The following is a 72,089-nucleotide window of genomic DNA, read 5'->3' on the forward strand; positions in this document are numbered from 1 at the left end:
CACAAAAGAGTTGTTTCTCGGATGTTGTTATGATAGACATCTAACAGTCGTCATCCATGTTCATGGATTTAACTCCCATTTTCAGTTTTTGTAGATCTAAGTTACTCTGAAAGGCCTCTAACAGTAGTCAGTGACAGTAACAGGGACTCTACCAGTAATATTAACACAGTTAACTGACTGTTTTTCAAGCCTCCAACAGTTATCAGTGATAGTAACAATGACTGTAACAGTAACACTGTAACACTGTTACTGGTCAGTAACAGTGACTGGTTTTCACAGATCTATTTGTCATAGGTCGCTCTGATAAGCCCCTAGAGGCCACCACACACCGAAGGTTTTTTATGGAGGTACGCATACAGACACTGACATTCCTCGTTGACCCAAACGCTGTTCAGCTTCTCAGCGCGTCACGCAGCATTTTGCCATTACCAGATAACATTAAAGCTGTACAGAGACCACAGAAAGCCACAGTAGATCATAGATAATAAATAAACTTTACTCGGGGAAAGGCAGACAGTGTTGTAGACAAACATAGAAACACTAATGGTCTATTAACACAGCTAACATTTCTAGCCTAGCCTTTACCTAACCTCTAACCTCATATCTTTCAGCTCGAAAACAGCGAGTTTGTGAAGAGGTAGTAAACTGAGGCCGAGCATGATATATTAAGTTTAATTTCAGAAAAATTGAAAAAAAAATCTAGGAAAATAGAGTCTTGCCCCTCCCATTCACACTGAATTATAAGGAGTTTTGCCCAGAGTGAGGGACAGACAGTCAGAACAGAGGTCATTTGTATGTATATTTATATTAAATGTATTATATACATTGCCCTGCAATGGACTGGTGACCTGTCCAGGGTGTATCCTGCCCAATGACCGCTAGTATAGGCTCCACCCCCCCCCCGCCACGACCTAGAAGGATAAGCAGGTTAGAAAATGTGTGTGTTTGTGTGTGTGTGTGTGTGTGTGTGTGTGTGTATTATATACATTTATATATAAATACATATAATTAGCCTGTTTATTTCTAAGGGATAAAGAGAGGCTGTGTGAACGTGGACAATGCCAAAGTCTGTTTTTTGGTACATGCCAAACAAACGATGTATGTGGTCCTCGGGGGAAACAAAGGCAAAGTCAAGGAAAATTGTTCAGCATGGCTTGTTAAAAGTGAAAGAGCAAAAACATTTCTTTTTTTGTTCCAAGCTAAGAGTTGACGCAGTTACATAAGCGTAGGTACTTATATATGCACATGCAGTCTGCTTATCACTGTCCAAAGAAAAGGCAAAAACATTCTTTACTTCCAATAGAATTTTTTTTTTTTTCCAAGCAATTTTGAAGCATTTCTGTTGGTCCATTCATCATGGAACTTTCACACAATGTGAGGGGCAGCTGCTGAGCTCGAACGATGTAAAAAATTAAAAATTTAGAAAAAAAATGTACATGCATTTTTTTCCTTGGACAGCAACAATATAGAACATGATGTATGACCTCACGTCCAGACATTGAATGAAAACATGTTTGTGTGTGTGTGTGAGTGTGTGTGTGTGTACGCAGTCTGCCTCCGTCTCACAAGTGCACCACCTGGCAGAGGCGGCTGGCAAGAAATGCACATTAAGCTGTGGGCCCATATCCACTGAGACTGCATAAATATGGGATTCCTCCCCGTCCCACTTTCCCCCTCCAGCTCTCCATCTCACTCCCCACTCTCTTTTGCTCCTTATCCTTCAGCCGCCGCTTACACTGACTCTGCAAGCCTCGGAGCACCTCACCAACACAGCACCAAAAATTTATGCATGCTTACATAAGGGAAAAACGTCAGGCCTGGAACGCATGCTTTAAAATAAACTAGGAAAAATAGAAAGAAGCTGTTTAACCCCTTAAGCTGTTTAACCCCTTAAGCTCGAGCCTTATTATTCCTCAAACTCCAGGCTTGTTATCAGAAATCGTGAAGTAATGCTCCAGTGTTTTTCAGCCTTATCTCTTACATCTGTGGCATATGACTGATCGCCGCAGACCATAATATAACTGTTTTTCCTGTGCTTAGGAAAAGGGCATAAAACCTAATGTCTCAAAAACACTTACAATAGACATCAGTGGGCAGCTGCTTCAGTGTCTCCAGAGTGGTTTGTATTATAAATGTGTTTGGTGTGTTACTGTCTGTTATTAGCTGTTATGGGTTCGATTCCCTAGATGGCCAACCAGGGGTCCTTTCTGTGTGGAGTTTGCATGCTCATGCTAAATTCCCCCTAGGTGTGAGTGTGTGTGAATGTGCGTATATGTCTGTCTGCCCTGTGATGGACTGGCAACCTGTCCAGGGTGTTTCCTGCCTTCTGCCCAATGACCGCTGGGAATGGCTCCAGCACCCCCTGCAACCCAGAATGATAAGTAGCTTAGATAATGTGTGTGTGTGTGTGTGTGTGTGTGTGTGTGTGTGTGTGTGTGTGTGTGTGTGCAGCAGATCAGAGATGGACGGATCAGAGAAAAATCCCGCTTAGGGCCCCCAGAATGCTAGAGTCGGTCCTGGAGTCAAGAGTCAGTTAACATGCGACTCGACTTTCCCTTCAAGGCCGGCTCTAGCCTTTTAAGGGTCCTAAGGAGGGTTATTTTTGGGGGGGGGGAGGTTCCATCTGATACTGATGTGCTGTAACATTACGTGCTAACTAATAACAACTACCACTCTAACCATAACTGGCTACTTTGTGTACTGCTGATGGCTGGACGCTTGTTTGGGGTTCTCAGTTTAAGTTACAGTTTAACCCCTTAAAATCTCAGGCTTATTACATATTAAGGCTTATTGTTCAATAACTACAGGGACTTCAATGCAAACTGGTTGAAGTATTCTTAGGTCATAGAAGTGTGTAATAAAACTCTGGGCCTGCTGGTGGTCCCATGGACTGTTAAGGGGTTAAATTACAAAAAATCTTGGTAACACTTTCTATGAATGTCACCTTTGTAAGCATCTATAAACACATTCATAACATGTTATAATGTATTCATAAGGCATTATAAATGTGGTTATAAATATTTATAAAAAAGAATTACGCTGAATTACACTTTATAGCCCTGTTTATTATACATTATGAATTGTTAATATAATGCATTTTAAACAGTGTTAATAACATGTTATAATGTCAGTGCCGAAGAAGACAGTCCCAGCTTGGAGAGCGTAAAGTAAAGACAAATACCAAGCTAACGGTGGTGAACATTACCTTTCCCACGTTGGGTAAAACACTGATGGCAGCTCTAGTTTAAACTCTGTCATTTGAAGCCTGTAATGTGCTTTACTGTGTATGTTTAGGTGTTTCAGTAAATCCTTCAGTAAATACTTCAACTTGAAGCCTCACTCTGAACACTGGAGGAGGCTTTAGTACAGTACACTTCACTTTACTTAGAGCAGACAAATACCACTTATGAGCTCTTATAATTTGTTATGATCGGTACTTATAATGTATTAACAATTCATAATGCATAATAAACATGGCTATAATGTATAATACATTTTTATAAATATTTATAGCTATGTTTATAATGTCTTATGAATGCATTATAACATGTTATAAATGTGTTTATAGATGCTTACAAAGGTGACATTCATAGAAAGTGTTACCAAAATCTTCTCTGCGTTCTCCATCCAGGGCTCTGCTGATCCAGCTATTTAGTCTTAGTTGAATCTTACCCTGGTGGCAGTGGTGACAGCACAGCTTTTTACTATTATAAATGCTTTAGCTTTTACAAATTTGGGTGGTGTGATTTTTCTTCTTTGAAGACTCCTCCTCATGTTTTACATGATTGGCTGTTCATCATAAATGTTACACTTTCATGTGCACATGCACACGGATTAATCACTAATTATATATTATCTCATTCTGGATTAAATGTGCAATTAAAAAAATATATAAAAATACGATTCTGGAAAATGACGGTTAATCTTTGAACTTAACAGCAAAACAATTACACCCCTCGCTTCAGTGCTCTTTCAGAAGCTCAAAAAAACACAAACAAAACTGATTCAATTAGGAAACTAATTAATGAAACATTTCTGTGCATGTGTGACTTTGCTTGTCAGTTTTGTTACAGTCATTACGGCAGTGCTGATCTCCCACAGCTGCAATAGCTTTGGATATGGCTTCAAATAACAAGCCTTTCATTATAGAAAAATCTTTAGTCTGATGGACAGAATGAAGCGCTGCATGTAGTAAATATGGTATTTAAAGCAAAGACACAAACTTGACTATATGTATAAATATAGTAGCTAGTTCAATGACTAATTTAGCTGAAGTTGTCAGCAAATCGAGTGTAAGTTTTAGTGAGGTACAGATTACATTTCTTTAAAACCTAATAAAATTTCTGCTTGAATAGCTATTATGCAAGCGTTCAAACCATTTTAAGTTGTTTTGCCTTTTTCTCAAACACTGTCTTTACTTTATGTAAGTACAAGCACTGAAAAAATGACAGTAAATTGCTGGTCACTATTTGCATTCCTTTCACAGTAATTTACTGTACCATTACACAGTAAAATATCAGCGATACACTGTGACTCCACAATCACCTGCACCACAGGATTACTGTGATGTAGCTGTATTCTGCTGTGCACTTACAGTAACAAGTGGTAATTAAAAAACAGTACTTTCCTGTATTTTTACATAACAGCTGTTAATGTAACTCAGTAGCCAGTAACTTACTGTAAATTTACATATTACATTTTAACCAGACCTATAAGTACATTAATAACATTAATGAATGAACATATTTATTCACTATGTTTTACATTGTATATGCACAAAATATCTTAAAAATGCATTTCTAAAATTCAAGTACACTTTTACAGACATTGTAAACATAATTTGCTCAAAGGAGACAAAAATATATATCTGGCAATACCAATAAATTTTTTGTGAACAGCTCAGTGTTCTTGCATTTAAACATTCAAAATAAATAAATAAATCATCCAGTATAAAACCTCAAGTCTTTGAAACACCAAAAACATGATTGGCGCACTAAAAAAATGCACTTTAAATGTTTTTATTAAAATGTTTACACCTTTTTAACGCTCAGCTGCTGTCATATCCCATAGCGCTGTGTGTTACAGCTCAACATCACAGGAATTTATCACAGAAAATATCTTAAGATGAGTTGATTTCACAATAAAACGCAGAATATAGTGTTTCACTGTAAAGAATTAGTGTTAAATATGGTGGAATCCTGGATGTAGAAATAATTTCACCTGGTAAATATTTTATGACTCACTATTAAAATACTGCGTTCAAGTGACTTTGGTGGAAACTACACTGATGGAGAGTTAATGACTCTCAATTTGAGCTGAATTAGCTTACCAAGGAAACGAGGGCACACGCTTAGTGGGGGGGACTGGAAACAGGGGCCAGGTAAGGACAAGGCACATTAATCACCAGCGTTCTCCACTGTTCCCTCGTTAAGGCACACCAGTGCTGGGGGGGGTGAAGGTAGATTTCTGCTGTGTCACCTTTACATCTACGCCATTCATAAAACGTGTAAAGGAGCCTTCAGCGAAATGAGATTCACTGCTACAAGGGGCCAGTAACATATGTGACTTTTTTATGAAAAATGATGGTAGTTGCGGATTCCATCCGTTTGATTTGCAGTCAGTTGCAAGCTGGTTGATTGACGCCTCTTTCTACCAATCACAGAGCTCCTACAATCTCCCCCCCCCCCCCGTTACGGCCACGAGGGAGCCGTTGGGCTGTGTCGTAATGAACACCAGCTAGTCAGAGCTCGACCGGTTGTAAACACACCAGCACCCATCTCTGCCGTGATGAATAGAGCTGATTAGTCAGTGTAGCTCTGCCTGAGCCATAGGAGCTGCCTTAGCGGATTACAGGCCATCGCTGGGGTGGTATGAGATCAGCCGTGCAGAAAATTACTTTCATGAGGGGATTCCATTAAAATAATACACAAAGCACAAATAAGAAAAGATAAACAGAACGAGAGCGTGTCTTGGAGGAAAAAAAAAAAAAGGTCAATATCTTTCAGCTATGAAAAAATTGTATGCATGAAAGAATGTGTTTATAATGCTGGGACAGGCATGGTACGCTCTGAAAGGCAGCGCAGAAAGCTGCAGTACTCAAACACTAATAATTATATCCAGAAAGGATTTTTTAACCCTCTACTGCACGCATTATTAAAAACTATTCAGTTCACTTCAAAAACATAAAAAATGATAATAATAATAATAATAATAATAGTACTGCTACTACTAATAATAATGTGTGCAGGGGTCCTTTTGGAATATGTTGCCTTGTGGTAACATTGTGCAACAGTGAGAGGAAATGGTATAGAGCTGTGTTCCCTGAAGTGGTGAGACCTGGCTTGTGACTGGCTAAATCCATTTCACTGTCACACATTGTTGCTTCTAGGCAACAAACATATTTCTGCAAATTCTCAAAACAAAGAAATTGTTATTGAATGTTAAAGAAGAGGTTTAAAAGTGTCCACTAAGAGGTATGATCAAGTACAGACTTTTTATTGACTTACTCAAACTCTGCCCTTTATTGGTAACCCTATCGTTGTCTATAAATATGTACAGTGTTATTGTAAAGTGAGGAAAATGAGTTTGTTGCCCTAAGGCAACATTGTGCAATAGAAGGTTAATTATACAGGGTGATTCAAAAAGATTTATCCGATTCAAAATGATTTATTTCACTTGTAAATCATTACAGATCAATGCAGTGAACTGTAAATGGTTTAAATGAGCATAAAGTTTATTATGTAATTGTACAAGGTCTCAGTATGAACCTCCTCCAGCTGTACAGACAACATCAACGCCATAGTCAAATTCATCCCATACTGGATTGAGCATGTCGGGTGTTGCTGCACTCACGGCTCTTTCAGTGCAATTTCGGAGATCATCCAGTGTTGTGGAACCAACGACGAACGCTCTGAGCTGTTGGAGCTTCACTGCCCACGAAAATCACACTGCACAGTTATGACGGATTCACTCTTATTGAAGTGGAGAACGCAGAACGCTTTCTGCTCAGGGGTCTCATCTCCTCTCAGACTGAAGGGAGCCATCTTCCACTGACAGTCAGAAACTCTATGACCCCCTCTTTCAATTAGTATGTGATTGGTTCCTAAAACATGGGGCTTTGAAATCGGATGAATCTTTTTGAATCACCCTGAATATCCATTTTAACCCTCAGATATCTGCGTGTTATTGTCATTTTACCACGCATTTGATTTGTGAATTACTTAAATGTAATTATGTATACATAATGACTAATATATACCTTCAGTTTACAGTCTGACAGTCTGCTGTCCTGTCCTTCTGTTTGTTTCAATGTCAAACAATAATAAAAACATGGCAAAAATGTAAAAATGTTTTCTCTTTCTGCAAAGCAGGACTGCATGCAACACAATGGCTTTTCACCAAATTCCCACCACAGTGAAACCTCTTAGGAGATGTACAGGAAGTTCTTTAAGGGGTTTTGGTCTAAGAGAAGATTCTGAAAGTTTTCCTTATGTTCCCGAAAGATTTAGACCCTCTATAGTCTTAGGAACCAACTTAAAGCAGGTACTATGTTTAGCACTGCAAAACATAATGAATACAACACTAGAGAATGAAGAGTACTGTAAAATTTAGTGGTTCCTGGGTTCCTCACATCATTAACCCCAGCAGCAAATCCCCTATAATGTTCCCAAGGGATGCAAACTATATATTATAATTTAGTCAGCCACTGCACCCTTGAGAAATGACCGAGTTGTAATTAAACAGAAAGGTACTCATACAGCTTCAGGGTTGAATTAGGGTTAAGGGGACTTTTGGTGCCATATTGCATGTTGAGCAATTACACAACTGGTCTAACATGACAATTTATAAGAATTGTTCCACTTCATGCCGTTTTTCCCCGCAGAGGATGAATGTTGACTCTACTGTGGCTACTGCAAATTAGGTTTTTACCCTATTAAGTCAGCTGCAGTTGTCAATTATATGTGTCTACTGGCCAAACAACATCACTCAAAGGAGGATGCCGGGCTCTGCCATCCTAACTCTGGTGCCATGGTGTAACGATGTGGGGTATACAACATCTTTCATTGTAATATTTTTCCTTGAGGCCTGTTTATGTCGTTTATGGGACTTTAGGTAAATCTCTCCCTTAGAATTGAAAAAGCTGTTTTGTAGCTTTGCCTTTAAGACTGATACATGTAAATGACCACAGTTCTGATTGCCTGCTCTGTATTGGGTCTCATTCAAAAAGAAGTCCAAGATAAAACACTTCTTTTAAGCAAAAGTGGGTGGGGCTAAACTGTTTAGACTGAATAGGTGGGTATATGCAAATGAATTTTTTTTTTTTTTACATTACTGAAACATTGAATTTAAAAAACCTGTTTCTACAGCTTAGCTTCCATATATTGACATGTGAACTGGTCAGTGAATGGTATGTTTTGAAACTTTAACAGTGTTTGCATACTATGAAGCTATTATTGCACAAAAAGTAAAGAAAATCAATTGTCCATAATATTGACCCTTTAAATTAATTTGCAGGTCTGCTTTTTGGTCTTTTTTGAATTTCTGTCAGAGTGTAGGGGGCCTTTAAAGTCAGTTTATATTGTAGTATATATTATTGTATTGTATATATATATATATATATATAGTACAACTGATTTGATTTTTAATAACGGATTTATTACCCAAATCTGGTGTTGGATGTTAACTACAAACGATATCAGGTTGCCACGAGGAGAGGTTTGAAAATAGTTAAGTAAACACATTGACAGACATAAATCCACTACTTCTTGCATAAATATTATTTGTATTTATTTATTCTAATATGTATGTATTACTGCCCAGTTAGATAGCTTTTCTTTAATAGCCTATTATGTTAAGGCATTTATATATATGGTAACATACTTTACTTTTAATGTAAGTCAGTAGAACCAGACATTTTTCCACGGCATTTTGGGCTGTTTAATTTGGTCCATTCATCATAAAATTTACACGCGATATAAACAACAACAGGCTCTTGCAAATTATGTAAAAAAAAATGAAAAATTATATATATATATATATATATATATATATATATATATATATATATATATATATGAGCTATTGACCACCTTTATCTTTTCTAGAATTTTCACTCAACCCACTGTACATGCTTTGTAGATGCTTGGCCACCCCAGAGTCCAGACCTCAGCATCACTGAATTGCTTTGTATTGTGTTCAGCAAAAAATGCAAGCAACTTCTAAGACTAAACTTTGTGGGTCTGAGTGACCATTTATTTTCAAATAAATGAATGATGGTCTCTGACTTCTAAAGGTTCAGATCTCCGAGATCTAAAGATTACCACCTCTGTTTGCCTTCATATCTTGACTTTACAGCTTGACAGTAGCTAAGAATGCCCTTGTGGGCGGAGCATCCATTAATTGCGGGATATCTCCCCACAAAGACTAGTATCCCTAGTCTTGCCTCATGTAAAACCCTGTAGTGTTATTGTTGATTCTGTTGTTTATGGCTTCCCTCTCTCACTTTGTCTGTTCAGTGAGATCTTTTTCAATATGCCATCATCAATATTTACTTGGGGATTATGAATTTATAGGCATGACTGATGTGCTGCCCCAGTTTTCATCTAACGAACTTCTGACGAAGTTGCTAAAGTATCCTCAATTTGCCATTTCTCTTTATAGCCATTTGGTCAATTATTGATTGTGTTCAGTTCTAACTTCATAAAAACACACTGGTTTACAGGTATGAAGGTTTGTTGAAGTGTTTGATACCAGGCCCTCTTTGTAACAAGCACAGTGACTTCTTCACCAATTAAAGGAATCCATAAACAGTGATATTTCTTCCTACTGAGTAGAATTGGATTCAGTTTAATTCTGTATGTGTTCGTCTAATGCGGCAGATTTTGCTGTGTGGCAAGAATCAATTATGGCAATTTAGGGAGCGCTTTCAATATGGCTTCAATTGGGAATGTAACGCCTCCCTGATTTCGGGTGCTCTAGAATAGCTCAGGAGCTCGTGATAGCGCATCGTAATTGAAGCACTGCCAAGGTGGTTAATACGCTAATTAAAAAGAAAAAAATCTGGATAAACCGTTTGAGTTTTTAGCTTATTACTCTAGAGAAAATATGTTTGGCTAAAACCTCCTTCATAAAAGTTATGTCAGGCATCATAAATCATAGTTGTACCCAGTAGCAAAGGTCTCCCTTATCCGTAAACGAGGAATTAGCACCTTTTGGCGCTGTGGTCACTGTATGGGGATAAGGTGACTATATTACATCCTACAGCTCTGTAACACTTAATGAAACTTTAATGCAGGACTCAAACAGTGCAAGCCTGGATTTAAGGGACGATGTCATCCTAAGGTTCCAGAATACGTTGAAAATGATTGTAATTACACTATAATTACATTTAATAGAATTACGTGTGCCGTGTCATCTTTACTTTGTCATAGACGACCCAGTAAGAACCAAAGAAAGGAGGTTTTCATGTTTTCATACAGGATATTAGCTTAGACAGAGAATGTCAGTCAAAACGATGCTCTATTGTTACATAATCGCCTGACTACAGTTATTATAACAGACTGCAAATATTTTCCACAGTTATTAAGCTTTCACAGTTATATGTTTACACTAGTGCAAGTTTAGGGGGGGCAGGGAGTGGGATGGGGTACATGTCTCCCCCACTTTTTGAAATTTTGCAAGACCATTTTTGGGGGTGGCAGGATGGCTGTTGAAAAAAGTACATAGCTAAGTTGGAAATGAATTAGTAGATATAATTTATAGCTGTCAATTATAGTTTAAAATACTAATTTAACCAAAATAGATTTAGTTATAGCCATTAACAACAAAAGGAAAGAAGCACTAACCTGTCCTGGAACTGCTTTCAACACTACTGTACTATGGCTGTTGACTTATGCCATAACAGTTATTAATTGTCTTTCCTTTTCCTTCATATTTATCATCACATTTAATCCTTATTGGGATATTTAGGAAAAATATTTAGAGCACACAGATCAGATTTATAACACACGGATCAGACTAAGAAAGTTAGTGACACAAAGCCATTTAACAGGAAACAAAGCTGAATCTCTATACTGAATGTGTATTATACTGTTATTACTGCTAATATTTGTTTCGTGCTTATATTTTAAACATATCATTGTTGTCGGAAGAAAACTTCATATCTCCAAACTGATAACTTTACAGGAGAAGGAAAAAAAACTACTTTACTTTTAATGTAAGTCAATGGAACCAGACTTTTTTCTGAATCATTCTGGGCCGTTTCCTTTGGTCCATTCTTCATCAAATTTACACACAATATAAAAGGCAACAGACACTTTCAAATTATGTCAAAAACTGAAAAACAAAAAAATAATGGAGATACGAGGTTTTCTTCTGGCAGCAGCGATGTAAAGCATGAGATCAGAAAGCGTCATTGTAGGCATGTTTTGTTTGTTCAGTTTTCTGTTTGAATTGCAGTTTGTGAGCTACAGCTTCCCACAGCAACAGCAACAGCAATTATCAACACAAATATGAAATATATTTCATTTACATGAATTTACATCTATAGCATGTTTCTAAAGAATCTGTATTTAAGAATGTATTCATATGGAATAATATGACGTCTCTCATTGTTTGCTTTACTTCGCTAAGCTAACCCCGCTGTGTGAAGGCTGTACTTTAGCCTGGCTAACTCTCACTGTGAGTAGGTCACATGGTGGTGAAAGACAAGAGAAGATGGCTCTATGGGGCTGGGAACCCACAGGCTTAACTGATCTATCAACTGATCAACTGAAACACAATCAGGATAGTCACTTTTATGGAATGAAAAGCAGGGCGTTTTCAGGGTGAATCTCAAGAAACTTCTGTCTTAATACTTTCAGAATTCACAGATGATGCTGCTATGGGAATACAGTCTTAAATGTGACCACCCTTAGTCAAAGTACATGTTTTGTTGATTACAAGAATAAGCTGACAGATTAACACGTCCTCTATAGAGAACAAACTTAACCCATGTGTGGTGTTGGGGTCTGTGGGATTTTCAGTGTTTACCAAAAGAAAAAATGATGTGATTTATTATTATCATCCTCAGATTCTTGGCCTTTGCTCGTTTTCTGTGAAGAACATAGAAAATAACCCATTTTCAGTGTCTTCACTCTGTTCACCCCCCACACATTTATATTACACATGTGGTGTTGGGTGAACCTGCGGGGAGTAAAAGTGTGGAGGTGCTGTGTCCTTCACTCTGTTAGTGGCCTGCTGTTAGTGTGTGTGTGTCTGTGTGTGTATGTGTTTGTATATGTGTGTGTGTGTGTGTGTGTGTGTGTGTGTGAGGGTGGACAACATGGACAGGCTGCTGACTGGCTACAGCTGCTAAAGGAGAACCCTACGCTGGACACTTGTGATATTTTAAACATCTGGTATTTTTACATAAATTGTTACGGCTGTATTGATTTAAAAAACAATAATGTGGTGGGTCCACCAGACCACTGAGTAACACACACATCAACACCACACAAGGTTTAACTAAGGAATTTTCGGCACAATTTCTATTTATTTGCTAAGTTTAACAAAAACGTAAGTATAAAAAGTACTTTATTTTTTTCCAGTATGTTAAATTCAGCTAATAAACAGTAACCATGCATTAAAATGTGCACCTGTTCCCTGTAGAGGATGTGATATTTTCACTTAGAACATCAACAAAACGTCATTTGACCAAGGGAGCCCAAACTTTTGCATGCAGCTGCATGAGAACATGACGAAAAACACATTCAACTTGAACCCGTTTTAACCCTCGTTAGTTTGTGCCACTAATGTTTGTCTATTGGAGCTCCAGCTGTGTCTTGTCAATTGTATTGACAGCTAAGACTAAAGACAGCTAATCAGTCAGTTTGGCTGTTTAGACGTCTATTTTAACAGTTGTTTACAATGAACAAAAAATGACAAATACATTATTAATTGCAATTATTTACATGGCAATTAATCATCTGCTGAATCGTCATCACCATGCCAGGCCTAGTGATGACCCTTTAAAGCTGTTTCTAAAAATGTGAGTTAATATACTTAAGATGAAGGCAGCCTAGACAATATTTGCTCATAGTAAATAACTGGCCTTTTAAAAAGTGCTGGCACACACAAAAACAGCAAAGAAATCAATTCATCAGCAAGCTCAAGGCCTTGTCACTTCCCTCTTGTTGTCACTGGGATCTTGTAGATGTTGCTCCACCCTCAGCCTGCACTGTGTAAGCCTATCGAGCTTGCCAGCCCTGAGCCCACCACAACACAAAATCCATTAGTAATTGAGTGTCATCGCAAGAACGTGTCCCTCCACCAGCCACTGAGACTCCAGCCCCTCTTCTATCCCCTCTTAAAGCAGGTTCTTTATGGAGTTCTTAATCTCGGTGAAGCTTCTGGAAAAGAGTCAATACTGTACTGCTGCAAAAATAAGTAAGCAGTTTACAATGTCTCTCTTTCAAAAACAGGTTCTTTGTAGGGTTCCTGACATACGATTCTGGATGTGACCATTCAAATATGTTACCTGAATGGTTTCATGAGATTTTGGCCCAATCCCATGTCTTATTTTCACCCCTACCCCTTGTTTTCGAGTGTCTCCTTGTCTCCTTACAAGGGGTAGTGGTTGAAATCTTCCCTCTGAAACGGGACCCTCAAATAAAAAGAGCATCACTTCATTAACAGCTACTGGCGCTGCTCTGCAGGCGACCCTGCCAGTCTGCAGTGACAGCAGAGGAGGGTAAAGTTCAGCTCCTCACTGCTGGGCTTTAGTTACATTTAGGGAATCATACGCCTTCAGAGAGGGGGGTGTGATAATTGTTTATTATCACCCACCCCTAATTCTTCAGTGTTATGAAACTGGAGTCAGCTGTTCGCCAGCTTCTCATTCGAATTTCCCTGTTCCACCTTAAATGGAGCAGCAGTTACAATCTGGCACTTTATACGTCAGAACTGCTGGACTATTTAAGGTGGAATGTGAAATTTAGCTAACTAGCTACTGAGACATTAGCATACTATTAGTGAATATTTGTGCTTGTTATGAAGAAAACGACCATAATACATTGAAATGACATTAAATTAAAAAAATACAATGGTTATCGTAATTTTTAACGTAGAAAATACTTACTCCATTGTGTACACCGATCAGACGTAACATTATGACCACCTCCTTGTTTCTACGCTCATTGTCCATTTTATCAGCTCCACTTACTATATAGGTGCACTTTGTAGTTCTACAGTTACAGACTGTAGTCCATCTGTTTCTCTGCACAGTTTGTTAGCCCCCTTTTACCCTGTTCTTCAGTGGTCAGGACCCCCATGGACCCTCACAGAGCAGGTACTATTTGGGTGGTGGATCATTCTCAGCACTGACGTGGTGGTCGTGTGTTAGTGTGTGTTGTGCTGGTATGAGTGGATCAGACACAGCAGTGCTGCTGGAGTTTTTTAAACACTGTGTCCACTCACTGTCCACTCTATTAGACACTCCTATCTTGTCAGTCCACCTTGTAGATGTAAAGTCAGAGACGATAGCTCATCTGCTGCTGCACAGTTTGTGTTGGTCATCCTCCAGTCCTTCATCAGTGGTCACAGGACGCTGTTGGCTGGATATTTTTGGTTGGTGGACTATTCTCAGTCCAGCAGTGACACTGAGGTGTTTAAAAACTCCAGCAGCACTGCTGTGTCTGATCCACTCGCACCAGCGCAACCCACACTAACACACCACCACCACATCAGTGTTACTGCAGTGCTGAGAATGATCCACCACCCAAATAGTACCTGCTCTGTGAGGGTCCATGGGGGTCCTGACCACTGAAGAACAGGGTAAAAGGGGGCTAACAAACTGTGCAGAGAAACAGATGGACTACAGTCTGTAACTGTAGAACTACAAAGTGCACCTATATAGTAAGTGGAGCTGATAAAATGGACAATGAGCGTAGAAACAAGGAGGTGGTCATAATGTTATGCCTGATCGATGTATTTGTTTAGTCTTGCCTGTTTTTCTTTTTTTCCCATAACCCTCCATTTTGAGGGTCATGCAGCCCAAACACTTCACCCTACCCCTCTATCTCAACAAAAATCAGCACACTCTACTCCTAGACGTGAACGCGCAAAACCGAGGGCTAAGGGCTAAGAGGTAGGGGTGAGGGGTGAAATGGAATTGGGCCTTTGTCTTTCTGTAGTCTGAAGAACGACTCCAAAGCCAGTATATCATCAAATACAGCTCAAGGCCCTACAAAGCATAATCAATATAACATTAATTAACAAAGGGCATTACACAGTACAATGGTTCATATGTTCCTCACACCTCAAAACCCCAAGATCAGATGCCCTATATCATTCCTAAAAGATGCAGCTTACACTGCTTGTCCACTACGCTTTAGTCGGTCATCACCCCCTAATTAACTGATCACCAGGCTTCACTGAAACAACAAAATGTTATTGTTTCATCTGGAAACACAACGTCCTTTTCTTCCCACTGCTGCTGTCAGTGGAACCGTGCAGATGTTCCCCCACCCTGAGCCTCCAAAGCCTATCTGGCTTGATGTGCATTCACAAAACACCTCATCCATCACAGGCCATCTCAAGAAAGTGGCATCCAGCAGCCACTGCAGCGCTCTACAGCTGCTCCTCTGCACCCTCCTTTAAAAGCAGGTTCTTCATATGGTTCTTAATCAAAGTGCACTTCATCCATTAGTAATCAAGTGCCGTCTCAAGAAAGGGTCCCACTTTATTATACTACACATGTTCAAATGATTAACAGGCTATCTGGTGATTCTCAGTAGTGTTAGGACTGGGGCTAGGATGGGTTTAGAATTAGGGTTAAGGGTCAGAGTGGGCGTTATGAAAAATTAAGATTAATTTAATAGATATTTAGCTAAACGGAAGTTAAAGGCTTGCTGACTCTCGATACTGTTAAGGTTAGGGTTAGGTTTAAGACCGGATTTAAATTAGGATTAGGTTCTGGGCTGAGGTTTAGGTCAGGGTTAGAGAGAGTGTTTATGGTTAGGAAAAATGAAGATATATTTCATAGGTATTTATTGAAATGCAAGCTTAATGTATGCTCTTAAAAAGACCATCAAAGGTTCTTTAGTAAAGGCAATGGTTCGAATAAGAAGTGTGAGTTCTGTATAGAACCATTTTGTGCTTAAATGTTTTTTTGGTTCTACAGCTTTTTTAAAAAGGCCTATATATAGCACCAAAAGAGACTTGATATCACAACAATAGCAGAACCCTTTTCAGTGGTATATAGAACCTCATGCAACACATTCTCCATCAATCTGAAGAACCTTTCATCATGCAAAAAAACATTTAATCATGCAAAGGGTTCTTTGAGTGTTCATTGTTCTATATAGAACCATTCTTTGCTAAAAACCTTTGAAGAACCATCATTTTTAAGTGTATATGGCTCTATCTAGCATTAAAAAGGGTTCTTCTATTGTGATGATGTCAAGTGTGTTACAACAGAAGAACCCTTTTCAAAAAGGTTCTATGTAGATCTATTTATAGCACATTTTCCATCAAACTGAAGAACCCATTCATGATGCAAAGAACCCTTTAATTATGCAAAAGATCCTTTGAGTGTTCATGGTTCTGTATGGAACCAGTTCTACTAAGAACCTTTGAAGAACCATCATTTTTAAGATTGTATATGATTCACCATAGAAGCTTTTTGAAAAGGGTTCTATATAGCACGAAAATGGGTTCTTCTATTGTTACAAACTTGACATCATCACAATGGCAGAACCCTTTTTGGTGCTACATAGAACCCTTTTCAAAAAGGTTCTATGTAGAAATATTTACAGCACATTCTCCGTCAATATAACCTATTCACGATGCAAAGAACCCTTTAATCATGCAAAGGGTTCTTTGAGTGTTCATGGTTCTATATTGAACCATTTTCTTCACTGAAGAACCATCTTTTTAAGAGTGTATATAGAAGCTTTCTGAAAAGGGTTCTATATAGCACTAAAAAGGGTTCTTCTATTGTGATGACATCAAGTTTGTTACAATAGAAGAACCCTTTTCAAAAAGGTTCTATGTAGAAATATTTACAGCACGTTCTCCATCAATCTGAAGAACCCACAGAACCATTTAATCATGCAAAGCGTTCGTTAAGTGTTCATGGTTTTATATAGAACCATTTTCTTTATTGGAGAACCATCTTTTTTAAAAGTGTATATAGACGCTTTCTGAAAAAGGGTCTACTATTGTTATGATGATGAGAACCGTATACAACATATTGTCCATCAATCTGAAGAACCATTTCATCATGCAGTGGGTTCTTTGAGTGTTCATGATTCAATATAGAACCACTCTTTCCCAAAGAGCCTTTGAAGAACCAAGAGCGTATATGGTTCTATATACCACCAAAACAGTTCTTCTATTGTTAAGACGTCAAGCTTGCCCTTTCTTTTTCAAAAAGGTTCTAGATAGAACCATACATAACACATTCTCCACCATCTGTTTTAAAAGTGTAATTTAAGCATCTACAGTGGGTTCTCCAAAAGAAGGTCCATCCACCAGCCCCCCGGGACTCCTCTCTCTACCCCTTCCATGGTGCTTTCCCCCCTTCTGGCCACCCCCCTCTCCCCTCCCACCCCTTCGTGTTGCCTCTATCAACCCACAGCCCACCCCAGCTCGCAGTCCAGCTCCATTAAGCGAGGCTCCACCGCTTCGTGGAGTGCGGAATGAGGCGCGCGTGCACATGAGAGAGCATCGGGAGGTGTTTTGCTGCTCTTGCAGCAGAACGAGTCGCTCACATCGCCGGTTTAAAACGCGGGGCTGGGGGGGCCGGCGGGGGTGGGAGGGAAGGAGGCAAAGAAGAGGGGAAGAAGGAAGGGAGGGATGGCTCGAGATGAAACAAAACGGGGGCTGATCAATATCTGACCGTCTCGTTGCGAAACGCTGCAGCGCTGTAACAGGGTAACAGGTACAGAGCGGGTTTGTAGCTCTCTCTTCCTTTCTTTTCTCTCCTTCCTTCCTTTCTTTCTTTCTTTCGTTTCTCCCCCTCCCCGCGAACGGACGGAGCGAACCGAGGAGGGGGGAGAGAGAGAGATAGAGAGAGAGAGAGAGAGAAAGCGGAGGAGCCAGCGGCCACGTGTCACAGGTGCTGGGCAGCGAGGCGCGGGGCATCTGCAAGCCGGATCCAGAGGAGGAGGAGGCGGAGGAGGAGGGAGAAGAGGAGGAGGATGCTGCGGCAGGCGATCCACCGCGGGCTCAAGGCGTCCTTCTACTGGCTCGGCCTGTTCGTCAGCCGCCACCCCGTGTTCTTCCTCACCGTGCCCGCCGTGCTCACCGTGGTGTTCGGCTCCGCGGCGCTCAGCCGCTTCCAGCCCGAGACGGAGCTCGAGGCGCTCGTGGCGCCCGCGCACAGCCTGGCCAAGATCGAGCGCAGCCTCGCCAACAGCCTCTTCCCCATCGAGCGCTCCAAGCACAAGCTCTACTCGGACCTGCACACGCCCGGCCGCTACGGCCGCCTCATCCTGCTCGCCAAGGCCGGCGGCAACATCCTGGAGCTGGCCGAGCAGGTGCTGCACGTGCACCGGCAGGTGCTGGAGCTGCGCGTGAGCCACAAGGGCTTCAACTACACGTTCGCGCACCTCTGCGTGCTGCGCCACCGCGACAAGCGCTGCGTGCTCGACGACATCCTCGCCGTCTTCGAGGACATCCGCGCCGCCGTGCTCGCCAACAGCACGCTGGCCAAGGTGCCCGTCAGCTACCCCAACACGACGTTAAAGGTAGAGGAACCCCCCCACCCCCCACCCCCTACACCACACACGCCCCCCTTTTACGAAATCTGCCGTTTTTGCTGGTTGACACGCTGGGAACTTCGTTACGTGGAGCGGAGCTGCGGTGCGGCGCGGGGTTCATGGTCCGCCTTCGTCTCCTCGGATGCAGCAAAAAATGTTGTGGAATGAACGAGAGCAGCTCGCGAAGTCGTTTCTCTCTGACTGTGGTGGTGACTTCTCCTCGTGTGTGTGTGTGTGTGTGTGTCTGTGTGTGTGTGTGTGTGTGTGTCTCGTTAGCTTTGTTGCTGCAGTTCTGTTACGGTGGTTCCACAGAGCAAACCACCCCCCTCAAGTTGGAGGGAGCTGCGGAAACAGACACGGACCGAGCCGCTTTGTGACCGGAGTTGCAGTGCCGGCCTCAGAGGACACGCCGAGCACAGCCTGCACCTGTTCATATTAGCGCACATTCATAAAAACAGCCGCCGCCGGCTGAGCGCTGTGTTTGTAGCCTCGCTGCTAACCGAACAAACGCTAAGGCTGAAGCCACAGGCAGTCCGGCAGTGACGGTGTGTGGAAGTGCCCTTCCTGCCCCCGGGGTAAACCCTGGTTGTCAACACACTCCACTGCTGCTGCGGGTCTCAGTGTGCGCGTGCATGTGTGTGTGTGTGTGCGCGTGTTATGAATCAGCTGCAGAGTCCTGCACTGCACTCGGGGAACGCCGTGGAGCTGGACTCGCTGGGAAACCACGGCCACTCTCACCCAGCCTGCATTGACATCGTCACTGCTGGGCTGCTGCTTCTTCAGCTGAACGTGGAAGCCCGTTCTCGCCACGCAGAGGAGAAAAAACGGCTGTGGTTTTTTCCCCTCCTGCTGTGTTTCTGGCTGCAGTATGTTACAATACTTAGTATTCCAATTTTATGACTTATTTTCTCTAAATTTTGACTCAGTAGCTCGAAATAATGACAATTTGTTGAAATGTTGACTTCGTATTTCAAAATAGTGGCTTCTTTTCTCGGGATTTTGAGACACTATGTCAGCCCAAATAGTAAGAAGAGCCATTTTGTCCATTGAACAAAAATCAAACCACCTTTTGAGCCACAATATTTTATGTCCATTTTACCATCTTGGCTGTAAATATGTCTCAGTACATGCTGATGTAATATTATAGGCTAAAAACATAATATAAACGACTTACTTTGCTCTGCTTTAAGCTTTAGCTCAGCTATAGCCGCTTTTCTCACATCTCTGGCAGGAAACCTTTCTGCAAAAGTAGAGCAACGTTTGACTTTTTACGAGGCTGAAGTCGCTTCTCATTTGTCAGCTTTTTGTACGAATTTTCCCGTTCCACCTTAAATGATGCCTGAGGTGCCAGAATGCAACTGCTGCATCATTTAAGGTGGAACGGGACAATTCGAGTAAGACGTGACTTTTTAGTGTTTGATAGCTTCTCATTGCAGATTAAACGCATCAGGAAACAAACTGGAGTGATTATAAATGTAAATGAGTCCATTCGTCTCCAAATTATCACTGTTCGTCTTAAATCTTTGCCTTTGCTGTTTCGTTAGCTACTGGCTAGGTGAGATCGTTGTCTGCATTGCTATGGTGACCAGCAGTCTGCGCTGATCTTCAGGGTTAAAGGGTGAATTATCAGTTCTACATTAACTCCAGTGTTTAAGACCATTTATTGTTAGACTGTGTTGAACGATCAGCAGAGCTTTATTTTACTGTAAAGGAGGATTATTTTATTTTTAGCTACAAATCTGATTCTGCTGTGGAGCCACAACAGGACAGTAAAAGAGCCCCAAGCGGAGCCCCTCCGGAGGCGTGTGTTGCTGACCCCTGTACTATGTTAAAATAATGAGTTAATATTTAAGAAAGTGTAATTACTTTGGGTTAATAAGTCATTATTATGAGTCACTAAGTAATTACTTTGGGTTAATAAGTCATTATTATTAGTCACTAAGTAATTACTTTGGGTTAATAAGTCATTATTATGAGTCACTAAGTAATTACTTTGACATAATATGTCAGTATTTCAACATACTAAGTTGGTATGTCGAGAAAATAAGTCACAAGAAATACATGTAAAGTGTGCTTATCAGATACATTTGAAAATGTCTGAAAATGGCCAAAAAGTGTTGCTTAATATACCTCAGTATAATGAATATATTTGCAGTGATATTGGAATCCAGTATTTGGAATACATTTTGAAATGTATCTCACATTAAAAAAAGCCTTTTTTTTTAAATGTGGGATTATTCCATTCAGCATTTCAAGAAAATAAATAATTACTTTGAGAAAATACGTCAATAATCTGAGATACTAAGTCAATATTTTGACACACTGCTGCAGAAACAGAGAAGGGAGAAAAAAGCATAGGCTGGCGGGAGCAGCTTCCATGGTTGACCGTTGTTGCTGATGTACTTGTTCTGTTAGCAGCAGGGCTACAAATTACTCACAGGCTCTTCTCTTTACTGCTGGTGCTTCTTTTTTATGAATGTAGGTTGGCATGTAAATGTGTATCCTCATTATGTCCCCTGTACTCTGCATCTATTGTGCGCCCAGAGCTCAATGCAGCACAATCCGAAGCTATTCCATGTGTGTTTCAGCAGCTCCCTGTAGAGCTGGCACGCTTTTTCTTTTACGATACTGATACCGATACCGATACTGAAAACTCATGATCCAATACTGATCCAATAGTTTTTCTTAAAAAACAACAAAACTTTAAAATGAGCTGTTTTTAACTGACGCACTTCGCTTAATATGATCACCCAAAAGTAGGCTGTCATGCTCAAACTGCTCGGACTCTCTGCTACCCCACAGAAATACACAGCTAACATCACATCAGCTGCGTTCCAAAGCCTAGGCTGCAGCCGAAGTAGCAGGCCGTTCCACCCTTTATATACATCCTAGAAATGCAGCCGACGTTCTGAGAGATTTCAAGGACGCATCAGATGTATCCTTCCAGGCCTTCGGTTACCCAGAGTTCTCTGCATACAAACAAAGCGAAGGACAATAGTGGAAATCAAATTCATCTTCGTTACCTTATAAAGTGTAAAACAACTGATTAATTAAATAATTCGTCCATATATCGTACGTCGTCCGTATATCGTATTTTATTTCGAAGTATTTGTAAATATGTAGTTTGTCGTACTACATAAGAACGTCTCCTCCATTTCCGCGAAGAAATGAAAAAGCAATAAACTCAATGCAGCGGCTCCATTTTCTCTCACCAGTCCCCTCACGAGTTTGGCGCCGCTCTGGCGACATCACCACGCAGCCTCGTTAGGACTGCTCCATTTGTGTGACCAATAGGCTACTAAGGAGGAGTCTTCATAGGACAGTCCTACCATGGACCTGCACTACCTCGGCTGCGGCCTCGGCTTTGTAACGCAGCTACACTGGGTATTTTTTCAGGCTAGATTTCTTACAAGATCGAATTAGAATTATTTTTTCATCCAATAACCAATTCAGCATTTCCTACTGATACTATCGTCCTGATACCGATACCTATCGATTCATCTCCAGCTCCCTACAATTTGAGGGGTTGTCTTTTTGCATACATTTTCTGAAACTGTCATTGTTATTATGGACCAGGATCTGCAGCAGTAAAGCCAATGAAGGCGTCTCACATTAGAGAACGAGATACCTCGTCACTGTGGCTGCTGAGAGACGTAAATGGAAGCTATTCGATCGTACCACGTCACCCTTTACCAGAACATCTTCAGGCTGTTTTGCTGCATTCGAGGCTGATAGCAGCTGCCCATGTTGCACTCAGTTCAGTTCAGAGTGCCTCTGCGACACTGAACCTTCTGAGGCCCCTTCGGTTTTGATGCAAAACTACAACTGCTTAAAAATGCATAGCCGCTTGAAGTGACCTGCTCTGACACTCCAAGCCTTCTCCATTTGTTGAAGACGAGGTGTTGTTGTGACTGACAGCTGGTATAGGGGATTTTTCAGGCCTTCCACCACTGTTGTGGACGTTTGCAGTTTGTCTTGAGGGCTTGCTTGGCTTAGGTGGCTAAAACCTGTGTGGACACGGATAAATGCCTTGCCTGACACCCAAATTTGGTTCACTGGCCTGGCTTTATGGGTCCTTTTTTTGCCGGAGGCTCCATCCACCAGTTTTATCACAATGTTATGAAATGCCTAGAAGAAAATTCAGAAGTCCTGGGGAAATATATGAGCACCATGTGTCCATATAGGCACGATACACTCTTAGCTTTATCAATAAATAGTGAACTTATTAAAGTAGTAATGAGAATAATAGCAAATAAGTAACTGAAAAGCAACTTTTTACTCTATAAAATTGTTTCTCATGTTCCAGTTCAGCCTCCAAATTCCTGTAATGTGCTATTTCCAGTAGTGCTATAGGCGAAAGTGGGGGGCCAGTCATTTTGTTCCATTTCCATGATGTGGCAAGAAATGGTTGCTTCATTTGTCCGAGGCATCTGCTTTTTTACCTAAGGGCTGGCAACCCACGTCATACATCTCTGCTTGAAATATCTGTCATCTATCTTTGGCTTACCTCAGATGTGTCTTCTCCGAAAATAATTTAACCCTAAGCTCCTATCCGCTGTACACATTTTACATAGTTATAGATTTACCACATACATACTCCATTCAGCAGCTAGACCAATACCATAAAGTCATAGATCACAGCCAGACGTCCATATCACAGCACAAATCAAAGCTTTAAAATACAAGTGTTAAAGAAATAGCTCACCCAAACCTCGCAAACATGTCAAATGTCCAATAAAAGCTGATAAGGAGAAATTAGGGTGATATTCCAGTGTGAGTCATTGATATTTGGACTTTCATAGGTAATGCAGTCGCACATTCATGCATACTTCACATGCATTTAAGTTAGTAAAACCAGTCCAATAGACTGGATTGCTTTAAAATGCTGTAGTAAAATTACTTCATATTTACTATGTTCATAATGTGACTCTGATCCGATTTTTTTGGACTATAAAATTGCCGTTTTTAATATGGACCTAAAGGTCTAGTTTGCTGTCTACCAGTTACATTACAATTATACAGTAGAATCACTTCATTTTTGGTACTTGCATAGTGAGATACTCTCTGACGTCGTTCTTCGTTGACCAGGTAAAATAACAATAGAGCATAACTATATTAAACTAACTAAAGAACACACTATTTTTGTATTTCGAGTTGTTCAAACATCCTTTCAGCTTTGATTGTGCTGTTATGTCTGTGTGTAATAATGCACTGACATTGTAAGCCTATCTGTGGCTGTAAATTGTGGTTTTCTAGCCTAAGTGAGGTCAAAACACTGGCACTGCAGTTATGACAAGTGGCTGTTGGGCTGTTTTTACATTTTCCACTTATGTTTTTATTGCTAGTTCCACAAATAATTCCACACTGACATTTAAACTGCTTTGCTAATTTTTGAAAACATGCCTTACTGCCCGAAGTTGTGGATGATATCCTCTATATCATGTCTGCATCAGTAAATCTAGTGCAATGGGATAAAGAAAGGATTAGAATTTGATTAGGCTTAACCCTTAGAAGTCAAACGTTATTACTGTTTTGCTATACAGTACACTTTTATACAGTATGTCACAATACATCATAATAAGCTTTTCTAAGCACATCGTGGATATCTTCCATACTTAAAAACAATTTCCAACTGCATGTCTAATTAGTCCTAATTAGTCCTGTTTAGTTTGATTTACAGTCTTAATGAACAGATTGGATTCTGCAATTCAGATTTTTTTTTCTGTTTGGTTCGAAAAATGGCAAAAAACAGAAAGAATGCTTTTTTCTTTCCACAAAACTGTTCACACAGCAAAACCTTTCTATCAAATTCCATCATAATAAAATATCTCTTCTACTTAAAAACTCAAATGTGCATTGAGAGTTTTGTATCTGCGCTTTTGAAAGGATTTCTCCGCTTATTTTAATGAGCTCTGAGTGATAAATAATTAATATTGAATTGCACGATGCTTTTGTTATCAGTAGCATTAACTAATCTATTAAAACATGCCTCAATCGTTTATGACACCAGCCTTTTGGATCGGATCGAGGTATCCCTATTCATCCCCACTGTATTTCACATCTGTCTGTTTTATCTCCAGGATGGCCGAGTGGCCTTCATCGGCCACCAGCTGGGCAGTGTCGTCCTGGCCCCGCACAGCCGAGACCAGCAGGTCAAGTCGGCCCGCGCTATCCAGATCACCTACTACCTCCGCAACCTGCGGCCCATGGTGCAGGACGCCATCGCCGAGAAGTGGGAGAACGAGTTCTGCAAGCTGGCGCACCGCCTGGCCACGGCCAGCCAGGACCTGTACATCCAGTCGCTCACCTCCTTCAGCCTGTGGCGGGACTTCCACAAGACGGGCGTGCTGGCCAAGAGCGAGGTGCTGGTCAGCCTGGTGCTTGTGCTGCTGGCCGCCACCATCTCCAGCTCCATGCGCGACTGCCTGCGGGGCAAGCCCTTCCTGGGACTTCTGGGCGTGCTCACCATCTGCATCGCCAACGTGACGGCCGCGGGCATCTTCTTCATCTCCGACGGCAAGTTCAACTCCACGCTGCTCGGAATCCCCTTCTTCGCCATGGGTAGGTGTTCCTTTTGATTGTTGCCTTCGATTGTCGCGCTGGATTACGCTAATTGCGACTCCTCAAAGGAGGAGGGAGGGGGGTGCATAATTGTTCTGCACCTTTGTCACCATGGACCTTTGTTTGTGCCTGGGAAGTAAACAAACAAAAAAAAACAAGCTGATGATGATTAGAGGCACATTTTTGCAGCGGGATAAATAAAACATGTTTACTTCAGAATTGCATAATGATTGTAAATGGTTCTGAGTGTACATACTCTTACACAGGAGACAGCTACACCGCTAACAACGTATTTATTGCATATCTGAACAGATTATGTCTAGCCTGGGTATCTGACACTTTCTGACTGATTTTTGTGGAGGTTTATGGCGACTGATATAATTGGGGATCACACACTAAAAGGCTTGTAACTAGTTGCTAAACTGAAGTCACCACACTCGCAGAAAAAACACGTTCTCCCATTACCAGCAGGCAGTGACAGCAAAGCAAAAATGAATGTTTTGTTGTTGTTGTTTTCACCACCGTTTGTGCTGATATGATAGAAGAGTTGGGCAAAACACTTTGGGTAAAGTCATGGATGAGAGGCGTGACCAGTAGAGTCGTTAGGCCTGTGCCTGTAACAGAATTCTCTTTTTCAGGTACGTTTGTGGAAAATAACTGTGGTAATGAATGCAGGAGCAAACACACGGGATAGTATGTGAGCTGAAGCTTAAAGGAATGGTTGAGCGAAAAATCAGATTTACGCAATTTTCCACTTGCCCCATACGTAGCCAATCAGCCAAGACGTGTTTGGACTTCAGTGGCCTCAATTCTAAACCAGTGTTTTTCCCAGAAGGATTCTTTTAATCTTTGTCAAATAAAAGAACATAAAGCGCAGTTCAGTAAATTTGTGGTTGTGATATATTATCATCTTTAAACCTGTATTTAATCTAGTTGAAAATTACAGAATAGTAAATGTCTGAGGATGTGGTGTCTGTTGCTGCTTAGCCTGATGCCTTTTCTTCCGAGGCTGTTTCACCCGATGTCCGATTTGTTTGAGAGCTGAGATATGACTGTGATTTTCCAGAGACCCATATCTGTTTTTTCTCATGTCTGAAACCTGACAGTGTGGACTGGGGATGTCCTAAAACATACACTATACTATAGGCCGCTTTCTGTAAAGGCATGATATCTATCTGCTGCAGTGGCACAGTGCATTGCCTTTCTGAGCTTGTTTAACCAGAGCAGCTCAACAGCCATGTTTCTAGAACAGTCTCACCCATGTTAGATACAATAAATGCGGTATTAATCTAGAGCAAGCGTGTCAAACTGGGGACCCTCCGGGCCAAAGTGCTGCGGAGATTAGCGTTTACCCTTAACCAATGCTCTGAATTCATTTCACGAAGGCCTCGCTAATTGGCTGATGAGCTGAATCAGGTGGGTTTAACGAGGTAGCATGTTTTTGCGTGAAATAAGTCAATAAACGAACAACCTTTTTTAAACCAGTGGTAAATGAGTTTGCAGGCTGATGCAGGGTGTTACCATGGTAACTCAGGTAGCTGTCACTGGGCTCAGGGCTTGTGATTTGCACTCGATTGTAATTCTGCCATAAACCCATTTATTGATAGCCGCGCTACGTATGTGATTTCCAGTGTGTATTTACTTTTATATGCATATATATTTGGCTTTTGCCGGGATACATTAAGAGCGTTTGACCACCAGCCTATACTACTAGATTACATCCAGATTCCTGTCGGATCAAACGTTTGATATACTTTGACAGGTCTGAAATGCGTTCAGGAGGCGAAATATTAGAGTCTGTGCCACTTGCACACTTCTCCATTTTTCACAGCAATTGTCAACTCTGGCTGCCCTAAAATCTGCAGACTAGGGCTGAGCAGCAAAGATAGAGCTCGGAGCTACAGTATAATTGGAGGAAAAGTCGTGTAATGTAACCCCAGCTTTACACAGATTTTAGCATTGTGCAAGAGTGTCTTGTTGCCCCATCTCTCAGTAATTTCCCACCACTTGGCTGCTTGGATTATTACATTTTGAGGTTATTGAAGACTCACTCCATTGGCAACTGCTATTGAAAACTGTATCTGTTATTGCTCCGAGCATTAAGAGTAGGCCTATTGCTGCTTATGCGGCGTAACACTGTCGAACTGATATGATAACAGAACGTGTTTGACATCCTCTCCGGCCTAGCAGATGTCCACCAACATCCTGTCACGACAAGGTAGCGGGACAGTAAATCAAACATGGATCACAGTCCTGTCCTGTCCCCTCTGTGGTGGTGTCTACTTGATTAGAGCTCTGTCAGTACCTTCTCTGACAAGACTCACGCCACAAACGCAGATGCCACATGCTAGACCTGTGTTGTTTTTTCGTAAATCAGCCGCACAGGAAAGGCCAACTTGAAGAGAAGGAACTATAAATACTCTCTATCTAATTAGACCCCATTTGGTTGCATGGGACGCCCCTCTGGCATTATCCATGTGAACTCTCAAATCTGTCGAGCCAATTAGGATTGAACAGAGTGCCAGTTTTTTGTCCCTATTTGACGTGTTTTAAAAACACAGATTGCGCCTTCAGAGCGACACAGTGAATAGGATGCTTTACTTTGACTGTATAGCACTCCAGGGTTTTAGTGTATATAAAGACGTTTCATGTACAATAAACGCATTAAAACCTATAGCGAACATGAAATGAAACAACCCAAGTAGACTGCCGGAGACAAGGCCAGCTGATAAATGATTGATAATAAAATAATGGTCTTGTAAAATCCAGGTTAAGGTTGTAAACCTGGTCAAGGTTATAACGCCCTGCTCTTTGTAGAATCTCTCACCTCATACCCGCACGTATTGTATCCCAAATGATCTCAGCTTCTTGGACTCTCAGTGTTAAAGCAAGGCTAGTCCAGCGTGGAAGATTAATTGCGGCCTGACCGGTGGATTTTTTTGAGCCCTCAGCCGAATGGCAGATAGCCCTGATTTACTGAACTTTTGCATTGGGACCGTACAAGGGGGGACAATCTGGTGGGATAGATTTTGTCCCGCTGGGCAAGATGAATGTTGACACTTTACACTGCTGGCCACAGGCGTCTTGTGACGTGGCGAGGCGTCCCTGGAGACCCGGCATGATTCTGATGGGCTGAGGAACTGAAGCAGGCACACAGGCGGTGGAATACTGATGAGAGAAGTGGCGGCATTCAATATGTCCATCCAGATCATGTCTACAGAATACTTTTTTAGTAGTTCACAGAATTTAGGCCAAAGATTTGTGTCTTTTTTTGGTATCGTCGGGACAAAAATCTCAGTTTTTTACCTTTTTTTTTTTGCAGATTTTGAAAATGCCAGTTGTCTTTACCTTCTATTAAATACATACTGAATGGACTAACAGATATGGTCTAAAATGACTTGGAAGAAATCTTGTACAGTTACTGTCTTTGTCCCAACAACAAAAATATACAGAATTTTTTTCATGCAGCAAAAAAAATCAGTGAAATCTAGTCTATTTCTAGTCAATGTGCTTAATATTTCTCATTGTGAAATTCTAGAAATCATTCTAGAAATATTATTGTAATAGATTCTTTAGAGATTTAATTTGCTAGTTTTAATGAATTTTGTCTAGCAAATAGATTTTAATCCATTGGCAGATCATTTAAAAAATAATACTGCAGATAATTTTGCTTGTTTGAAGAAAAAATGCTTGCAAAACTGTCTGTCACTGAAAAATGACGACGCCACTGAATGAAATTATTTAGAATAAGTAAAGCATGTTTTGAAATATTTAGAACAGTCTTATAATATTCTTATACAGTCTCAAAATGAGAAATATTATACAGTCAAAAGTTGGGAAAATTTAAACACAGCCTGGTCAAATTGCACGAATTTCATAGTGAAAATGAGTTAAAACATCCCCTGCAAATTTGAATGCACATTTTCTGTTCATTTTAATGTTTAATAGAAAAAAAATAAAACATAAAATAGGCCATAACTTTTGCACAGGCTACTTTTTTTTATTTATTTACAATATGTCAGATTCAGCAAATAATCAGTAATTGTGCAGAAGTGTGTTCCCTGTAGAGGATGTGTTAATTATTTTTTAATTAGAAAATCAATAAAACATGTCATGTGACCAGGGGTACCCAAATTTCTGCATGCAACTCCATATTGACTACATTTAAGATTTCACCTGCAAAGATATCTGTTTTTGCATATATATTGATAAATGTGTGCTGTTAGTGTTCACTGTTCATTCACTCTTAAGTATTAGTCGTTGTGCACACTGGTCCACAGGGTTTAGCTATGAAGGATTGTAGAACGTGCGGGGCAGGTTACACAGACCCAGACTTTCAGCTGCATCCAGCTGTAACGTACAGTAGATCACCACAAACAATAATTCCTACATTTTCCTACTTAGAAAAGAACAGAAAACCGTCTGCTGCTTCAGTAGATACTGTTGGTACTTGAAGCTCGCTTATAAGAGGAGCCAGGAGGAAACTGCCCACTGGCTTTTGTAAGAGTGTGTTGTCAATTATTTTTCTGTTTTTTTTTTACTAAGTACAGAGAAATTACTGTCTGTACTGGATGCTGCACTGAACTGTGCTACAGACGCATCAGATAGAGTTGAAAAACATTAGGTTGACCTTTAAATGCAGACTAAAAGGCTTATTATAAAATTATAGTTTATTCCAAGACTAGGGTTAATCCATGTCCAGGAAACTGGCCTTTAATATAATTTAAAACGCCTTATTACAGTAGGTTAAAATACAGAATATACTACTTTATATACAGAATAATGTTACAGAAACATCCGAACTCTGAAATCTTAACCCTTGTGTGATGTTGATGTGTGTGTTAATCAGTGGTCTGGTGGACCCACCACAATATTGCTTTTAAATCAATACAGCCATAACAATTTATGTAAAAATACCAGATGTTTAAAATATCACAAGCGTCCAGCGTAGGGTTCTCCTTTAGCAGCTGTAGCCAGTCAGCAGCCTGTCCATGTTGTCCACCCTCACACACACACACACACACACACTAACAGCAGGCCATGTAGGAGGAGAACAGAGTGAAGGACACAGCACCTCCACACTTTTATTCCCCGCGAATTCAGTGTGAAGCCACTTTGCTCGTTTTCTGTTCTTCACATAAAATGAACAAAGGCCAAGAAATCTGAGGTTGCAATACTAATAAATCACATCATTTTTTCTTTTGGTAAACATTGAAAATGGGTCCCACAGACCTGAACACCACACAAGGGTTAACTTTTTAGTCACCATGACAACTTCAGTTAGAACTAAATGTAGCACAGTAGCTATTACAGAAGAACAGTTTATAACTTTGTAATCTTATCATTAACTCCAGATAAGAAAACAGTATTACTGAAACATTCTTACTTGACAGAATGTCCTAAAAAACTGTCCTAACTTCAGGAACTCTAGCTGTGTCCTAATTTCTGTTTTACTTTACATTTCCACTGTTTGCAATTCTGCTAAAACCACAATGATATTGTTTTAGGCAGATGTGATGGGCCACCGTAATAACAAGTTCACTATAGCTGGCATAATCATTTGCTACATAACAGACATAACAGTGGATTATCGATCTTAATCAAGTAGTTTAGGATTTCCAAACTTGAGATAAGATGATATATGAGATAAGATAAAATTCCTAAATTAAGATTTGCTTAATCAGACAGTGTATTTAAAATGTAATGACTGAGGTTTAAGTGCAGAATATCAGCTTCAGAGATTCAGAGAGTTTTCTTGGTCTTACAGATGTTGCCTTGACTTTCACAGTTCTCCTTAATGGCATTTCACTTTCTTAACATTTTTTTTTTGACAGTGGAAATCGCAAAGCACTTTGATATCTTTTATAGTCTTCCTCTGCTTTATAGGCATCAGTTATCTTCAGCCAGCAGCTTACAGGAGCCCATGGTTGTTGAGTGTTAGCGCAAAGTTAGACGAGTCATAGAAGTTACTACACTCTGGAATTGTCATCAGCTGACAGTTCCTAATAACAGTTGCTGACTTGCTGAACAAGTCATAACAAGTCAATTAAGGCCGAATTCATTAAGTTGTGAGACTTTACAGCTGGTATGGTGTCTTTTGCTCATGCCACAGTTTATTTCTTCTTTTTTTTTATTAACTTAATTAAATGTAAAGTATTTGTGCATTAAATTTAACAGAAAATGTTTTGTTTTTAGGAGTTTTCTGCTGTTTTTAATTCTTTTCTTTTATACAAAAATCAACAGAATATGTAATGTACCAAAGGGTTTCCCAACTTATCCATACAATTGTATGTGTTTCCTCAAAGAACCACTCCAAGAACGTTTTGCATGCTTAGAGAGCTATTTGTATGGAGAAATGGTTCTTCAGATTGATCCATAGCATTAAAAAAGGGCTCTGCTGTTACGACATCAGAACCCATATACAACACATTCTCCATCAGTCTGAAGAACCATTTCAGTTTCATTTAAGCATGCAAATGGTTCTTTGAGTGTTCATGGTTCTATATGGAACCATTGTCTTTCCTAAAGTTACCCTTGTTAAACCATTTTTTAACAGTATACTGAACTGTTTTGTGCTTCGTTAAGAAGCAATATGACCTGTCAAGCTTAGCACTGGCAAAAAAAACCTACGCAGACAAAGCCAGCCCAGCCGTGTGCGACACGGTTTTTCCGAAACAATGGATGAGAAGAGCCGGAGTAATACTGGAGTTATTTTCATTCAGACGCATGCGGAGTGCCTATTTTTAGACCCACTCGGAGGCTGTCTCACTTCTTGGCAGCAGAATGTGGATGTAGTGCCTTGAATGGACAAATGACAGGATGGCGAATCAGTGACACATTACGTATTCACCCCTTGATCCCAGTCTACACAAAATGTTTGGCAATAAACTCCCATTTTAATCTGCATGAATCATTATCGGATACTGTGGACGGGGAAGAGGAGATCTTTCCTGCTATCACTCCTATTGCTTAACATTTGAGGATCAAAATAGAGGTTTTAGTACAAGATTCACTTTGTTTCCTATATTTTTGTTTCCTGACGAGGACCGTTTTCAACTCTTTCTCAAACAAACTATGTCATCAGGCACGGCTAAAGTGAAACTACATGGCTAATCATTCTGCCTCATTAGCGTGCTAGCCTTGTGGTGACACAGCAAGTCAATTCACATCCTAAGCCGCCACCAACCAAGAGTCAATTTCCTTCACCAGGGTCTACGGGTTAACAGCTATCACTCTGTGTGTGGCGAGTGGCTGTGCAGCATGGGTTACAATGTGTGTATGCTTGCCTGCACGTCCTCCAAATAATAGTAAAACATACTTCAATACCTGGAGAATTCTGGCACCCTGAGGACTTTGGTCACTATGAGAAAAAGTGGTATTTGATGACATATTGGTCTGCAGTAATAAAGTTAATGTCCACTATTATTTTATATTTAATGAGTACTGCTGCTGATACTAAAAGAATATCGTATAAGCCTGAAATAGCTTGTTTTGATTGGACTGCTTTATTTGTTTTTTCTTAAAATTAAGCCAAAGGGAACCTTATCTAGTATTGTAAATGTTAACCAGACAGAACGTAGATTTTCTGCAGGGAAATTTACTATTTAATTAGTTTTCATTTTTGTTCTTGTTTTGTTTTCTTAAAATTTATTGGCATGATATTTTCCAAACGTAGAACGATATTCTGGTATCACATGGTTTTTAAGTTTGGAATTATAAAGTTAATGAACCCAAGTTTTTTTTAAGTGTTGTTAATGTCTTACAAACTTGACTTAGCTTGTGTTGACTGGGCTGTTTTGTTTTCTTTTCTAAAAACACCATCTCTCATTCCCATATACACTATTGCACGGGTTAACTAGACGCAAACCACATTTCCATAAAGGAAAGTGTTTAACGTGTACGTTATTTTTAACGTACACATTAAACGAAATGACATGCCGACTTGCCATTAAGCTATCTTTTATGGCCATTATATTATGATCTATAATTACTGATAAAACTGAAAAGCATATCACAGCGTGCTGGTTTATACAATATATACCCCAGCATTATTTTACTCTTGTATTGTATTGTATTCCATTGTATTTTTCTTTTAAAACAATCTGACACACTTGAGAAAATTACATACATTACATTTCCTGAACTTAAATAACTAATGACTAAAATACAGAACTTAAATACAGATTTTAAAGAACTAAAAACAAACTGTTTGACTACATACCTGGTTTAGGTGTACGTGTAGGCATGCTGTGGTTTAGCAACAGTAATACAAAACCCATGTAAATCTCTCCATGTAAATAGTGATATGAAAGAGTCTGTGTGCTCTGTGAGCGAGAGACTGTTTCTGAGTGTTCCTGTGGCCAGTATTGAAATACTGAAATCAATATTCGGATTTAAGGATGTTTCATCATGGAGAGTCAGGGAGAAAATATGGCATCAAAAAGTAAAAGGAAAAGCTTTTGCTGTACTGCATAAGGCTTATCGATTAAAACGTACCTTTTCAATGAATTGATTACAGCTACAATTAGCAACTGTTTTCATCATTCATTAGCTGGTCAATGATGACTTCGATGAATCGATTAGTTGGGATCCAAAATCCTGCAAATGTTAGTCTGGCAATAATGTTTCATTCAACAAATTAAAAAGGACTTTTATCAAGGGGACAGCAACAGAAAACAGGTGCAGAAACAATAAAGCAACAACATAAACAGGTTTATATGGCAGTCAAAGATAGGCTGCTTTTCTGTATTTCTCCTCTAATGATGAATCAAAAATAAGGAATTTTAAAATTACAGGTCAAATTAACAGTCTAGTAATCAGACCTGTAAGATACAGAGACCTAAAGCAGCTCACCAGGAGCAGGATGAAATCTTGCGGGAGTGGGAGTAAAAAAAAGTCCTGCTCCTGGTCTTCATATTGAGAGTTAACAGCAACAGACTGCAAATACAAATGCCACTTGAAATCACCTGTAGACTAGAGATGGAGCGAGCGATCAGCCGTGCATCAGTAGTGGCCAATATGCAATCCCTGATGAGCCGATATCTCTCTAACTTAGTCAATCCTGAAATCTGATCAGTGATGGTAAATATATGAGCTGTATTTAAGGATTGCTGCAGTCCTGCGTGAGGCTCTCTGACTACCAGATTGAACCGGAAACCTGATTTGGACTACGCATGCCTGCGAAGCTATGTCATTTCCAATATTGCTTTGCAACATTCCTGCACATGTGTCGTCCAGATCAGGTTGGTTGACGTACATTTTCTTGCATGCATATTCCAAATTTTGGTTCAAATCGGGTAGTGACAGACGCTTGGTCACAGGACGATGCAGTTCCTCATTCAATCACTAGATGGAAATACAGATCTTTTGACTATGGAACTAAAGGCCTATTTTTATAGACAAAAAACAGATGGCTTAATGCGATGCTAGTCAGCGCAGGCGTCTGTTAGCTGACGTAACAGATCTGGTGGTTGGCGCTTTCCTCCGAGCGCGTTCAGCTGTCCAATGACGTTGCGTGAGCGGCAGTTCGAAAAGAAGCGGTGGCTGGTTTCACAGGTCTCGGAGGAAGCCTGTGCTGCTTTCACCCTCCTAGCGTTGATAGTATCATGTGATTGGGGGAGTCCTAACTAGCGGGTGGAGTTAGAGATGACTAAATTGGGGATATATATATATATATATATATATATATATATATATATATATATATGTATATGTATATATAAAAAAAACAGACGGCAAGTTTTGAAAAAATGAAAATGAACACACTTCTCTTACACCGGTCCATCTCTACCCTAGACATTTGATCTGCGTACATGTATGTAAAATAGTGACAGAATAACATACACCTGGCCATGGAACAGCTGAGCAGCTGATTGTCCAATTACTTTTGAGCCCCTAAAAATGGGGTAGCTATGTATATATGTCATAATTCCTACATCGTTGACCCGATTTGGTTGTGAATACACTCAAATTTAGTTCTGCACTTTGAGCTTATATTCATTTTTAATTCCAGCTCCAATAAAAAAATAATAACTTTGTCAACATCCAGATATTTATGGACCTGGCTGTATGTGCATTTTTCTGCATAGTTCTGGTCTTTTTAAAAGTTTCTTTACTTTATTTATTATCCAATAAATATTCGTTTTATAACTAATCAGTGCCCGAATCAGACTTTCTACCAGTAGAGAAGGCCGACCTCCACAAACTTATGTCAATGACATATTTGAAAAATAGAGTGATATTGATTGAATTTCATCAATACCGCCCAGTGTTGGGCGACTGCAGTTAACTGAATATCCTTTCATCAACTCTTATGGATACTGGAATATTAAAATTAGCTCAAATGCACATCTCCAGTCTGTGTTTGTGTGTATGTGCGTACATATTTCCCCGCAAGCACGTGTGTGTCCGTCGCAGTGGCTGTCTCTCCAGCCCAGCACGTCACTCTCATTGATCGAGCTCATTAAGGACCGCAGACTGTGGAACAGCTTGTGCCCTCCACTCGCGCACGCTCGGCTTTGCCATTCCCTCCACGTGTCGCACGAATGTGCCTGGTCATGGCTAACATGCTCAAGGTGCTCGTGAAAAGCAGCCCGTCTCAATCACTGGCCAAAACAAACAAATAAAGCGGCAGCGTCCACTCCACAGCCTGCGGAGCTACTCGCGAGGGATTCTAGCCTGTATAAAAGATGGTGCAGAGTTAGCTAGTGGATTGAAAGCGCCTCGTTGGGAACCAATGGTATTATTGATCAGCCACTGTGCAAGGAGGCTGGGATGGGAGGGCCTTGGGAAGAGATTAGAGTTGAGCTACTTAGCATGAATGCTTTCAAGCATTACATATTACATGCCATTAAGCCAGTGGCCATATAATTTGCCATTGTCAGGGCAGAGTAAGCATCAGGAGCGTGGAGGTTTCAAACATTGAGTAGGCCACAGATGAGTTAACAATGGCATTTTCAAGTTCAGTGAGGTGGAAACCTCTTAAAAAAAGACAGAGCCTAAAAATAGATCAGTACTTTAGTTATTCTTCTGTACATCTTCATTCCAGGTGATGCGCAGTGTATCATTTCTATTGCATTGTTGGCCTTTACAATAGTGATATCGCCAAAGCTTGCAATGAATAAGCCCCCAGACAAATCACTAAATGTCCTGGCTAGGACTGTCACGGTCATGAACGTTTAACTGACGATCATGCAAAATTATCGCGATTAACGATTTAACTGTCTGTTTTTACACTTCCACTATTTTGTGAGGCCTGTATGTTTAATAATGGTGTAATAAGGTACACACACTATTATGATGAACGCATATATACATACATATATATATATATATATATATATATATATATATATATATATATATTACTTTTAACGTAAGTCAATGGAACCAGACTTTTTTCCATATATATAAATATATAGTTGCTATCCAATGAAAAACAAAATATCTCCAAAGTATCTCCAAAATAGTGACTTTACAAGAGAAGGCAAAAAACGCTTTTACCTTTTTGGAGCATTTCTATTGGTCTATTCATCATAAACAACACACACAACATAAAGGACAGCTGATGTGTTAAAATGATGTAAAAAAAAAAAATCGATAAAAACGGAAATTCATGGTTTTCTTTTGACAGTGATGCTAAAATGTGCTTGTTTTCACCACTCAAGACATGCTTAATCCTTTCAAACCTTTCATTTGTTTTTCACACATTCATATTATTTTTGGCACATCAGGTATTCCAAGTCTACAGATTCAGCCCAAATCAATAAACACTCCTGTACTAGAGATTTGCAGTTAACACTGGGAAGGAAAACAACATTGATGACTGTAGGCCAGAGGTCAGCAACCCAAATGTTAAGAAGAGCCATTTTGTCCTTTCAATAAAAATCAAACCACCCTGGGAGCCACAACACTTTATGTCCATTTTACCATCTTGGCTGTAAATATGTCTCAGTATGTGCTGATAGTACAGGCTAAAAATATAATATAAACGGAAACGCAGACTTACTTTGCTCTGCTTTAAGCTTTAGCTCAGCTATAGCCGCTTTTCTCGCATCTCCAGCAGGAAACTTTTCCACAAAAGTAGAACAGTTTCTTGTAAAATGTCTCTCAATGAAGTCGCTTCTCATTCTCAAGATTCCTGTTCAAATTTTCCCATTCCACCTTAAATTTTGCCAGAATGTAACTGCTGTACCATTTAAGGTGGAACAGAAAAATCTGAACAAGAAGCTGACTTCAGCTTGACAGTTTGACAGTTTCTCGTTGCGGATTAAACGTATCTGGAAACCAGCTGAGTGCTTATAAACGCAAATAAGTCCATTTGGCTCCAAATTATCGATGTTCGTCCTAAATTTTTCTCTTCGCTGTTTTTTTCTCCACAGTAGACAATGTGCTAAAACACTTGTAAGAGAAATATTTTTCTATACACTCTCAAAAAAAAAGGTACTAAACTGTCACTGGGTCAGTCCCCCTCTTGTCACTGGGGTGGAACCCTCAAGGCTCCATCTCAGTACCTTTAGTCAGGGAACATAACTGAACCATAATCCACTGAAATGATATGTTCTAAGCTGTACTGACTCCACACACCCCGTCTCGTCTCCAGGCTTTTATTTTACTGTTCTGTTTAAAACATTCGGTTATGAAAAGGTACAAATACAAACTTTTCACCTGGAAAAACTTATTTAAGGTTCACAATCAGACCTTAAAACCACTGTTGTACCTTTGAGGGAACATTTACATTGTTTGTACCTTGATAAATGAAAAATGTACCAGCACAGAACCTTTATTTCTAACAGGGTACATCAGCTAGTTAGCCTAGTTAACGTTAAAACTGCGCTATCTCGCCTTCTCAGTCACATCCTTAACAATATGTCATTGGGAAGACACTCACGTTCGCTCTGAAATACGAGTAAACTCGCCACATTTTACAGTTCTGTTAAAACACAAAATACACACTTCACTGAATTGTTGGTCTGCATATTTTCACTGTCATCTCGTGCTGAAACATAATGAGTAACTGGACAGTGATTTTAGTGTTTGAATACTGCAGACCAACCGATCAAACGGTTAAATGAGTTCTCAAGTACCCATGCACACCCCTACCCCCAGAAATAGAACATAACTATTCAAAAATGGGTCCAAATTGCACAACAGCAACAAAAACATTGGATAACAAATCATCTATATACAAATATGCACCAAGCAGCAGGACAAACATGGTGGTTTGATGGCCAAAGGAAATGGTCCACATTGAAAAACTGGTTGCCCGAGCTGAATATTCCTTGCTTCACAGAGATAAACTGCGTCTCTCTCAGTCGAGGAATTGAAAACAGAATGTTTCTCAGTACATGTTGTCATTATACCAGAGCTGCTTCTTGACTCTGCTGGCCAGTGTGTTATGGTTTAAATTAGCTTTTATTAATCCCTGAACATATTAAGTCTGAAATGAATTTTGCATCATTCAAATTTTTCTGAAAAAAAGGAGTAATTGTTCTTGAATTATTCTTTAAAATCTCTCTGGTGACTCACTGGACAAAAGGAGAGTGACATGTTTGGTGTGTGAGCTCTAGAAGGAGAAACTGAGCTGTAAGCAGAGGCCTTGAACTCGCTGCTGTATACTGACATTACTATGATATACACTGACATAAGAGTTTATGACAGGCCAAGAGCAGTAATTCGAATTTATGGGAATGAAAACAGTCTAACAGAAAACATACACAAACTGTCCAGAGTGATTTTCCACTTTGCTTCTTCATTTTTTTCTTTTACCAATAATAATACTAAATTGCTTTCAGCTCTGCATTTTCGTTTAAGACTTTTAATGACCATTTTATCGTTTCATTTTATGAAGCGAAAAGGATTCTGTTGTTCTGTATTACAGTTCTAAGGTTGGCATGACACATTTGAACGTTATGACTCAAAACTTTGAAATCTAGTGTAGCATGTCTTCTCGTTCTAAACTTTTCTCTTTAAGTAACACTTGAAGTGTCACAAAGTGTATAAAATGCTTTTAACTGATTTGGCATCGTCTTGCTGAAATATGCAAGGCCTTCCCTGAAAAAGACCTCATCTGGATGGCAGCATATGTTGCCAAAACATGTATATATCGTTCAGCATTAATGGTGCCTTGACAGATGTGCACATCACCCATGCCATGTGCACTAATGCCCCCCTATACCATCATGAATACTGGCTTTTGAACTGTGCACTAAAAACAAGCTGAGTGGTCTTTCGTCTGGAGCACACAATGTCCATGATTTCCAAAAAGAATTTCCAATGTTGATTTTTCAGACCACAGAACACTTTTCCACTTCCCGTCAGTCCATTTTAAAGGAGCTCGGGCCCAGAGAAGGCGGCAGCGTTTCTGGATCCTGTTCATATATGATTTCTTCTTTGTTTTAACTTTTGAGTTTTAACTTTTTCAACTCCTTGAGACCACCGGTGGTTCCAAAACGCACATTGTCATATTCTTTGTAACTTTCATATTTCATAAGCTACATTCAGAAGGTGGGGGTCGTATGAGAGCTGTAACTGTCTTGTTTCCAGTCAAATAGATGGGTGATGTAATTTTAAACCCTTATAATAAAAGAAGCTGAACTGAATTTTTTTGTCTACTGAAAGTCGACCCATTTTTCCACAAATCTGGGCTGTAAACTATAAACAGAAGGCGTCTCTTCAGTGATCAGCTCTGTAAAAATTATTTTTATAAAATAATACAAAGAGCGTCTAAGATTTTTGGCTTTCAGCAGTAAATTGTAAGCATATAGCAATATGTGTGATCATAAAACATGTTCTGTTCATTTGAGGGGAGCTTTTAAAAAATAAATAAATAAAATAAAAATGTACATTTATTTCATGCAGTTACTGAATAATTTGCCTTACTATTTAAACACGTAAATTCAGGTGGAAAGCCAAAATATACCCTGGTCAATAAGAGGTTAACTTGCAATTGTGGATGCAGCGACAAATGGACAGTGGTTTTCTGAAGTGTTCCTGGGCCCATGCAGTGTCGTAAAGTGAATAAAATGCTTTTAACTGGCTCCCTAACTTGATAAAAGTGATGTCAAATTGATCATTTCAGGAACACTTTCATTTATCCTCATTGTTGCACCTGATGCTGACAAAATATCTAAGTGTTACATCACTCAGGGGCTGCTGTCCCAGAAGCATTTTAGCACAGAGATCATTGATGGAGAAGGAAGTATCACTTTGAACACTCACTGTAACAGTCAAGGCGATCTTAACGCTGTGGCGCTTTGGGGGAAGCTGGCCCAGGACAGAAGAAAAAACCTGTCAAAACTAGACAGAGCAACAAGCGTAAAGCTTTGCTTGGTTTCTCTTGTAGTTTTGCGTCACTTCTTTACTTCTTACCACTCCTGTACTTCTCTTTCTCACCTTTTTATTGTTCTTTTGTGGTTTTTGAGCATTTTTACTCATTCACTCACTCACTCTCTGTCTCTTCTGCCTCTCTCGCTCTCTCTCACTCTCTCTCACTCTCGCTGTCTGTGCCTCTTGCCTTCGGTCTCACTTTTTCTCTCAGGGTTTCTGTGAAGCAAGTGAACTGCATACTGATGGATGAAGCACAGAATGAACAAATCATCCCTGTCAAATACACTACATACTCAGGCCTGGTCCTTCTTTGGTCCCAGTGGATTAAGGAAAAAAAAAAAAAACAAGAAACTCACAGTGGTGAAAAACTTTTCAAACAAAGCAGAAGTTTTTACAAATAGGTTTTATATGGGCCATCAATTTATATGAGCCATCGATCAATGGAATTTGAACCTATAAATCAGAAAATCAGAGTACTGCTGAGCAGAAAACAGTGTGTGTGTGTGTGTGGTGCTGGTACAAGTGGATCAGACCCAGCAGTGCTGCTGGAGTTTTTAAACACTGTGTCCACTCACTGTCCACTCTATTAGACACTCCTACCTTGTCAGTCCACCTTGTAGATGGAAAGTCAGAGACGATAGCTCATCTGCTGCTGCACTGTTTGTGTTGGTCATCCTCTAGTCCTTCATCAGTGGTCAAAGGATGCTGTTGTCTGGATATTTTTGGTTGGTGGACTATTCTCAGTCCAGCAGTGACACTGAGGTGTTTAAAAACTCCAGCAGCACTGCTGTGTCTGATCCACTCAGACCAGCGCAACACACACTAACACACCACCACCACGTCAGTGTTACTGCAGTGCTGAGAATGATCCACCACACAAATAGTACCTGCTCTGTGAGGGTCCATGGGGGTCCTGACCACTGAAGAACAGGGAAAAAGGGGGCTAACAAAGTATGCAGAGAAACAGATGGACTACAGTCTGTAACTGTAGAACTACAAAGTGCACCTATATAGTAAGTGGAGCTGATAAAATGGACAGTGAGTGTAATGAACACAGTAAAGCTCATTACAGGCTTCAAATGTCAGAGTTTAAACTAGAGCTGCCATCAGTGTTTTACCCAGTGTGGGAAAGGTAATGTTCACCACCGTTAGCTTGGTATTTGTCTTTACGCTCTCCAAGCTGGGACTGACTTCTTTGGCACTGACAGTATAACATGTTATTAACACTATTTATAATGCATTATATTAACAATTCATAATGTATAATAAACATGGCTATAAAGTGTAATTCAGAGTAATTCTTTTTTATAAATATTTATAACCATGTTTATAATGCCTTATGAATACATTATAACATGTTATAAATGTGTTTATAGATGCTTACAAAGGTGACATTCGTAGAAAATGTTACCACTTCAACTTGAAGCCTCACTCTTAACACTGGAGGAGGCTTTAGTACAGTACGCTTCACTTTACTTAGAGCAGATAAATACAACTTATGAGCTCTTATAATTTGTTAAGATCAGTAATTATAATGTATTATGTTAACAATTCATAATGCATAATAAACATGGCTATAATGTATAATGCATTTTTGTAAATATTTATAGCTATGTTTATAATGTCTTATGCATGCATTATAACATGCTATGAATGCGTTTATAGATGCTTACAAAGGTGACATTCATAGAAAGTGTTTTTTTTTTTGGTCTAAACTCTTAAAATGCGAGAGGAAGATGGAAGACGAAAAAGAACCTGCGGTGATGATGACTATTTTAATACTTATTATTCATATTCATCATTCTTTTTCTTTTAAGCACTGCAACTAAATGACTTACACACTGGGTGAATTCCATTCTATAGAAAAGCCACTAACATGAGGACGTCCACTGCCTCATACAAGAGCTGAATCTGCGTAACGAGGGATTCTGAAGGTATTTTGGTGTGTCAGTGAGGGAATTCGAGGCTCTGCTTCTGCTTGTTGCTGCTGTCATTTAAAAAGAGCGAATGAACTACAGGAAGAACATGGACCCTCTTCACTTCCTGATAAACGTGTCACAAAGATTTTGCCTTGATTTTTAACATGATCAACTACAAAAAAACATTTATTAGTGAGGGAGGCTAATAGTTCATTGTTTTTCATGGGCACGAAGAGACTACGATACACCTGTACAGTCGCTGTAACGTACGCACCGTCATTCCCTTCATCTGTGGTCCACCATTTATTCTTCAGCCTCTGCAGTTTTATAGTGAGCTTGTTGCTCGTCATATAAGCTTTTGCGCTCTGCTACAAACACAATTAACTGTTCTGCCGACATCTTGATGCACATTTTTTTGGGCCACAATCATGAAAATGGAGCTCTTTTAATGCAACCCATACAACACGGAGAAACGAGCAGGCTCCAATTAAAAAGTTTACTTAGTGTCACAGTCCGTCAGTTTCAGAATTCAGACTGCGCTTGTTTGTTTACAAAACTTGACGTGCATTTATTTTTCATCCTTACAAATCTGACTCCCTGTGAAAAGGCCTTTTTTCATTTTACTGCTAAATCAGTGGATTACGGGTGGTTTTCAAGCCATTAGGTGGCGGTACAGCAAATGTTTCTTTGTCTCTGCTGCAGCATGCTTTAGCTAGAACCAAAAACCAAAGAAGACGACAAAACTACCCGTGACTAATCTGACACAAAAGCGATTTTTTTTAGGTTTTATATGGGCCATCAATTTATACTCTTTTAACAGATTTTACACTATATATCCCCACTTTAGTTTTACTCTTTTAACAGATTTTACACTATATATCCCCACTTTAGTTTTACTCTTTTAACAGATTTTACACTATATATCCCCACTTTAGTTTTACTCTTTTAACAGATTTTACACTATATATCCCCACTTTAGTATTACTCTTTTAACAGATTTTATCCTATATATCCCCACTTTAGTATTACAGATTTTACACTATATATCCCCACTTTAGTTTTACTGTTTTAACAGATTTTACACTATATATCCCCACTTTAGTTTTACTGTTTTAACAGATTTTACACTATATATCCCCACTTTAGTTTTACGCTTTTAACAGATTTTACACTATATATCCCCACTTTAGTTTTACTCTTTTAACAGATTTTACACTATATATCCCCACTTTAGTTTTACGCTTTTAACAGATTTTACACCATATATATCCCCACTTTAGTATTACTCTTTTAACAGATTATATCCTATATATCCCCACTTTAATTTTACTCTTTTAACAGATTTTACACTATATATCCCCCACTTTAGTATTACAGATTTTACACTATATATCCCCCACTTTAGTTTTACTCTTTTAACAGATTTTACACTATATATCCCCACTTTAGTTTTACTCTTTTAACAGATTTTACACTATATATCCCCACTTTAGTTTTACTCTTTTAACAGATTTTACACTATATATCCCCACTTTAGTATTACTCTTTTAACAGATTTTATCCTATATATCCCCACTTTAGTATTACAGATTTTACACTATATATCCCCACTTTAGTTTTACTGTTTTAACAGATTTTACACTATATATCCCCACTTTAGTTTTACTGTTTTAACAGATTTTACACTATATATCCCCACTTTAGTTTTACGCTTTTAACAGATTTTACACTATATATCCCCACTTTAGTTTTACTCTTTTAACAGATTTTACACTATATATCCCCACTTTAGTTTTACGCTTTTAACAGATTTTACACCATATATATCCCCACTTTAGTATTACTCTTTTAACAGATTATATCCTATATATCCCCACTTTAATTTTACTCTTTTAACAGATTTTACACTATATATCCCCCACTTTAGTATTACAGATTTTACACTATATATCCCCCACTTTAGTTTTACTCTTTTAACAGATTTTACACTATATATCCCCACTTTAGTTTTACTCTTTTAACAGATTTTACACTATATATCCCCACTTTAGTATTACTCTTTTAACAGATTTTACACTATATATCCCCACTTTAGTATTACTCTTTTAACAGATTTTACACTATATATCCCCACTTTAGTTTTACTCTTTTAACAGATTTTACACTATATATCCTCACTTTAGTATTACTCTTTTAACAGATTTTACACTATATATCCCCACTTTAGTTTTACTCTTTTAACAGATTTTATCCTATATATCCCCACTTTAGTTTTACTGTTTTAATAGATTTTACACTATATATCCCCACTTTAGTTTTACTGTTTTAATAGATTTTACACTATATATCCCCACTTCAGTTTTACTCTTTTAACAGATTTTACACTATATATCCCCCACTTTAGTATTACTCTTTTAACAGATTTTACACTATATATCCCCACTTTAGTTTTACTCTTTTAACAGATTTTACACTATATATCCCCACTTTTGTATTACTCTTTTAACAGATTTTACACTATATATCCCCACTTTTGTATTACTCTTTTAACAGATTTTACACTATATATCCCCACTTTAGTTTTACTGTTTTAACAGATTTTACACTATATATCCCCACTTTAGTTTTACTGTTTTAATAGATTTTACACTATATATCCCCACTTTAGTTTTACTCTTTTAACAGATTTTACACTATATATCCCCACTTTAGTTTTACTCTTTTAACAGATTTTAGCCTATATATCCCCACTTTAGTTTTACTCTTTTAACAGATTTTACACTATATATCCCCCACTTTAGTTTTACAGTTGTACAGCTGATTATTTCATCAGATTGTGTATAATGTATTTATGCAATATTGTTTTTACTGTCACTGTGCAGTAATTTAACCAATGTTATTGTTAGGTTTTTGTTTGGAACTTTTGGTTGTCATAAGCTGATTTGGGTCAGTTCCAGACCAAATTTTCTTGAGTTTGGCTCAGTTTCAGGCTCAAATTTTCATGATATAGTTTGCGTCGGCTGGGGTTAGGTTCAGACAAAATTTTGTCAGATTCGGATTAAATTTAGACTCAGATCTTGATGCTGTGGTTCAGGTTGGCTTAGACACAAAGTTCTCAGGCTGCCTTTGAGATCAGGCCAAAATTTCAGGCCCAGTCCAAACTCTAGCTGTAGTTTTCTGTTGTGGTGTGTTGCCTTTATGGTGCGCTATGGTTCATTTTTGTGCTTAGTTATGTTATATGGTGGGTATTGTGTTGACTTGAGGTTTATGCATACAGCCCACCTAATCCTTTGCAGTGGGATTAACTGCAAGAGGCCGCGGTGCGTGCCACGTCAAGATAAGAGAACGTTTACTGTGAATGTGACATACATGCGCGAGGGTAATACTGAGCATGCTCTTCTGCTGTTTCAGGGCTTTCTGTGAATGAAAAATGTTTGCTCACTGCATTTCTTCAATTTCTTTAATAAAACAGGAATATAGGTTATGAAGAAAGATGCTACAGTAGTTCTGTAGTCCTGTTATTTGTCAAATGCATGTGTACACTGCAAAAATATGCATATTTAATGCAAAAAGCTCCATCTTTACGACCTGAAGGCGTACTAATTTTGATGACTTTTGATCCTTATGAAGACCAAAGCAAATGTGTTGCATTTTCAAAGTAATACAACAATACAAACACCTGAAGAGACAGAGACTGTATGTATTTAGTCACCAACTGTTGTTGAAACGGACTGACACCAGCGTGGAAATAAACGCACCATTTTTCCCCATCACCTGTCAGAAATGGATATGCTTTATGAGCCATATATTAAGACCTCATTCAGGCGTGTTTTCCTGCTGCTGATGGATGTTTTTGCCTCCTGCACTGTGCTGAAGTTTCAAAGCTGTAATTCTGTTTAATGATTCGCTGACGCTGGGGGAGTCTGCCCACATGTGAGTCAAAAGGTGTGTGTGCTGCCTTTACTGGAGCCCGAATGTCGGAGTGCCCTTTCTCCGTCACATCTTGCCTAGAACGATCCACAGGAGGCCTTATGACAAACCGCCCTTCCAAACCTCCGTCCCATTCTGTACCTGTCTAGCAGGCACACAGCGACATGAGCTACAGCCTTTCATTTGCTGGTCTGCTCCTGGAGAGACCTGGCACGGGGAAGCTGCAGTCCAGGATCATGTCCCCAGGTGTCCTCTGACAAAAAAAAAAAAGAGTAGGAGGAGGAATATCTATGGTAGGCACGCTCGGGATGTGCTAACCCATTTAGATAATGTCAGAGGATGACAGCGCAAAGCGGCTTCCCTGGCGCTCGGTGTTGCTCGCTCTCTCTTTCTTCCTCCAAGCACAGCTGCACGTGCTGGGTCAGGATACCCACCTGGCCGGGGACACACCGTATCCCTGAGGTACCATTATGCAAACCAGTGGTTCGGGGAAACCGGTGCTGATGTAGCTGAAGTGAAATTGGACCAAAAATCTTACGAACTTACAATGTATTTATGCATTGAATATCATTATGCATTGAATTTAGTAGGAATGCATCAAAATTTCAGCCAAAATTTTTAACCAAAAATGGTCAAAAGTGGAACTTTCGGTTTTTGGTGAAAAGAGAAAAAAAAGTAGAATATTTTGTCTGAAAAAAAACCCAAAACATGAAATAGATCTACAAGGAAGTGTCACTGTTTGCAAAACGCTGTTTGCTGTTTGTTTACCTCGCTCTCCTGCCACAGTCGGCACAGATGCATTCAAACAGTTTGAACAGCAGCAGATCAACAGTGAAAATGTCGAACGTGTGGAACTATTTTGTGGTTTCTATGAGGGACATTAGACTAGATTTATAATTACTATTCATGCCATATCACCAAAATTTGGTTCAATACTTTGCCGTAGGTTAATTATTAGTTAATGTAATAATTAGTTAATTATTAATGTTAATAAACATTTCCTAGGACTCACTTTATATTCTGAAGATCATTCTGAGTCTCATGGACTGTTTTACTCTTCACAATTTGAACACTGAAAATAGCTAGATAGCTAATTGTTACGCTAATTTATGCTATTACAAGTGGATGGGCTTGTTGCCTTGTTGGTCGGCGAGACTAGCTGGTCTGAAGTTGGGCGAGTTTTGATCAGTAATGACTTTTTAGGCTTCTTTTTCTTCCCTGTCTAGCGAGTAAAAGATGCACATTGCCAACTTTTGTTATAATCCAATAGGTCGCAATTTTTTAAAGTTCCTTTGCTGCTAATATGAATTGGGGTACAGAATGGCATAATCATTTTATAAATATCTCAAAGACATTTCATCAAAAAAATGTTTAATTCCAGTAATTATTGTTAGCATTTGATTGCCCAGGCCTTGTGAAAGTGTCACAGTGATCTCCCTCTCAGCCCTGTGATTTATAGGCTGCACGAGGCGACCTCCACTTGTCTTAGCTTATGGCCTTCTGTGCTCTGCGTTAAAGCCAGACCGTTTGGCGCAGCGTTCTCGAACACTGACAGCAGTCGCGGGATCTGTGCGCCTGGTTTAATGCTGTCATTTTTCCTGCTTTGTGGTATTAATAAAGATACGCGCTCCGCCTGCAGTCCCTGATCTCATTTACATTCTTGAAGGGAAGAAACGCTTTGACAGAGGTGGTTCGACGTGAAATCTCTGTCAGAAGCGCTATTTAAAGACCAGACACTCACTCTGATTTGCATATTGTTATTTTCCTCCCTTAATCTTTATTTCACCTCTAGCCTGCCTATCAGGGTCAGTGACGGCTCTTTCTCTGCGTGAAGCTCTGATGCTGCATATTTCTGTATTTTTGGAGTATTTCAATTGGGCAGAGGATGTGGAAGGGAGAGAAATAGTCAGAGATGAACACTGTCACAAAGTCGAATAACAAATAAAACATTTTTAGAAAAAGAAGATACGTATACGATAAACTACTTGATCCAAATTGGGCTACGTTCACACAGCAGGTAAAAGTGGCCCAAATCTGATTTTCTCACCAAATCTGATTTTTTTTGTGGGGTGTTCACATCATTTTTTAAAATGTGACCTATGTGTGACGTCAGTCTGAACAGATCAGCTCCTAAACTGACCCACATGCACAAAAGAACAGAGCGTCACGCTGCTTCACAGCTCATCCAGAGGTAAACAATCACGACCGCCAACGAACGCCAGTCGCTCCCGGAGGATCAGCTTCATCTTCACCAGCATCACAGGAGCCATCATGAAGCTTCACTGACTATCAGTTGGGCTCATCACCCAGAATGTGTTCAGTTCACCGTAAAAGGAACAAGTTATTCGGCCACGGTCTCTTCCTTCCCTCATGTTCTCTGATTTTTTTAAACTTTGCTTTCAGACTTTTAACTGTTCTTTGCTTCTGCAGCCTCGTTCTCCTACGACCACATTCGGCCATTTCTATCTAAATCTCTTCAAACACAGAGGGTTTCGGATGAGTCTCTTCTAACTTTTGTACAGAAATATCACCTCAAATGTTTATGAGTCTCAGCATCGCAAAATTATGACGAATGTCGAGTTGAATTGATCTACAAGTTGCATGAATTACGATCTGGCTGTTCAGACTGAGTCGCATTGCTGCCTATCGGATATGGATCAGATTTCAGTACCACATGTGAAAGTGACTCAAATCAGAATCGAAAATGTCAGATTCAGTGTGTTTATCTGTTCACACTGACACACAGACACACATCTGTGTCACATACGAAGAAAAACAGTCAGGTTTGGGCCACTTTTACCTGCTGTGTAAACATAGCCTTAGTGTCCACTGTATTCTCCCTGTTCTATGCTGTTGCCACTCCACAAAGGACCTTTATGATTTAAGCAGCACCTCTCTGCTCACTTGGCTGTTGTACTTACATTCATAAGTGATTCATTCAACCGCATAAGTCAGGCAGAACAAGCAGCCTCAAGCTGTGAGTTTCGCACATTAAAGATTCTCATCGCATTGTCCGTCCCACCGCCACATACCCCCAACATTAGGAAGTCCCTCGTCCTCTCCGACTTAATGAATGCTACACTAAATTAGCATCTGAATAGATGATGACATATTTTTCAAAGCGGCCGACTGCCACAAGCGGAATTTCAAAGTGAAACTGTCATCTTTGTGTTTCTCTGACACTCAATTATTTAGCCAAATCATTAATTTACCAGCACTTAATAATGAAGAATGTGATGAACAAGGCTTTGAATGTCTTGGCCAAGAATGCCAATTCAACCCATCACTGCACAGGATAATGTGCTCCGGTTCTCCATGGACAATATTCCTCTTTGAGAAAGAACCTAAATGGAGCTTTACGCATTATCTGGGCCCCTGGATGTGCTGCTGATATGGTGAACTAAATGAATTGGGCATTGTTGGTCATGCACCCTGGAGAAGGCTGTTCAGAATGGATAGTTGGTGTGATGATTGCTGTGAAGTGCTGGCATGAAAGAGCGACATCCATAAGATAGATTATGCAGATGTGCAGCTATGAATCTGAAGTTAAACACACAGATCACAGCTTCAGGTAATATTTTAGCAGTCAAAGTATGATTTTAGTGTGGTCTCAGAAAACTGACATCAGTAAAGTGTTATGTAGCTGAAGTCGCAAGAAAGTATATTATCTGTTCACAGTTATAGTTTTTATCACCTGTGCGTTTTCATATACTATCAAGGCTGCACTGTGTGAGGTTCTTGTAACATTGAAAGAAGTAGCATTACTGAGTCAGGAGAAAAGAAACATGCTAATATATGGTGCGCTGGATGTGCCTGGAACTCACGTCCTTCAGTTCTCTTTGAATACCGCTCAAGAAAGGGGTCCAAAGAAAAAACTGTCATTACAAAATGTTCTTCCACACTTTGCTTGCAGTTACACATTTCCACCAAAGAGGTCACCAAATCACCAAAACTTACATAGTGTAGATTTGAATAATTAAAAAAAATAATCAAGGGGAAAAAAGAGCTCAATAATCTCAACTGTCTACTCTGAGGTTTAGTAGAGATCTCAGTTATATCACACATTGTGTTTCAGATACATGGTAATGGTCCATTCTTCATGATATTTACACACTATGTAAAGGGCGACAGGTATTTTCAAATTATGTCAAAAACTAAAAAACACCAAAAATGGAGATATGAGGTTTAAATAGGAACACTTTCTCATCCAAGACTAAAAGGCTTTTCAGTTTTGATGCTGTGAGTAACTGCTATAATTTTTATCTGGACCAGAAATATCTCTTGGCTGCTTTTTGCCTGATGTTATCTCTCCCAAGGAATTTTAGGAAAATCATCCCGAGCCATCAAATGTCAACATTTGAGCAATGAAAATTTCCTCTGGGTTTGCATTATGTAGTTTCTTTCTTTGCCGTTTGAAATGAATTCACATAGACCAATCGAATTATACAGCTGCTTAATAAAACTAAAAGCAAGCAAAGTCTCACCATCGGGCTCATTATATTGGCGTAATCCTTTATACTTAATTAGCTTATTTCCCTCAGTGTCAGAGAAGAGAACTCTCTGATGTGGTAGAGCAAGGTAACAGGCTAGATTCCATGACATTCTCAGCAGTAAGGAGCAACATGAAGAAGAGCTGAGGCTTCAGCACCCAGCGAAATATTTAGTAGATGCATGAGTGTCAAATTTATTCAGATGTTCAAAGGTAATGATATTCACTGTGTCTCAGAAGCGCTAGCGCTGTCCATCACAAATCCACAGAGCTGTGTCAGCCAAGGCACACGGAATGGCATTCACTGATGGGAGAGGAGCAACATGAAAGTTAATTTGAATGGGAACAATTATGATTTAAGCAATTTGTGTTTACTATAAAAAAAACATCTGTGGTAAATCTTTTGAAATTAGTTGTTGATGCAATTTGCACAAGTGTGTATTTCTTTCTATTATTCATGAAACTTTCATAAAGCCAGTCTAAAATGAGATTTTCTTGGCGTCTCTTTTCAGGGCATGGAACTAAAGGCGTGTTTGAGCTCCTGGCTGGCTGGAGAAGAACCCGGGAGAACCTGCCCTTCAAAGAGCGAGTGGCAGACGCCTTTGCCGATGTGATGGTTTGCTACACCATGACCAGCTCACTGTACATCATCACTTTCGGCATGGGTGCCAGCCCTTTCACCAACATCGAATCCGTGAAGGTTTTCTGCCAGAGCATGTGCGTGGCCATCCTGGTGAATTACTTCTACGTCTTCTCCTTCTACGGCTCCTGCCTGGTGTTCGCGGGCCAGCTGGAACAGAACCGCTATCACAGCGTGTTCTGCTGCAAGATCCCCTCCGTAGAGTACCTTGACCGCCAGCCCACATGGTTCAAGACCATGATGAGCGATGGCCATGATCTCTCCACGCACCACGACAGCATGCCCTACCAGAACCACTTCATTCAGCACTTCCTTAGGGAGCATTACACGGAGTGGATTACCAACACCTACGTCAAGCCCTTCGTGGTCATTCTCTACTTGATTTATGCCTCTTTTTCTTTCATGGGATGTTTACAAATTAGTGACGGCTACAACATAGTGAACCTGTTAGCCAGCAATTCGCCTAGTGTGTCGTTTGCCCTGACCCAGCAGAAACTGTTCAGCAACTACAGCCCAGTGATAGGGTTCTACATCTATGAGCCCATTGAATACTGGAACTCTACAGTGCAGGAGCACCTCAAGACTCTAGGCCAGGGCTTCAATAAGATTTCGTGGATTGATAATTACTTCAACTATCTGAAGGTTGCCAACGTCAGCGCGTCGACCAAAAGTGATTTTATAAACATTCTCAAGAATTCTTTTTTGAAGAGCCCGGAGTATCAGCACTTCACAGAGGACATCATTTTCTCCAAAAACGGGGACGAGTATGACATCATTGCCTCCCGGATGTACTTGGTAGCCAGGACCACTGAGAAGACCAGGGAGGAGGTGGTGGAACTGCTGGAGAGACTCAGACCACTCTCCCTCATAAACAGCATCAAGTTCATCGTCTTCAACCCCACCTTCGTGTTCATGGACCGCTACAGCTCCTCGGTCGTCTCGCCGATCCTCACGTCAGGATTCAGCGTCCTCACCGTCCTCATCCTCACTTTCTTCCTCGTCATCAACCCCCTGGGGAACTTCTGGTTGATCTTGACCGTCACGTCTGTGGAGCTGGGCGTCCTAGGCCTCATGACGCTCTGGAATGTAGACATGGACAGCATCTCTATCCTGTGCCTTATTTATACTCTCAACTTCGCCATGGATCACTGTGCCCCCCACCTTTACACGTTTGTACTGGCCACTGAGCACACCAGGACTCAGTGCATCAAGATCTCGCTCGAGGAGCACGGGGCGGCCATCTTGCAGAACACCTCGTGCTTCGTTATTGGGATAATGCCCCTGCTTTTTGTGCCTTCCAACCTGACCTACACACTGTTCAAGTGCTCGCTCCTCACCACCGGCTGCACGGTGTTGCACTGTTTTGTCATCCTCCCTGTGTTTTTGACTTTCTTCCCCCCCTCCAAGAAGAGGCACAAGAAGAAGAAACGGGCGAAGAGGAAAGAGCGGGAGAGGGAGCGGGAGCGGGAGAGAGAGAGGGAGGAGATCGAGTGCATCGAGGTCAGGGAGAACCCTGACCACGTGACCAGCGTCTGAGACGTGGGGGGCGCGTCCGGCCGTGTGGTTAAAACAGGGAGTGCATATCCTGTGCGGTGGGGAGCGATGTATGTAGCACTTCACAGGTCCAGGAGGGTCCGAGTGGAGCCGACCTCTCGAGCGGGATGACCTTCAACAGCTCCAGCAATCAGCAGCCTTGATGTCTAGAGTAGGAAGTATTTTTAACGTGCACCCTTCGTCCAGAGCAGTGTATAGCATCTGCAGCTGCCTGCTGCTGTTGCCAGTTCACCTCAGAAGCTGTCAAAGCCTTTTGGGTAAGAAGGCAATTGGAAATGTATCAAATGCTCCAGGAAGTCAGTAATAGATTTCAGAATTGTTAACTGTAGCATGAATCAAAACAGATTGTAAGGGGTTGCATATAGATTCCCATGGATGTGTTGATATTTAGGCTTACCTGTTACTTACTATTCATACTTGCGAATGAGTCGAGACCCATACCGTTAGAAATTAATAATTGGGAATGATATATTTCAAACCACTGGAGATGTAATTTTAATAGATGTGGCACAAAAACCACCTATTTCTTTTCTGAAACCGATACCAATATAGAAAACCTTGAGTATCGGCCAATGCCGATCAGATCAATCCGATATTTTTTTCTTTAAAAACTACTCATCTTTAAATTTAGCTATTTTCCTTAGAAGTACTTCACTTAAGATCTTAAGATGACCCTCTAAAAGCAGGCAATCGTGCCTCGTACCATCAAACTATTCAACATACAATTGACATAACAGGGTTAGCATCGGATTGGATGCATTGTGTTTTTTTAGCCAGCATTTTCTGCTGATATCGGCCCAGTTTGATACCCGGTATCAGATGCCACCTCTAATTTTAGGCCACTGATCATTGTCCTGGTTATTAAATCCAAATCCTTATGTGCAAAAGTACATGAGCCAGCATTTACAAATGTAGCGTGTCTTTGGAGTTTGACTAGCAGAGCTAAGCAAAGCAGATGTTATACACTGTTCAGTCTGCACAAATGAATAGGAAGATAGGAACTTTTCAAGCTGCATTTCAGTGGAACAAGATGTGTTCTTTGTACTGTTATGAGAAATACATCTGTTCCCATGACATTAGCTGCATACTGGAGATCTAATTCATAAAACATCAAGCATGTGTTAGCATAACTGACAGTTAGCCCAGTCATGGTGAATCATGGCTAATTTCAATGTATGTGTCCGAAATAGTTTGCAGTCCTGCTAATCCACTGTTGTTTGAAATGTGATAGCACTTAGATGGATAAATCTCCCAAGAAACATAGCAAGGGGCAGTTAAAGGTGCTTGAGATTCTTAAATTCGATTTCAAGGCAAGCTGAGTTCAAGTGTATGAAAGGAACAAGAGACCAACTGATAACAGTGTGCTGACTTTGTAATTGAGCTTTTGAGAGAGCTTTGCCAAATTAGTAGTTATTACAGTTAGTGGCAGACGTTGGTGTCCATTATCAGTTGTGTATGCCCAATTTGATTATGTCATCAAATCTAGGTTGTTGATTAGATTTACAAAAGAATAGGGAGATGCAGAAAAACAGTGTGGATTCCATATAACACATTATAATAGACATACAGTGTTGTCTGGCTCAATGTGTTGGATTTGCAGTAAGACACTGTCTTTTAGTTGTTGCTTAATCTTTGGTTCTCCACAGCACATCGCTGCTGTCGGAAGAAAACTTCGTATCTCCATTTTCGTCCATTTTTCAGTTTTTGACACAATTTGAAAATGCCTGTTGTCCTTTACGTTGTGTGTAAAGACAGCCCAAAACACGGCCCAAAACATGGCCCAAAACACGGCCCAAAATGACTTGGAAAAAAGTCTGGTTCCATTGACTTACATTGAAAATAAAGTATGTTTTTTCCTTCTCCTGAAAAGTTACCATTTTGGAGATACAAGGTTTTCAACAGCGATATATTTTAAAAGGAAAGTTCCATCAATTTTCGATATTTTCACATGTAGGTAATCACTTAATGATTATCAGCTGTTTTAGAACTGCGTAGAACTGGAGAAACATTTTTAATATTTTTATTTTTAAGTCATTCTTTTAACACATTTTAGCCCGGATCCATGGCTTAATGATATAAACATGTAAACATGTTCCACAATCTGCAGTGCTAACTACATTAGCCATTGGCTATTAGCTATTACTTTAAAATATTGGTGGAACGTCTCCTTTTTTAACATTAGCCTTGCATCGTTGATTGTATCCACTGTTTACGTCTTTTGTGAAGAGTAGCATGTGCAATTAGAAAGGACATTGCCAGTGTTGCATTCGTTTGGCCTTACTGAACCAGTCCATGCACTGGATGTTGTTGTAGAGTCATTCCAAAGGCAGGTGGTCCCCATGTAGGAGAACCATGTTGGTCAGAGTTTACGAGGCTGCTGAGCCGAATAAATAGAGGTTGTAGAACAACACATTATGGAAACAGACCACAGATCCAACACTTCAGTGGCGGTTTATTGATATCAAAGGATGTATAAGCATCAGAGTAAATGATAAAGTCCATTTGGTTTATTGGGCTGGCATCGTGCCATGCTGTGGTGTTTAGATATTCAAGGCTCAAAGCTTTTACCAGGACTGAGGCATTGTGAACCTTGTGTAAATGTCCACCACGTCCATCTAACCAACGGTTAGAGACAAAATGAGATGCAACATGTTTAAAAAACCCAGCAAGCAAACAGAGACCTCATAACTAGTACTCAGACATCCATCACTGAAAAGGAATTCAGTTGGTGCACTCAATGTCTACCACCGATGGCGTCACCGTACTTTGTGAGCCATACTATATTTGTGTAGGAGGAGGGCATGAAAAATTAAATAGGCTATATGAAGAAAATAAATGCATACTAAAATCATATACTTCCCAAAAATACTGTCTGCCGCATGTAATGTATGTATGCATGTATTTAGTTAGTGTGCATTTTTGTTTGTTTTCACATTTTGAGAACTGTATGGTTTTTGATTGTTTTTTGTTTTTGTTTTTTTTTATGCATAATTGATATCATCTTGTCAGTAACTTGAAGAGCTATCCGTGTTTTCTGTTGTGCTAACAACCAGAAAAAGAACAAAAAATACGAATTGTAAAATAACTGTACAGGATTTTCTAGTTTTTTTTAAAGAAATGAAAAGTGAAAGATTTTTTTAAAATCTGAAATTCTTATTATAAAAAGGCAATAAAGTACAAAAATAGAGAAACGCTAAGCCGAGTAGGCCAGTAATAAATTATGGAATGTCAACTGCATACTAAATGGATCAGTTCTTTCCACACAGAGAATGTTAAATGTTAAATAGAATAGTGTTTGGTGTGTAAACCACAATTTCAGTCATCCACCTAAAGTTGTCATAGCATAGAAGACTTACTCTTCCGACACTGAGTAGCAATTATATTTCACTTCTGGACAAACTTCTAAAACTCCACTAGGCAATTTACTAGATAGAAGTAGAAAGAAACAAATAATACAAGGTAGAAACGCTCAGTGTTACACAGTAAATCTCTCAGTAAAGTAAAACACCAAATGAAAACATTGTCAGTTCAGGAAAAGAAACATAGTTAAAACTCATATTAGCTAATATTTTGAAATATTAGGACAGCATTAGGGTTACTCCTAGTAGGCCAATGACTATATTTTTAGGAGAGAATGTTCCCCACAGCATGATCTGCGTATACCAGTCTGTCAGGAACAATGTATGCTCTAAGATCAGGCCATTAATCTCTGATACAGCATTGCTGTATTATCTGCTTTATTTAACTTCAACATGCTCCCACAAATCAAAGTCACCTGCTTTAAAGTAAAGTAAGACACTTTTCTATCCATATCAATATCCTCTAGATAGTAAATCAAAATTTGCACTTTAACGGTTATTTTTCCTAAGATATTTAATTAAATAGACAGAATGCTAAAACATAGAAAACCCTTGGGTCATTTATATTATAGGGGAACACTATCTTAACACTTATGTGCTGTAAAACCTCACAGTAGACATTTGCAGTTTTTGCCTAGCGATGACCAAGGCTGGACCGAAAGATTGGTGGTGAAAGAGATCCTCAGTTTCTTTTGCAGTTAGCATGTTAGCTAACTCACTACCCCTAAACAGTAAAAAAACACAAATATACTATGTTTATGTACTGTCAAGAGCATAGCACTGCACAGAGTTGTAGAAAAAATAGGGCATGGTTGGTGGCAGTGGGTTAACTTCTGTGTGCAGCAGTGCTTAGCCAAGGAGCTAACATAGCAGTTAGCAAGCTGGCTAACTCGCCTATCATAAGCATTAAAATCATTAAAGTAAAAATAATAACAGAGGCTCCTGACTAACTGTGTATCATGCAGTCTCTCTTTTTTGCGTTTATCTAAAGCCAATGATGAAGGAATGTTTGAGGAGTCGTGCTCAGACACTGCTACATTTAGCATTTCCCCCATTTTGGTTCGACAGTGCTGCTATACGGAGGGCCACCCGTTCAGTGGTCAACACAGCCAAAGCAGCAGCGCTAGTGGTTTAGTGGTTTTCAAATTTGCGAGTTCACCAAAGTCAAAGTTGGTCAGTTGGTCTCCAGTGGTCAGCTTTTATAGATTAACCTATATAAATTCAGCCTCATCTTGTAAATCACATGTTCTAAGACATTATCACAGCATCAAATATGACCTTGCATTTAACAAGATACGGTAATTCGATGGTAATCTGGAAACATTCTTAAAATTCTTAAAGTCACTGCTTTGTATCCTGTTAACTAAAGCCAATAAATTGCCAATAGTATTGTAATTGTTTCTGTACTAAGCAGGTGTATATTAAGTGCACTGCGCAGTTAGTGAACCATACATTAGTAGTAGTTTTAAGTAATAAATTAACAGGAAAGTTAGGATAGTTTAGGCCCATAACCTGATTATCTGGCGTTTTAGACATGCAAGAGCAAGTAAGATGTTTAGTGAGTTAAATGAAGTTATTAATTCTACATCTAATGAAAAGGATAAAAATATATGACCTCCAAAATGCTCTATAACTGAGTATACAGGGTTGACAGTTTATAAGTTCCACCTACCGTGACTGTAGCCCAACCGCTGCTGTAATTTATCAGCCTCCCCCTATCCTGTCCATCAATGGGAAGGGACCACAACAGGACGACTGCCGAACAGATATTTAGGTGTTGGGCCATTATAAACACAGCAGTGACACCAGTATAAGTGCATCAGGCTCAGCGGTGTTTATGGGTTTTTTGTAACACTTCAGTGTCACTGCTGGGTTGAGAATAGTCCACCAACCAAAAATATCCCACCAAGGGTGGTCCTGTAATTAGAAGCTGACCGCTGATGAATGGCTAAAGGATGACTAACAGAAACTGTGCAGGGGAAGTGATCTACAGATATACATAAAGATCTATAACTATAAATACTATACTTTAGAACTATAATATAGTACAGTGTATGCAGAAACCTCACCAACACTGTTGTGGCTGATACGCAAGCATGTCAGAAAGATCCACCACCCAAATAATACCTGGATTGGGGTCAGTGATGGTCCAGTAGTGGTCTTTTCCATTGATGAATGCAATACAGGAAACAGTGACTGTAAACAAATGGGCTACAATCAGTAATTGTAAACCTACAAAGTGCATCCATGTGTTAGATACACCTGAGCGTATACTGAGTGTACCTATAGTAAGGTGTAGGTGTAGGGGTGGGAATCTCTAGGCACCTCATGATTCCATTCGATTTTGACTAAAGGTGCCAAGATACAATTCTAAAATGATTCTCAATGCATCTCCATTTTTGATTTATATAGCCTACATTATGATTCTTTATATAGACATATGCTTTTTAACGTTGATATAATAAAAAAATTAAATGACAAACCACAATAAAAAATATAATCTATAATAAAACAGTAATACATCACTGCTGTGGGAATAAAACCTTGTATCTCCGTTTTTGTCGTTTTTCAGTTTCTGACATAATTTAAAAAAATGCCTGTTGCTCTTTATATTGCATGTAATTTTCATGATGAATGGACCAAAAGAAACGGCCCAAAATTACTGGTTCCTTTGACTTACATTAAAAGTAAAGTATGTTTTTTGCTTCTCTTGGAAAGTTCTCATTTTGGAGATAAGAGGTTTTGTTCAGACAACAGCGATATCAATTTTCAGTACTGTTTAACCCTTAGTTTTGAAAGTTGTGACTGCAAACAGGTACATTTGTGGCCGTTTCTTCTCTTTCAATTACGCACACAAATGCAACTGCCACATTAGTAGAGCCACCTGTTGGAGAAACTACAGACTTCTACATGTGCTCGAGTAAACGAGTGAATTTACATCCATGTGCTTCACATATTTAAAAAAAAAACAACATTATATTCTGTCATCATAGTGGAATCGTTCTGGAATTCAGCTATAGATGGCAGTGGAAAACAATGAAGTTTTATATTTTCATAATTTGAACCATTAGGACACTTAAAGCCCCTGTCTACCTTGTTATAATTTTCTTCTAACTAAGAATAATAGTGGTCTTTTCTATTGAGAGATTTTTGAAACCATTTTCTTCTATGTACTTTGAGTTGGGTGGGCCTAAAATCATCTGTCAGAGTTAGTATTATGTATACGTCAGCTACTCATGTTCCTCTCCCTCACAAGTAGGTTACTGAAGCTTTTCTAAACTTGTTAACAGTTATGAATGTTATGAACATTTTTGACACCATTGTTTGTAGCACAGCTAGATGTTGCTTCCTACTTGCATTAGCCACCAGTTGCAGGATCCTACCATAAACGATTGACTTAGTTTATGAGAGCTTGATAACTGGTGGTCCACTCAACTGTAGGAATAAAATGATGCGTTATGATCTTCTAGGGGAAACACAGAGCATAAATAAAAATCTGATAATCACGTTTTTGTTATTCGATTCAGAATCTTTCAAGAGAGAATTGTGAGAATCATTTTTTTTCCCACCCCTACAGCTGTGCCATGTGCCAGTGATGCCCAAGAATATGAGCTTACTGAATAGTTATTGGGAAGAACGAACGTCAAGACTCTCTTCTTTATCTTTAAGAGATACTTTTATTGTGTAGCCTGAAAAGAATTTGCTGGGAAGCTTTATTTGTATTACAAGACAATTGATATGACCTGCTATGGGGGGAATTGGCTAAAAGTCATTTTAACCCTTGTGTGGTGTTGATGTGTTTGTTACTCAGTGGTCTGGTGGACCCACCACATTATTGGTTGTTTAAATCAATACAGCCATAACAATTTATGTAAAAATACCAGATATTTAAAATATCACAAGTGTCCAGCGTAGGGTTCTCCTTTAGCAGCTGTAGCCAGTCAGCAGCCTGTCCATGTTGTCCACATATACAAACACACACACATAGACACACACACACACACACACTAACAGCAGGCCATGTAGGAGGAGAACAGAGTGAAGGACACAGCACCTCCACACTTTTACTCCCCGCAGGTTCACCCAACACCACATGTGTAATATAAATGTGTGGGGGGTGAACAGAGTGAAGACACTGAAAATGGGTTATTTTATATGTTCTTCACAGAAAATGAGCAAAGGACAAGAAATCTGACGCTGAAATAATAATAAATCGCATCATTTTTCTTTTTGTTAAACACTGAAAACCCCACAGACCCCAACACCACACAAGGGGTAAATCGACTAACCCAAAATGCATTGCGAGTCTTACAAACAGAGATTTGTTTTTCATTCATCTAACCCGTTTGTGAACAAGTGTCTCGTCTAAATACTGAAGCCAAGGGTAATTTAACGCAATATGTTATTTTCACTTTTGAAAATAATATTATTATCAGAGACTCATTCATGAAACTGAAGGATAGAAATCTGTATAAACCTGTACAAACAACACACACCAGCGCATTTCTCCGTGATCAGGTCATTCACACTACAGAGCAATAATACGATACAGTTACGTACTGTGCTCGGTTTCTTTTCCACATGTTATTGCAGCTAGAAAAAGCTGACCAAGACAGGTAGCTCAGCGCATGTTCCATCTGCACGTTTCTTCTCCTTTCAGAGTCTAATCGACCTTCCAGATTTTAAGTCAGTGCTAGAAAAAACTCTTTCACTTTATTAGGTTTCAGATTAGAGTCCAATTAGAAACAGTAATAACACCAGTTTCATCTTCGGCCTTCTATATTTCTCATGCCGTGACGTGTGTGTATGTGTTTTGTTTTCGAACAGTAGCACCCATATCCCACTCTAAAAGCCTTTACACTCCAGACGTGATTCTGATTCAATGCTTATGACTCATTAAATGTTTAAGATAAACCTTAAAATGTAAATTCCAAGAGTCAAAAAAGTGCTACTGTTTATACCGACCAGTAGAGAATACATGTTTTGTGTACACTCAAGTGCTTATCAGTATAAGTGAATCATCATAAGTACCTTGTAAGGATATTAACTTCAATGTCTGTCTTCAAGAAACACTCTAAAATGATTGTATCTAAGCAAAATGTCACAAATCAATAACCTAATACCTAATTTAATGATAGGGTACAGTATATGGATAGTTAGCTCGGTTATAGGTGAGCACAGAATGTCTTCAGCTCCATAAAAACACTGGGTATACAAAGATCAGTCCAAACAGGCTAATAACAAACGATAAGACCTTTTAATATCACAGTAATATTTGGTATTACTTAGTCGTGCTGTAGTCTGAATCTCCTGTAGGTCAGCATCGGCTACATGCATGAAACTACATTCATTTGTGCCATGTTATATACAATATATAGGACTTTCAACTCACAGTTGTGTTTTAAGGTTGTATAATCTTGCTTAAATGTTATCACTGTTAAATATTGTATTGCACTCAGTAATTTGCATATTTAGGGTTATCTTAAGGCACTAGGGTACTATGTTAAGTATTTCATTTCTGAAGACGGTGCAATGTTTCATGTGACTGGTTTGAAAAATGCTGTCCCCCTGTATGTGTGATCAGTCTTACAGTTCACAAATGGTGAAGTTATAACGTGTATTTGTTTTTATGTTTGGCACCAAAGCGTGGTGGAGTGGTTGGTCTTAGAACACTGTGATGATGACTTTGACGATGCGGTAGCTTCGGTGAGGGATCAAAGCCATTGACTTTAAATGTTGCTAATGTAGTCCTAGCGAGACGGGTTCAGTGTTCGGTACATCTGGCATGTCTTCATTACGCTGGAGCACTTAAGCAACCCCTAGCAAGAGGTGTGAATGATGTAGGGGAACAGGATAAAGGGGAGGATTTCGTTGGGAGGTCACAATCGATCCCCAGCGAGGGATACATCTGTGTCTGGGTGTCCAAGCAAGCATAATTGGCCTTGCTCTCTCTGGGTGGGCAGGCTGACCTCCCTCTCCCCTCATCACTCAGCAGTACTCCAGCCAACATGGGCGTCTGTTAACTGACGTAACAGATTTGTTGGTTAGCAGGGGTGTCACTAGAGATTTTGGGGGGGGCTAAACTTTTACTAGGGGTTTTTATGGCCCCAAAATATCAGTTCAGAATGAACAGGAAAAGTTTGATGATCAGAAAATATGACTGTTTGTTCACACTGAGAAAACGCAAGATCTGTCTCTTCATAGTCGTGTTAGGCTTTGATATAATATGACGTAAATACTATCCATCCGCTTACAACAGGCGCAGGTCTAGCAACAGTACTACACTGTTAGAACTCCAGTCCGAAACATGTTATTCAAATACACAGGTTACGGATTGATACCTGACCAGACCTGCTCTTTAAGCCCCTTCAGTCTTCTTCAGCTTCTTTCTTTCCTCTTTTCACCTGTGTTCAGTATCACATTATTTTTATTACAATCAGAGGCCGTATTACAGAAACTTCTTAGATCTGAACGCTTATCTGTTTAGTCACCATGACAACTTTAGTTAGGACTGAATTTAGGACAGAAGCTAATACAGAACAACAGTTCTTAAGTTCATAATCTTATCCTAACTCTAGATAAGAAAACAGTATTACAGAAACATCCCAACTAGACTAAATTTCCTACATTCTTTCCTAACTTTAAGATAAACCCCAACAGTGTCTTAACTTTTATTTTAATCATCTGTTTCTATTGTTTTATGCAGTGATGGACAGCACAGTCCACCTTTATCTACGTTGAAATAGTTTTTTTTCTAACAGCGTTTTAAAAAAACTCAAATGTAAACACAATCTCCACCCTCACCTCTTATTACCTTCGTGTGTTAATGTTTGATAAAAACCCGTCAGATACGACATTAACAGTGATGGTGGTGAATAATGAGGAGACAGAGCTGAACTTGTGTCTGTTTATTTGGAGGAGTAACGTTAGCGCGCTCGGCTAAAGCGTTTGGGAAATGGAGACTGAAACTGGAGACAGCGACACTCTGATAAACAGCACAAAGCGCAGAAACAATATTTTACAATATAACGGAAGCTAACGTTAGCTGTCTGGCTAACCGACTTGATTACATGTTTACCTTTCAGCTGTGCGTGTATGGTCGGTCGCTAGGTAACAGACATTACAGTTGATTGTCAACTTCGAGTAAGTTAAGATTTCCTAACTTGAGATAAGAAAAGATGCTGTAAGATAAGATAAGATTCTTAAATTAAGATCAGATTTGCTTCTGTAATACGAATTAGTGAAAAATCTTACCTTGACCTGTCAGAACTTAAGAAAAAAAGAAGTTATGATGTTTCTCTAATATGGCCCCTGATTTATAAGAATTTAAGGATCAATGAGACATTACTCTGTTCATTTTTTTATTTTAACAGGAAAAAATCATCTCACCTGACAGGCTTTAAGCAGAGCTGTCGTCTCTCTTACTGAAATTCCATATCTCCACTTGCAGGTTGAGGAACTGAGGGATATAAAACTGTTATGATTAACACTGTGTGACCTTTTCGCTGACATCATCTTACTGGAAACAACAGTCTGTGGCTACTAATGATGTGATGAAAACAAAGAATATGAAGAGCTGTCAGTAAAGTTAGTTCTATCTCTTTCACTTGGTTACACTCTCACTGTCTGAAGTTGATTAAAATTCTTAAAAATAGTTGGCTAATGTTAAATAATGTTAAAATAAAAATCTCTTTTTTTAGCTAAAGCAACCTAAGCCTAAAGTTAGCTAGCTAATAAGCAGCTAGTAAAAAATCTAAAGCTATATTAACCTTAATTTGTTGCAAATCTGTTCTCTAGGAAGGTATTTCAGTCTGTAACTACTGACTGTTTCACTCTACATGTGATGTGTTTTAAATAAAGCGTAATGTTTAGTTCAGTAAATCCCATCACACCTTCAGTGGTTGATGACCGACGCTAGTTTTCAGAAAAGTAACCACCAGAGCCCCTCCCCCAGGTCTGATATGATTGGCTTACAAGTTACAAGTTCCTATATGATTGGCCAAATGCTAAATATAATTAAATTGTCGTCTCCTGCTATGTTAGAAAATCCCTGGTAGCATCGCCAAGGTAGCAGTAGATTAGAGCAGCAGCAGCACCAGCACCTCCTCCAGTTCACTAAAGCCCCCCTAGAACTGGCCTAGTGATGCCCCTGGCAGTTAGTGTTCTCCTCCGAGCACCTCCTCCAGAACATGTCTCGGAGGGAGCGTGTGCTAGCCTTCACCCTGTTTGGTAGCATGTTCTGATTAAGCTTTAGCTAGCAGGTGGAATCATCCAACAAAAATTGGGAGAAAAAATTAAATATATTCTGTATACATTTCACTCAATTTACAATTTTAAATTCTCCCACTGCTCAATTACAGGAAGAAACAGAGCATAATGGACATTTCTCATTTTTCATGATTTTTCTTTTTTTTTTGCAAAATTTTAACACCCCTGATCAAATTACAGGTTTTGTTGATTTTCTAACTGCGAACAAAAACCTCTACAGGGAACAAACTTAAGTATGACATTTTTCTGAAAATTTTAGTGCACAATTTTTAACAAAGTTTTAGCAATTTGGAACAAAAAAGATATTTTGTTAAATTATTTTCACTTAGAAAATCAACAAAAAATTATTTGACAAAAGGGGCTCCCAAACGGTTGCAAACGACGGTATTTACACAACCATTCAAAGTTTGGAATCACTTGCCATATTCACACTTTTTATTATTTTATATACAAGAGTACCTTATTCAATGTGGATTTAAATATTACAAAATGTTAACCAAAAATGATTTTAGATTCAATATTTTATTCAGCATTTCAAGAATTTAGTGATAAAATGGTAAATAAATGATAAATAATCTACAGTAATTATCAATTTACGGCATTTTTTTATTTAAAAATGATTTGCCTTGAGATTTGATCTCCATTTTTGAAATATAATGCATTCTGGATATTAATTGTATTATGTATGTATTATGTGACTTCAATCTAGGCAGCTTTCTCATGTTAGAAACTTCCACAGCTCTGTTCTTTATTCACATCCAACACTCCTTCAGTCTTTACAGCTTCCTGTTAAATATATAAACATATTTGAGTTATTGTATGCACGCATCTGCAGCTAAACTGCTTTCACATTATTTAAAACATTGTTTCCAAACTTTTGAACGGTAGTGTATTTTTTTTTATTTACTTATTTACTCTCTTACCTATTTTATTTCGCTTCCTATTTTTAAAGCCTTCCTAGTTTTTTTTCTAATGAGGTATTTAGGAGTCTTTGAAATGCTCTGTGATTGTTGACGTAAGATCATTTTTATCTGTTGTTTTTTTTTTTTTCTTTTAAATTCAGCCCCATAATGAGATACAATGCCGTTTTTATGCAGTCTGTTTTAGGGGAGGGGTGGTCACATTAGGATCACATCCGTTGCCTCTTTGTGTAAGAAAGCTTTGGTCAGACTACAAAGCCAAAAATATTGCTCTTGGAAGATAAAATGGGAGGATGCTTGTAGAAAAGCATCCATGAGTTTTGCTATATGGATCTTTCTACCGAATTGGTTCAAAGTCAGAGTTGAAAAGCAATTTCGGACTTTTAACTGACCTGGACTTTAGGCTAAAGTCCTTTTTTTCTTTGAGTGACCCTAAACCTGAACCTCTTAAATGGCCAGGGCCCACCGGCAGGCCCAAAGTTTTATTACACAGTTCTGTGACTTAAGAATAGCTCAGCCAGTTCGCACTGAAGCCCCTGTAGATATTGAATAATAAGCCTTAGTATGTAATAAGCCTGGGATTTTAATGGGTTAATTGTGTTTATTTTATGAAAATAAATGATTGGATGTTTCATTTTGTCACAAAACAATCATAACACTACTGAAACTTTTCCAAATGACTGGTTTGGCTGATAATATAAAAAACAGTGACAGTTCTTAATGTTACACACCGATTTGTATGCATTTACTTTAAAACAGTGAGATCTAACTGCTCACCATGTGGCCATGAGGGACAGGGATGCAGCTTCACCTGCCGCTCTTAATGTAGGGGTGTGTCTAAAATAAGGCTCCACCAATGGACTAAAACTCTTTGTTTCGGTGGAAATGATTTTGCATATATTTAGCTTATTACTATCTCAATGAATGCCCTGAGTTTTAATAGATTATAATATAATCAATGCAAGTATTGTAAATATCTATGCTCTGAATACTTCATTGTTTTTTTTAAATAGTTGTTTTAATGTAGGACTGCAGTTCGAACTGATTCGGTAGAATGGTCCTTATATTTTCGGGGCTATTTTTGGCTCTACCTTGTTGGCTAATCCTGCCTCTGTTCTTCCATGGCCTGTTTCTGCGCAGCCTTTTCTTGATCTCTTACCCCTCCAGCTATGTTTCCTCCTTGTCACTGACTGCTGTTCAGACGCTCAGTCACTGCAGGTTGTTAATTCAATGAACTGCCTCAATTGGGTTACATAACTTATCTGCAGCGAGTCTGTATTTCTTCTTGCTCTCGGTTGCTTCAGTGCTCTTCAAAGACTGCTGTGAGAAAAGAGGGAAAACAGCAGTAAACAAAAACAGGTCCGCCGCTTACCCGGAGCGTGCCAGATGAGCTGTACCGACGATCTGTTTGTGTGCTTGTCGTGGTCTCTGAACAGGAGAAAGAAAGAACAAAAGAAAGAGACAAACGAAGAGACAGAACTAAGAAAGAAGCGAAGGAAAAAAGAGGGAAAGAACTTTAGAAACACTTAGTTTGTTGTACAGTTTTTGTTTTGTTTTTGATGCACATGCTATGAATATTTTTTTCACTGCTGAAGGATCTACTACCTGAGATTTTACCTTTTAAAAACGAACAGCAAAGGCATTACTCTGATAACCAGCACGTTACAGAGAACCTGATAAAAGTACTGCAGTACAAATGGCCATAAAATAACACTAATAAACATGTCTTCCACTAATGCAGCGTTTTTTTGTGACATGCAGCAAAGATTCCTAGAACACCGACCATCTCCGTTAACAATCAGTTATGCAGCTTCGACCGAACCGACACATTTCTGGAAAAACACGACGTGAAAACACTTGTAGCGCGCAACATTAACCAAAACAGCCAAAAATAAGGCCATAGAGACCATAGTGAATTGATTCAGTAAAGGAATGTTTAAGTCTGAATTTATTAGAGGTATGCATTTGAATGCTATGAATATTTTCATTGTAAACTATTTTCTACTGCCTGCTATGTTGAAGCTATAAATATTATGATGATGTACATTTTCTTTTTATATGAAAACAGGTTCAATTTTCATTAAAAGCCTTTGTCTAAGAAATATTGTGTCTGGAAGCCCTTTTTTTTTTAGACTGCGCCTGTTCGGTGGGACGTTCTCTCAGTTAGTGTTAATTAGCAGATATGAATATGCGCATATTGAAGGTGAAGCGTGTAAGACTGGCACATTTGATAACAGCTCATGCATTTCTGCAGAATTCCCTTACCTGCTAAGGTGCAGTCAAATTATGTTTGTTTATTTGTTGTGTTTTATTTATTTCTTATTTTTTTCTTTGTTTTGCACTGTCGAGCAGGTGTCATAGTGTATAAAGACAGTGTTTATTATTTTTGTGTAGATAGTCTTTCTTGGCATACTAGTAAAATGTGCAGACATTAGAGGAGTTGGGTGGCTGTGTTTTGGTTCAAGCAATACTGTGGCTCCACCAGGTCCATTATGTATGTGCCTTTTTCTAATAGGTGAAGCTACAAACTGAGGCTTCTCATTTGAAAAATCTAATTGAAATGATTGATCACTTACCCTAGATCAGCGGTCGGCAACCCAAATGTTAAGAAGAGCCATTTTATCCTTTCAACAAAAATCAAACCACCTTGGGAGCCACAACATTTTATGTACATTTTATCATCGTGGCTGTAAATACGTCTCAGTACGTGCTGATGTTCTAGTACAGGCTAAAAAAATATAATATAAACGAAAACAGACTTACTTTGCTCTGCTTTAAGCTTTAGTTCAGCTATAGCCGCTTTTCTCACATCTCCAGCAGGAAACTTTCCCATAAACGTATGTGTTACTTGTAAAATGTCTCTCAATGTTCGCCTTTTTAAGAGGCTGAAGTCGCTTCTAATTCGCCAGCTTCTTGTTCAAATTTTCCCGTTCCACCTTAAATGGTGTTACGACCTGTCTAGGGGTTTGAGATGATCATAACATAAAAAAAAGACAAAAGAGAGCCAGTTGACGTTTAAACAGGTCAAATCGTGTTATTTTCTTTTTATGCTGTTCTTTTGTGTACACGTCACAGGAGAACGTCAGAGTGGGCATGCGCCAAAACAATAAACATAACCAGCCTAGCTAGAGATGTTAGAGAACTAACTTACCTATGCAAACATAAAGAAACAAAAGTACAGTCAGTCTTTCCTAACTCCCTAACTATACCAAAAACAGGAGAAAACAAGGTCAAAAGAAATGGCACCCACTCCTACAACCTGGTCGGCATAAGAGTGAACATTTACAGAGACAGATCATGAGCTTACGGTTTAACTATAAAGATAACTGGGTAGGGCACAAGAGGTAAAGCTAAGCTGTTTCATTTGGGAGAAGAATAGACAATCGCTAGCAATAAAACAAACAAGCTGAGCTGCGGTTCGGCTCTAAAAACAAGCGCCCCAAGCCGCCATGGAGGAAAACCTCGATGACATCCGGCGCAGCCGTCGAAGATATACTCCATGCAATTTCAGCCAGCCAATCAGATGAAATTTCGTTACGGGACTCCAGCCAATCAGACGCACAAGTGGGCGGGTTCCTAATAAGCGAGAGTATGAGAGAGAGAGAGAAAGAAAGAAAGGGAAGCAAGCAAAACAAAACATACGTCCTATGGACGCCAACAATGGCGCCTGAGGCACCAGAATGTAACTGTGGCACCATTTAAGGTGGAACGGAGAATTCAAACAAGAAGCTGGCGAATAAGAAACTGACTTCAGCCTCGTGACTTTTTAGTGTTTGACAGTTTCTCGTTGCAGATTAAACGTATCAGGAAAACCAACTGGACTGATTATAAATGTAAATAAGTCCATTCGTCTCCAAATTATTGAAATCTCTCTCTTTGCCTTTTCGTTAGCTACTAGCTAGGCGAGTCTGCACACCACTCCTCAGGGTTAAAGGGTGAATTAGGAGTTATACATATACCATTTATTGTTGAAACTGTGTGTAAACTGTGTTGAACGATCAGCAGAGCTTTATTTTACTGTAAAGGAGGATTATTTTTTTTTAATCTACAAATCTGATTCTGCTGTGGAGCCGCAACGGGGCGGTGAAAGAGCCGCATACAACAGGAGATGCTAGGCTAACCTTGCTAACAAATGCTGGACTTTCACCAACCTCATCGTGGTTAATACAAGCACAATCTAGTCCAGTATTTTACTACTAATTCCTTTATAATGGATCACATGCAAGCTGTGGCATTTGGCAATAAACCACAAGCTACATTCAGTGAAAGTATCTTGCAAAATCTTCATGTATACAGTAATGATTTTTCACCTGACGATTACAAGGAAGATCACAAACGAGATATTCAGAAAACGACAGCTGTTCCAACTGAATTTCTACAGATGAGACGTGACGTTGAGGTAAGCCTTGTTGACTGTTTCTCCATCTTCACCGTCTGTTTAGTGCTCGTTTACCTACTGTCATATTACATGCAGCCAACATGCTTGATAAACGTCCTTACCCAGTTTGACTGTAGACACATCATAAATAAATGTTTTTACCTTCTCCAATGTTGATTTGTTAAAGCACTTGCCTCAATACCACTCCTCACAGCAGACACTCCACCTTGGTTGGCATCACCTGGCACTTGCTGGCAGTCTGATGGATGTATCTAGGTTTGGTGGATGCCAGGATGCCGCTACCTACTGAATGCATTGTGCCAACAGTAACGTTTGGTGGAGGAAGGATAATGGTCTGGGACTGTTTTTCAGGGTTAGAGACTCATACAGTGGATAGAGACTAGATGAGGCTTCATTTCCCGTTCCACCTTAAATGATGTAGCAGTTATGTTCAGACGCCTGTACAGACGTTACTTCAGTGCATTGAATCATTACAGGTAAGACATATATAAACCATAAACGTGTTTCATGCTTGCTGTGGCAATATGCTTTAGCATAGGATGATTAGGTTTAGGTGATTAAGATCGGTTTTCATCATCCTCGCACATCAGCTGTTTGATTTAGCTTTCATGTAGTCTTCATTTTGGTCTGCCCGCTGTGGCAGTAACCTGTTTTTGGCTTCGGTAATTATCAGGTTGTACATCTTTAACCTTGTAGGTTTAACACTGTACATCTCAGCTGTCTGATTATAACGTTTTTTCATCTTCTCTGTGTAGAAGTTGTGTCTGTGGTGAGCGGAAGGTGCTGCAGTGTTGGTTGTTTGTGTGAATCCAGCTTTCTGATTGGTTGTTGGTATCAGGACTGCTGGAGTGATGACTGCACTGATGTCAGGGATAGCCTATAGCATGATATAATGACATTGCAGGACATTAGCATGTGTGTGTGTGTGTGTGGAGCGTAGAGTGTAGAGTGTGGGCTGGTCTGCATCATATAACTCCCAGTCTGAAAACCCACTCAGGCCCTGACCTTACTTAAAGGAATTATTTGATCTGGTGCTCTGCTAAAATAAAAATTGACATTTTCTTCTTAGTAGAGATTCCATCAAAGTCCATCTCAAATTCTTGTAAAGGAAATCAAACATGTAAACATGTGTGAGTGCTCTAGACGAGACACCATTTTTGTGGATAATGCCTGCAGTTCTAGTATAAACCGTTATGTATGTTTAGTTTGGTGGATGATGTACCTCCAACCCTCAAAAAAAGTTTAAAAAATGTAATTAGAAATGATTTTGAAAGAAATACTTTCCCTTTTTTTACTTGAAGTACACTTATGAGCATGTACTTTTAAATATTTGTTTTACTAGAATACTAGAAATTTTACTTAAGTACTTAAGTAAGTAGGGGACTTGTGTACTGCTGTTGAGCTGTAAAGAAAGTCAGTAAAGGGTGGTTTGTTGTAGAGAAACTTGTCTACAGTGGTGAAAGGAACCAGGGCTTGGAACATCTACAACACCAACCATTATAGCCATTTTATTTACTATACAGAATGACCAGTGACCCTGCCTATTGTCATCTGAGTTTTTATTTGTAAAGTAAAATATGGTAAAATAGTGTAAATTTGAGAGAACATAGTAGTTTTCTTTTGGTTCTATTTTGCCTTGCAAACACCCTGCATGTTCCTCTACCATGAGTACTTTTAAAATACATTTTTTGCCACAACCTCCTCAAAACCATTGTAAAACAATGTCTTGTACTCATAACCGCTTTGTGTAATAAATCTGTCAGGGAGCTCTTATCGGTCGTCTGGTTCCTATCACCACCACTGTGAACAATTCTGACCTGGAAAGTTCCTCTAGAGCGACATTTCCCATCAAACTACTCTGCTTCGTTTTGCTTACATCTTAACCATTTTATAATGCAGGAATTTAGAAAAATTGTTAGAAATCTCCTTAAACTTGTTTGAGATACAACAATAGTGAATAATCACACATTACATTTTCTTATT

At 39.4% G+C, this 72,089-nt stretch overlaps 1 protein-coding gene across 1 annotated transcript; it reads left to right on the forward strand.

Moving 5' to 3' along the window:
- Positions 1-18,170: 18,170 nt before the first annotated feature.
- ptchd4 (patched domain containing 4) lies at positions 18,171-53,281 on the forward strand. The gene is made up of 3 exons (XM_036582640.1): positions 18,171-18,728; positions 24,821-25,301; positions 51,479-53,281. The coding sequence occupies exons 1-3, from the start codon at positions 18,180-18,182 to the stop codon at positions 53,140-53,142; spliced, it is 2,694 nt and encodes an 897-aa protein (XP_036438533.1). The 5' UTR covers positions 18,171-18,179; the 3' UTR covers positions 53,143-53,281.
- The last annotated feature ends 18,808 nt before the right edge of the window (positions 53,282-72,089 follow it).

Source organism: Colossoma macropomum, unplaced genomic scaffold (assembly GCF_904425465.1).
Source record: "Colossoma macropomum unplaced genomic scaffold, Colossoma_macropomum, whole genome shotgun sequence".
Lineage (NCBI taxonomy): Eukaryota > Metazoa > Chordata > Actinopteri > Characiformes > Serrasalmidae > Colossoma > Colossoma macropomum.

What these genes read in the sequence shown, in the direction of transcription:
- ptchd4 (XM_036582640.1), top strand. Translation starts at nt 18,180, where the DNA reads ATGCTGCGGCAGGCGATCCACCGCGGGCTCAAGGCGTCCTTCTACTGG. An exon ending in ACCCCAACACGACGTTAAAG is followed by an intron (nt 18,729 to 24,820) that starts GTAGAGGAACCC and finishes TTTTATCTCCAG; the next exon opens with GATGGCCGAGTGGCCTTCAT. An exon ending in AATCCCCTTCTTCGCCATGG is followed by an intron (nt 25,302 to 51,478) that starts GTAGGTGTTCCT and finishes GTCTCTTTTCAG; the next exon opens with GGCATGGAACTAAAGGCGTG.